At 34.7% G+C, this 72089-nt stretch overlaps 1 protein-coding gene across 1 annotated transcript; it reads left to right on the top strand.

The window, feature by feature from the left end:
* Positions 1-27915: 27915 nt before the first annotated feature.
* Positions 27916-52263, top strand: LOC143386400 (uncharacterized; the record flags this gene model as incomplete). The annotated part of the gene is given in 5 exon segments (XM_077108553.1): positions 27916-28032; positions 41578-41672; positions 50438-51022; positions 51024-51913; positions 52166-52263. Coding segments are annotated over 5 exon segments (1785 nt in total), but the record flags the coding sequence as incomplete, so codon positions are not given.
* Positions 52264-72089: the final 19826 nt, after the last annotated feature.

The following is a 72089-nucleotide window of genomic DNA, read 5'->3' as shown; positions in this document are numbered from 1 at the left end:
TCTCCTACCATAAGTGTCATTTTTTTTATTAAATATTCTTAACTTTTATGTGAGCTCATGAGTTCTCCCCCTTCTCTTTATACCTTTTCTTAAAATTATGTTATTATTAAGTTGTGGCTGGACATAATACCCTTATGTTGTTTATTTATTATTATGTGGTGTTGAGGATGGAGCCAAGGGCCTCACATGTGCCAGGTGAGTGATCTCCTCCTGATCCAGAACTCCAGCCCATCTTTGTACCACTTAATGAAAAAAAGTTTTTTTCTTAATGTTGCCCAGTTTATAGTTTTTTTTAAAACATATTTATGTAACATTCTGAAAATAAATAACTGCTCTGTTTTGTGGTTCTTGAGATTTAAATCAAAGTTGCCATTACACTCATGAACATCCCCAGGCATTTTTTAAAAAAAATCTTATATAGAGACAAGTTTTTGGCAAGTGGCCAAGCTAACCTTGAAATTTTAATCTTTATGCCTTAGTCTTCCAAACAGATGGCATTAGAGGCAAGTATTATGACATTAGCAATATAAATCCTTTTTTTTCATGCTGGGCATTGAATGCAGGGGAAACTGACAAATGAGTCACATTCCCAGGATTATTTTATATATTATGTAGTGACAGGGCCTCACTGAGCATTTTAGTGGCTCTTTTTATTGTGGCTGGCATTGAACTCACAATCCTCCTGCCTCAGTCTCCAGCGTTTTGGAATTGCAGGCATGTGCCACCAAACCTAGCATAAATTCCTTGTTATAGTAACTTTTGACAGATACATATGGGTTATTGAATCTAAGGGTGATATACCCTTAAGCCACAGCCATATACCCAGGCCATTCAATATTTTATTTTGAGGCAGAAACTTCGTCATGGTGTTCATGGCCTTCCTATGTTGACAAGGCTTTCTTTGAACTTTTGGTTCTTCAGCCTCTACCTCCCAAGTCATTGAGGTTATTTGTGTAATACCATCCACAGCTGTATTTTATTTTTATATTGAAATGTATAATAATTCTGAAAATGAGTTTCTTCTGGTATTAATAAAGCATATAATATATGGGGCTGGGTATGTGGCTCAAGCGGTAGCACGCTAGCCTTGCATGCGTGCGGCCCAGGTTCGATCCTCAGCACCACACACAAACAAAGATGTTGTGTCTGCCGAAAACTAAAAAATAAATATTAAAAAAATTCTCTCTCCCTCTCTCTCTCTCACTCTCTCTTTAAAAAAGAAAGAAAGCATATAATATAGTTTTCCCCAAAAATAATTTCTTGTCCCAATGATTTTTTGGGAAATAATGTCATATTTCTATATCTGCAAAACACTTCACACTTTCTCTAAATTTCAAATTATTGTTGTTTGTTTTGTTTTGTTTCATTTTCTTTTTCACAATACAGGATATATGTTATTTACACACATCTGTTTATTCATATTATTATAAGGTATGTACTTATTTCTATAAGTTCATATTGTGCAAACATGTGTGGTAAAATTCATCTGTTGTTCAGTGATATAATTCAAATAAATATAATATGTACTCTGAACATTTTGCAATACATAATTCTAGATGTCAGTATTCACTATGACATATAAAAATAAATAAGATAAATTTTTTAAAACAAAGTTAAAAAAGTTTAGAGTTTATTTATTGTAATATATACCTATTATTAAGTGAGGCATATTTGGTTCAGGTACATATATATTACTATTATATACAATTAATATTTTATTGCTACATCTCAAATAAATCATATCTCTTTCAATTTAATTTGTCTTATGGAAGCACCCATACATGACACTCTATGCAGATGGACATTTTTTTGTGGTGTGAAAATTTTGTTTTTGCTTGTGTGTTCTGCCCTTTACTCTCCTTTTTATGAAATTGTCATTTCAAAATCATTCATTTTCCTGAATTTTTGACCTTTTATTATAACTAGTGAAGTCTGTAGATTTTCTTTTTATTCTCAGCTTTACGTGCATCTTATTATATAAAGTTTTAATGTTCTGAAATTGACCTCTAATGTTTTGTAAAATTTATTTCAAATTCTGAGCACTCTGGACTATTGATGTCTGAAAGAAAAAAAATCTCAAAATTATTCATTCAAAAAGCAGGAAATGGATGGATCATAATGTAAGACTGGTGGATGCTAAGTATGTAGGTGACATTATTTTTTTAAAAGTATTGGTGGAGGGGCTGGGCTCAGCTCCAGATTTCTGGACATTAGCGCATAAGAGGCCCTGTGTTTGATCATCAGCACCACATAAAAATAAATAAATAAAATAAAGATATTGTGTTTAACTATAACTGAAAATAAACACATAAAAAATTGTGGAATATATGGGGGTAGGGAGAAAAAGATCAATGAAAAAAAAAACTTGAGCAGCAGAAGTGTTCAGATGCAACAAGTCTACAATGGCATCATGAGGTTAGAGGGGTAGTGTTCTTGGAAACAGAAATAAAATTTGGGAAGAAAGAAAAAGGTAACTGATGCACTATTCCCAAGTGAGAGAGCCAGTTGAGTGGGTTCTGTTTTTAACTCTTCCCATCTATATGTGGAATTGACAGTTCATGAGGTATGCCTCAGTATGTAGCCAAACACCATATCTAAGTACCTTTACACTTTTTCAAGGCTACAAGCTCTCTTTTACAATTGCAGTCACATTAAATCTTTGTACTTTTTAGTTATTCATTCATTCATTCACTTATTTATTTGTTCTTTATTTACCACTTTTTCTTGTCATTGTGTTTACATTATTAGTGATTATATAATGGTATAAATATCCCAAATGTTAACTTCTTCAATGTTGGTTTCTGTGTTTATGTATATACTTATTATTTGAACAATTTCCCCCTTGCCAAGCCTGATTTATATTATATCTTAATCTTGTTTTATAAATACTTGATAAAAACACATTATTTTAAACACCTGAAGGATCTATCTCCTGAACATAATTCCAATCACAAACTAAAGTGGGCATCTGGGTCAGTTAAAAGCTGTGTGAAATCTTTTCTTTGTTCCTATTTACACATTACAGTAGGACTCCTCTCTCACTTGTAAATGTTTGAGAACATACTAATTTCTCAATGCAGCATTTAATAAATATATATGAGTTTTCATCACCAAACCCACTATTGTTTTAAAATTGTTTATATCCTTGACCCTGAAAGTTTCACTGATTACCCCCTCACCTCTCTCTCTCTCTCTCTCTCTCTCCCTGTTTTATATTACAGATTGCAGATTGAACCCAGGAATGCTTTTCTGCTAAGAAACATCCTCAGCCCTTTATAAAATGTTTTATATAGAAAAAGGGTTTTGTGGGGTTTCTTAGAGCCTCACTAAGTTGCTGAGGATGACTGGCTTTGAACTAGCGATCTTTCACCCACAACCTCAGAAGACTCTAGAATTACAGGAACGCACCACTGCACACAGCTTTTGATACTCTCTTTAAAATAATCAGTCATAACTCTAATAACTCTAATAATTGAAATTGCATTTACATCACTCTTTTCTAATGCAGTAATATATTACCATCTAATATATTTTTTAAACAAATGTATTAGATGACTATTATTTTATTCCCAGAGTTTATTCTGTTACCTCTTTAGGATTGTTAAATGGTCTTCTTTCTCTTCTTTCTTCTTCTCAGATATGTGTGGTCTCTTGTTATCAAATGGGTCTATGATAAGTGTGTTGAAAATTATGATTCTAAACCTATCATGAATTCCAACATTTCCAAAAGTATTGAGAGCAGAAAAAGAACAATATTCATAATTAATGAATCACTTTCAGTGGAAGCATAGTGCCAGTGTCCAAGGTGGAATGCAATCAAGATGCTTCAGTGGTAAGGTGGTGTCAGAACACCACCCTAGGGATTTGGGGACCTCTAAAGCACCATGTCCATATGAGAATCTTTTATTCACCTTTTAAATACAGTTTTTGCTGCTTGCATAAAAAATAAAACACTATGTATATAAAAAAGGTGAATGAGAATTAAATCCTCTGGAGGCACCAAGGTTGATCTTTAATTCTAGCGGATAATTAGAAAACTAAGAAAGACCTTGAAATAGCCCCATCTTTTCCAATGACATGTAATAGAACATTTAGATATACTAAACGGAAGTGACAAAAATGCATTTCATGGAGGTGGTATCAAAGAAATTTTAATGGCAGAACCCTGTAAATGTTAGATAAAAATACACACACACACACACACACACACACACACACACACACATATATATATATATATATATATATACAGTTATACAGAGAAAAAGATAAATGATAAGCTCATAAATGCAAAGGTAAATTCAGTGTACATGAGTTGTATGTACAAGGTAATTATAATAGCATGAGTTGTATGTACAAGGTAATGATGGCACCTAAAATATCAAGAAAATAGTATTTGAGGTGATTCAGAACTGTATAATTGTGGGGAATAATAATAAAAATTTAATAAAAATAGATACTGTTATACCCCTTTGGGTATGCCTCTTTCCTCTGCTATTCATCTGAATTTGATTCTCTCAAATAAGCTTAGGTGGGTATTTTGTCAGCTAAGTCTTGGAATGCCCAGTCCTGAACTCACTTTTGTTGCTTTTTAAAAACTTATTCTCATCTGCAGTGTCACAAACCCACTTCACTCATTTTGTTCAACAAACTGACTTCTTTTACATCTTTGCAAACAATGTTTGGAATAGTCAGTCTATAGGAGGGTCTTCCATATCACATAATATGGTTCTCAGACCCTGTGGGAATTGAGGTTAGTTCCCTGCTGTTTTACAATCATCTTCACTGTGAGAAGGCTTATCTATCTTTTGTATTCCACCAACTCAGAGAGAAGTATTTGTGGTCACAAGCTAAAGAACACTAGAAGCTATAAGATTTGGTAAAATGCAAGAAATAATTTTCTCTTAGACTTTTATAGGCAGTATGGCTATTTCATCAATTTGAAAAAAATTTATATACTCACAGTCATTCAAACTATGAAAGTTTTGTATTTAAATAATCCATAATTGTAAGAAATAGTTTCTGGTTATATTATTCCTATAAGTGACTTAATTTTTTTAGCTATATTAAAATTCAAAAATTACTGAAAATTAAATCTATGTATTCAAATTTCCATCATGATAATGTGATCAGAATTAAGTAGGAATTAAGAGAACATTGAACACAGTTGCTTTAAAACATGATTGAAACTTCCCTGCCTTTTCTGAGTGTAAGAATCAGGTTGGTAAATCAATGTCAAATTTCTGAATAGAATGTAAGTTTATTTGTGATTCATTTTTTTCAGTACTAGTTTCAAGGGCTGAGGATATAGCTCAGTTGGTAGAGTGCTTTTCTTGCATGCATAAGGCCCTGATTTCAATCCCTAGCACACACACACACACACACACACACACACACACACACACACACACAAAGAGAGAGAGAGAGAGAGAAAGACCTGTTCCTTTATGATGTAACTTATTGGTGGTCTTTGCTAAACCATTCTCTTCATGTTAGGTACTCACATGTTCTCTTTGCTTTTAGTTACTTTTGATAACTTCTGCCTTAAGTATTATTTTCTTATGAACCTAATAGGGATACTTTTTATTATTTGGAACAAAAAAAATGCTTTTCAAAAAAGGAGGTTTTCTACTGATATATATATATAAGCTTAGGTGGGTATTTTGTCAGCTAAGTCTTGGAATGCCCAGTCCTGAACTCACTTTTGTTGCTTTTTCCAAATATATATATATATATATATATATATATATATATATATATATATATATATATATATATATTCTGATCATTCTAGTTTTATATTTTAGAGATTGGCTGTTTTATTGTCAACTTTTTAACCTACTCAAATTAAACTTGGTCAAGTTGTTGGCTAGTTTCCTATCATTTGTTTCATCAAGTGAATGTAGTTTGATCAATTTATTGTCCCATTCTCTACTTTTCTACCTCATTGATACTGGTTTCTTCAAAGTTTCCCATCAATGTCTCTGATTGGTGGTGAGAATAACTTGAAACTAAACTCAGGGCTACTGGAGTACTGAGCCTCACACCCAGACCTTTTTTGTATTTGATTCTGTGGCAGGGCCTCACAGATTTGCTTAGTGCCTTGTTGCTGAGGATAGCTTTGAAGTTGAAATCCTCCATCCTCAGTCTCCAGAGCTACTAGGATTCTAGGCTTAATCCACCTTACCCAGCTAGATCTTGCATGTTGTAATTTGATGTCATTTTAAACTTGCAAATACAAGTATGTTGCACTTACAGAAATATATTTCCATTCATTATGCAACTATTATTGTGGTAAGAATTTTTTTTGGGTGGGGAAATGTTTCTCTATATTTTATTCTGTTTTACTTATTAAATTAAGAATATATCATGTTAATGTCATGTTATTGACAGTGTTTTACAACATTTAATATTTTTGTTGCTATGTAGTAACTAAAAATGAATAAGCTCATATTTCTTCAATCTTATATGACCCCAATGTAGCTAATTTCAGACACACTTTTTACTGTTTGTACTCAAATTTGTCATTTTATGATGAATAGTCCAAAGACAAAATTTATTTTCCTTCAAAATATAAGTATTTAATTGTATTTATTCAGATTATCATCACATCTGATAAGCCTTTAAAGAAAATAGTAGTGTGACTACTTCATAGGTGATTGTGAGTTGTTTCAGTAATTAATATTTTACCACAATGTGTCCATTAGAAACAGCTCATAATTTAATCAGGGTACATTCATTAAAATATGATATTTTGAGAGACCTTTAGCATGGCAGCATGAAGATAGTCATGAAAGGTTAGCCCAGCAGAACTAGTGAACAGAAAAGAAATTCCAACTATTTATAATTGCTGGTCCAGAAAAGCAGATCAAGAAAATAGACAAGTAAAGGTATAAACAAAAGTATAAAAGGCAATAGAAATACACATTTTCTACTTTCTTAATGGATATTGAAAGCAACATATAAAACTGCATATTTAGAATATATGTCCCTAGTTCCTCAAAAAGCCTAACCTGAAAAATAAAAACAAAACCAAAAACAAACAAAAAAACCCCTCTCACTATGTGGTAAGCATTCTTAGTATTCTTCTTTATATTGTTTGACACATATTTTGAGATTTCTAAAGAAAAACATGTAAAAAATAGAGAGTGTCTTCAGACTGAAGTGTTTAACATTTTTTTTTCATCACCCACACACATACATTTGTCTTGGTACAAAAATCCTTGTTTAATTCTACTAATTTGCACTGTTCAGAGTGCAACCAAAAGTTTCAGGATGTGTATCTTCTAGTCTAGCATGTACTTAGTGCCAAATTAGTTATTCACCAATGGAAATCAGTACTCAAAAGGCCCTGATTAATTAATTAATTAATTAATTTTTAATTTTACTGTGTTATTGACTTTAGTAAATGTGTGGCTCTTTATTTTATTCTTCTTATTTTTGCTCTTCTTTGTACTGGGGATAAAATTTAGCAGTGCTTTATAATTGAGCAAAATCATCTCTGCCTAAGTTTCACAATTAGTCTTGTACTTTCATTAGTATCGGGAATTAAACCCAGAGGAACTTAACCATTGAGTTACTTGAAAAACATTTTTTTTGGTTAAATTTCTGAGGTTGCTTTTAACCTTGAGAATTACCTGCTTCTTCCTTCTGAGCTATGGTATTACAGAAGTTCACCATCATAACAACGAATCTTGTACTTATTTGGTTGGCCTCACCATCACAACTTACTAAAATTATAGATGTACACCATCATGCCTGGTGCTTACTGAGCAAATTTGAGGTAGTGGGTTCAATTCTAAGGATCACATATTCATAAATAAATAAAAATTAAAAGTCCATCCACAGCAACATACATACTTCACATTTGTTTTGTATTTTATTACTAAATTAATATTTGTTAATAAAATTGTTTATTAAACCCATACTATTATAATTAGGCTTTATAAAACGGGATAATGAACTAGAAGTAATGTATATGTTTTGGTCTCAGGAGATTACAGTTCATCAGTTATTGACAATATATATCATGTTCCTTTGATTTGCAACTGTTAGTTATCTCCTTCAAATAGAAATTAAAGTAGAGGCTAAAAAACTTGTAGGCCATATTTGTTTCACCTAAGTGCTAATTTTGTAATTTAAATAACTATTAGATAATTAATTCATTTTTAGTAAATTTCAGATATTAGTCATTTTAAGGGTTTTGGTGATTGACCCCATTGACACTTTACCAATGAGTCACAGCCTGAGAATTTTCAATTTTAAGACATGGTCTCTCTATGTTGCATAGGACCTCACTAAGTTGTTGAAGTTTGGCTCCTACTTGCAAACCTCCTGACTCAACCTTCAACATTTCTGTGATTACAGTAGTGTTCCACTGCCCCCTAAAGTTATTAGATTTTAAGAGAGCATTATTGGAAATAGAATGACCTTGCTTAGTTTGCTTTGTATTTGTAATCCTCTGACCTCAGAATCCAAAATTGCCAGTTTTACCAATGTATGATAAATTGTGTAATTTGCATCTTTGTGTATTACTCATGTAACTTATGTGTAAATAACGTGTCAGGAAACTTTATGCTCAGGATCTTATTTCTCAGGTTTCATTTGGTCTTTTAGTAAAAGCCTTGTGACTTCTTTTTCATAAATCTGACTGTCCCTATGCATAGTTTCTTCTGTCTGAAAACATGGCTATGAATTATAGATGATTTTTGGCTTTTTTAATGCAGACTTTTTCCCTGCTATGTTAGAGTAAGACCCATGACATATGCAAGAGCATAGGTAAGAGAGATTGCCGACACTGAACTAGAACAAAAGCAGGAGTGAGGAGGCTGAGGAGTCCAGAGAACTGAGGATTGTGTGGGACTGAGCACACTAATCATCAGGGAGAGCAAGTTTATATTCTACATAAAATAAATAGGCAATACAAGAAAGCATATATGTGAAGTATTAGAAGATACTAGTTAATCATGTGAATTTTTTTCACTTATAAAACAACAAAAACAATCAAAAGAGTATTAGAATGTTAATTAGAATATAATAAATATTCACTTTTATAATAAGAAATATATATATATTTGAAAATTGACAGTTCAATACAGTTGAAAATTGACATTAGATATCTTTTCAAAAAAAGATTAATAGACATATATTGCAAGACATGCCTGTAATCCCAGGACTATAAATTAGAGGCCAGCCTAATATACTTAGAAAAAAACTCTCTGCCAAAAAAATCAAAACGACTAGGGATATAGTGCACTGGTAAATGACCCTAGGGTGCCCTCTGTTACCAAAAATACAAAACAGAAAGAATGAGAGAAAAATAGAGAGTGAGGGTCTAAGAGAGAGACAAAGAGAGACAGAAAGAAAGGGGGAGAGAGAGAGAGAGAGGAGAGAGAGAGAGAGAGAGAGAGAGAGAGACAACCAAGATTAAAAATATACATTTTAAAGGCTTGTGGCAAAACAGTCAAACACCTGCCATGCTTGTGCAAGAACTTGGGTTTGATCTCCATTGGTGCATGCACACACACACTCACAAAAATGAATATTAATTCATATAAGAATATTAAAACTTGACTACTTTACAATAGTGGTTGATGTATAGACCTAGTTTTCTTATTTACTTATTACAAATTATAAAGTAAAAATGAAAATTAAAAAAGTCACAGTATATTCACATATATGTAAGTGGATCTCATAATGAAAACTCAGTGGGTTTTATTTAACAGTAATAAGTTACATTTTTATTTTCCTATTTTACAGGCTTTAATTTTGGCTGCTTTATGAATTCCATAAATTATTTATCTTTTCATTTCTAGAAAGCACATGTGAACTTAAAATTAACTTTATAAGTATTTTCAGGGTGTAATTCTTTATCATTTAGTATATTCACATGTTTACCATCCCCAGCATTTAGTTTCAGAAACTAATTTAGATGAAAAGAAATTAGTGTCCGCTAACCGTCTTTCCTTTTTTTATTTTTCACATAGCTCTAGGCAATGACTTATATGTGTTTTGGATTCATTAATTTACTTGTGCAAAAACTTAAATATAATATTAATTGTAAATCACATTACAATTTCTCTGCTTACTTTCAATTAGCTAAAGGTTTCCTTGTTCACATTCATTGTAACATTTAGTGCTCTCATGAATCCTACTTGCTCAATGTGGCTGGGATAATAACTCAGAGGTAGAGTGCTTTCCTAACCTGTGTGAGGCCCAGAGTTCAATTTCTAGCAACACAAATATAATATTCCTGATTAACAGTCTACTGTGAGGATTTACATGTTTCTGTTTATCTATTTACCTTGTATTGATTTTATATATTGGCTCTTATGTATAGTTCAGTAATTAATATTCCTATATGAATGACAGTCTCAATACATTTTTAGTTACTTTTGGTATATTTCTGAAATAAATGATTTTTCATCTAGTAATTCTTTATTTTACCAAGAAACCATCAATGTAATTTTACTTTTGTATCAGAGAGGCATGGAATTTTCAATATTCTGCATATTTACATTTTTGTCTTTTCCATATTGTTTTATTTTAGGGTATTTTTGAAATATTTATAATTTTTTTACATAATATAAAACAGTGGCTTTGGATAGGTAAAAGGAACAAAAGAATAATGTCAAAAATAAACAAATAGTTGTTCATTCAAATGTATAACAAAGACATATTAGAACTGTGGTAGCAGTTTTATGTAATCTTTACCATATACTATGTACTATGAAGTAATCTAGATTTTAGTAATTATCATTGAATTAACAGCTTTAAAAATTTGTGGTCTCTGGGATGTATAACATTTTTTTCAATGGTTTAGACCCTTATTGTTGGGTAATTATGAAGGGTGCATTTTGGCACTGGAGTATGAGAGCCTTAAAAGGTGATTATTTGGGCTCTCAGCTCAATCAGCCTCTCAATAAGGAGGAATGGACTGCCCTCTAGACAAGGCTAAAAACTTGGAAAAGATAGGTTTTTGAAAACAAAAAGGAAAACTTGATAATTATGTCTTCACGTTCATGGTGAGGTTATATTTGTACAGCAGTTTTTTCAAGTCCAATTTCTTAATTCTTATTTTTACTTTGGAAGCATAAGGAAGACTCCACAGCTGAATCTGATCTATAAATATGTAATTGTTTTCTTCTTAATTTTTTATAGTTTTAGTTCTTATATTCTAGTGTAAAACACATTTTATGTTAAATATTGTACATAATCTCATGTAAAATCCAATAACATCACTTAAAATATAAGCATGCATGTATATCAAATCTACATTAAAGAAGAGACTACTTATTCTCCATTTAACTTCTCTGACACAATTTTCAAAATTAAATTGACCAGAGGTATAGAGTTTACTTACAGACTTCTAGTTTTCATCCATTGTTGTGTTGTTCAATCTTATTTGTATATATACTACCTGAATATTCAAATAATTATAATGATTAAGGTAATAGGATATGTCAATGTCAGTACGATATAATCTGTAATGACAGAACATTTTTACTTAATTTTATGAGACATTAACAAATACAACTAGTGAAAAGAAATTGAAGTACAACATTTTTAGAAAAAAAAACACACTTTTTTTTTACCTTGGATTGAACCAGAGGCACTTCACCACTAATTCACATCCCCATACCTTTTCATATTTATTTAGAGACAGAACCTGTCAAAGATGCTTAGAGCCTCACTAAGTTGCTGATGCTAACTTTAAATTTATTATTTTTCTACCTCTACCTCTTGAGACACTGGGATTTTACATATGTGCCACCATGTTTTGTTAGTTTTTGTATTTTATAAAGATGAAATATTGTTTACTTGCATTATTGAAAATCATTCTCACTTATTAACAGAAGTGTTAATAATCAGAAAACTTTAGGATAAATGTGGCCTCTTTAGTTAATAGCTGGAACTGAATTTTTATCTATATACCAGGAATTGCTCTTGTGACGGAAGGGGTTTATGTACCTGACGTTTATTTTAGAATTGATTTTTATTTAAATTATTATTTGTTTGCTATTCATTTATATTATTTTTTTACTCTAACTCATATATGGATTTCTCTTATGATATTTAAAATAATTCTTGCAATTAAATTTAAAATACTGCTCTATCAATGCATATATATCATAATCATGGAATGCATTTCCCAATTATGTTTATTTGAAATCCTTTTGTATTGACACAAGTTCCATGTAGCTTTATGTTCTTATATAGAAAGGGACAGATAATAATCTCATCAGGGAATTACAGTGTATTCTGTGGTATCTTGTTTAAAAGTGCTGTGTTCTTCTACACTCTTTCATGGGTTTTTAAATTTTCATTTTTAGTACTTTTGGGTCACAGATGATGTATTCTTTTTCTAAAATGTCCATAGAATATTTTAATGCCATGCCTGTAGGATGCATTGTAGTGTTTTCATATTTCTCACAAGGTAAGAAATTAAGAATATATTGTTGATTACTGATTTTTTTTAAATTGAGACATCAGCCATTACTCAAAATTATTCCAAGTTCTTTTTAGAAGGCTCAGAAGAACACTCTTGAGTATCTTATCCCCACTGGTGATGTACACAGTATGGATACAGATCCTGCTCTTTTTGGTATGTCTCTGTCCAAAACCTCAGAGAGTAAGCAAATTTGCATGTAGTATGTGGTTTAGTGGAAATCTTTGGGATTTGGAGTCATGCATAGTTGATTTTGAATTCTACCTTGTCTGCTTAATAGCTGTGTATAAACAAACACATTCTTTCCTTCAAACCATTATATAAGCTTCATGTATAAAGTAGGGTTGAATGATATAGAGTGCTTGATATCAGCAATTGTTTCTTATTTTCTGCCTTTATAAACTACATATTGTGTTTTTCATCTTCACCTCTTAAAATGCAGAATCAATTCATAAGTCTATGTAGTATTTTTTTTTCCTTTTTTTTCTTTCTTTTTTTTATTGGAGTGGGGGTGGAGTACCGGGAATTTATGTCAGTGGCACTTGGCTACTGAGACACATCCACAGCCCTATTTTGTAGTTTATTATAGACATGGTCTCACTGAGTTTCTTAGTCTCTCAACATTGCTGAGGTTCAGTTTAAAGAATTTTTTTAAGTATTCTCCTGCCACAGTCTCCTGAGACACTTGTATTTTGTTCAGGCACCCACCACTGATATTTGCATTTTTTTAATTTATTGTGGCTCATAGGAATCAGTAACGATGAAAGTGAATAGTATAGTACCTACACTCAGAAGATCTTGATTTCTTTTGATTTTACTTTTCAAATCCTGTTGTGTCCAAAATAACAAGCCTGCATTACTGGAGGAATTATCAAAGCAGAGAATCATTGTGCTGCTTGTGAGGATGATAGCTAACACTCTGAAGTTCACCAGCCATCAGCTAACTTTTTCTACCAGAAAAACCCAGATAATCCCAGCTTAAAATAATAAGGCAGCCCAATCATAATCTAATAAGCTTTAGAGTGAATTATTCACCATTTATAATTGGAAACCAAGATTCTGTCACATACTTGGAGAAAATTCTGTGGAAAAAAGCAGTTGCCTTATTGGTACTCCTTTCCTTTTTCCCTAAGTTAATTCTTGACCATTATTGAGGTGCTATTAGCTTATGCAGACATGTATACATCAGATTGATGCAAAAACTGTCACAATACCATATACAAACTGAGGAAACAATACCACAGCCTAGGTAGGCATTAGGTCAAAGGCTAAGTTACAAAATAAGATGATTGTCTTTAATATATTTAAGTTTTAGAGTCAAGGCTGTGAAAAGATATACCAAAATGAGACATCCAACTCTTGGAACTCTCTGTTATGCTCTCTGACATCTGAAATGGGAATGATTCTGTGTCCAGCATCACATAGAAAAAAAAATCATTATCATTTATACCTTGTCTTTTGTTCTTCATTCTCTTTCTGAGGGCAGTGCCACTACTGCTGTTTGGTTTTGTGGGAAAGTATTTATTAGAAAGTGTATTCTCATATCTCCTGTATGGAATTCAGGAGTCCAGGCACTTTGATTCCCCAAAGACAGAGAAGCTATATTCTCAAAATGGAATGTGATCATTATGAATAAAGTGTGCTAGAGCATTAAAATTGAGAGAGTTGTCAGGATTGAGTTCTAAATACATATATATTCTTTATTAGTAATTTTATATTTTTCTCATAATAAGAATACTGTAGATAAATTCAGTTTTGTGATTAAAATAAATTTCAACTATGTCTTTTTTTATTTTATATACTAAAATAGTTAAATGTACACCTGTGCCTAACACATTATTTGTAGTTGGAGATTAGGGAGTGCTTCCCAGTTGAGAGCTCTAAGTGTCTTTAGAAATTAGATCAAGAGACTATAATAAATAAAATATTGCCCATTATATAGTTTTCAGTAATTAACAGTATGTATGCATTTAATTCATACATTGATATTATGCTATATAAAAGGCTTAATGTAAATATCCTATTGCCAGTATAGACTCCATAACTTTTAAATAAACTTGCCTTTTAAAAAAGCTGCTGTCTGTACTCAATTATAATCACCTTTAAATAATGAAGTAAATGCACACAAGAACATGCCTATCTTGACTCATTCTGGCCTCATTCATTCCTGGAGTTGATGCCATCTACAGTTATTAGACAGTAGGCTCAGTGGATTCAGACTAGGAGAGAAGCAGTTTCCAATCAGGTGCTCTTGGATGATAATTGTTTAATCCAACATATGATAAGTACAAAAGCTATGACTTACACTATCTGATCAAATTTTAATTTATGGAGCTTGTCATTCTTTCAGATTCATTTCTAGGCTTTCTTCACAGTGCTCAGGAGACTGAGGTTCTCCTTCCACCTAGATCATAATAAAATCTATTGGGAAAATGCAAGTCATTTTCTGAAAGCCAGGCAATAGTTACTGTGCAGGGTATTAAGACCGTATCTGTACACTGGAAAGGGAAAAGTCCTCTGAAATATTGTGTGGAGATTATCTGGAGCATAGTTGGATGCCCTGCACCTGAAATAAGTCTCTTGAGACACCCTTCACTTAATCCTTTTTTTTTGACTATTGGCAATACTGCTACATGATAATGGGCATGCAGTCATTTCTTTTACTTACTCATTTTAACTCCTTGAATTTATATCCAGAATTAATTTAACCATGTTATATGTTATTTCTGTTTTAAATAGTTCAAGGAGTTTTCATTATTTTCACAAGTGACTTTTTTATACTTACATTTTCACCAACAGAGTGCAAGGGTTTTCTTTTTTTCATATCCATAGTTTCTTGACTCTTTGTTTGGTATTTGATTATTGACAAAACTATTCTCTTTTGGGGGGGGGGTAGGCACTTGGGATTTAACTAAGACGCACATCCCCAGCCCTATTTTGTATTTTATTTAGAGACAGCATCTAACTGAGTTGCTTAAAGCCTCACTTTTTCTGAGTCTGGGCATTGAACTCAAGGCCCTCCTTTCTCAACTTTCCAAGCTGCCAGGATTACAGGTATGTGCAACTGTGACTGGTGACAAAACTACTCTAACACCTGTGTTCAGTATACAATTGTCCACTATTTGACTTGCTTATCAAATATGTCAGGGAAGATTGTGGAGCCCAGTTTGTCAAGTATTCACAGAGAGAGTGTGTGGAAACCTTCTCTGGAATTAACAAATATATGTACTTTATAACCCCTTATCTGAACTACTGCATGGGATTTTATAAATCCATTTAGATGCTTGCAAATCAATAGTAACCAAATATTTTGTTATCTAGGGGAGATTTGCCTATGATCAGTAAGCTTTATTCCCAGAACTTGAGCATATGGAATGGCTTTTTATTTGGGGTCCTCTGCCAAAGCCTCCAACTTTTCTTTCTCTAGAGTGTTTTCTTATATGTGAGGTAATAAGTTTCTTCTATTGAATGGAAGATGTTGAGATATTAAATAACTCAATAAAGAAAAATTTTCCTGCTGGGAAAAATTTTCTGTCATGAAATTTTTAGAGGGGCAAGCTGAAGACTGGAGTTCTTTGTGTGCTGAACACCCATAAATGCATAAACTAAGTTATTTGTGATTTAACTTCTCTTTCCCAATCCCAGGGTCTTAAGCCCTTGGAAGCCCTTGGAAGAACATAGATAACTATTATTTTTTTTCTGTATTCTTAGTGGTATTAATGTGCAGATCCTTCTTCACCACAAGCAAAATTAAGATCTAAAGCACAGAAAACAGTTTAGAGGTAGGGTGTTAAATATATAGTCCCAATCTTCCTCTTCTTGGGGTCTCACTAGCTGTTGGTAATTCTGTTTCAATTACATAGCACATTGCCTAAGGCTGGACTGAGATCCAAGCCTACACTAGCATTTTAAGATCATCAAAGGGTAGACATTTTCCAAATTGTGCAGTTTTTATAAATTTTTCAACTCATTTTTTTTTTACTTTGCCTAAGAGGAACTTGAAATATAATATTTCCATTTAATGTATTCATTAATGGAAAGTGAATCAGGAGCTACTACTTATTTGTATTTCCAACAGTGCCCTCACATAATGTATGCCTTTTATCATTGGGCTATTATTGTAATCCTGTGTTTTGCAGATTGTACACAAACTATGCCAGTGAATTCTGCCCCCACGTCGATCTTTCTTCAGGTTGACCATGTTAACCATTCACATGTGATGTTGTTCTTGAGGTGTTTCGATTTATGTTGACCTTTAAATTCCTATTAAGTATACATAAAATTTTACATACATATACATTCATCTATGGATTTTGTTTTTTATTAATATAAAATAAGTTTTTCTTTAAATTCAGAATTTTTGGGTTGCTGGTTTTATATATAACATATAACATTCCGGATGAATTTTAGAATTTTTTCTCTGGTCACTTCTCTCGTTAAAAGTAAAATATGCTAATATTTTAATGAAGTGATATTGTAGATTTAGGGGAAATCTTACATCTTGGTAATGATGAGTTTTATCATGTACACAATGATTTGTATGATAAAGTCTTTTATGTTCTCTTGTATATTTTTGTTTTCACAAACTCTACATATTTTTATACATGCATGAATGCAAAATAACACATATATGTGACATCTACATAAAATTATGTGATGACTCACATATTTGTCAAACTGGATGTATTTTGATGAAAATGGGTTTTGAAAATCATTTTCTCACTGTATTCCCTTTGCCTTTCTAACACTATTCTTGTTATATCTTTCTCAATGTACATTGCCTTTTCTCCATATCCTGGATTTTAGCTGTTTGGACCAATATGGCCATATCCTTATATGTTATCATGGTTCAGATATGCTGTAATTTTAATGAGCATATGCTTCTGCTGGGGAATAGACATGTATTGCTGGGAGCCATCAGCCAAGTAGGTATGACAAATTCCTTGCCAGCTTACTCCCATGCTGTCTAGTGGAAGGACTTCTGAAAGGTGACCTTGCTCAAGGACCAGGGCAGGATCCGTGTTTAGGGTGTTCCCCCTTTAGAATAGGGCAGTTTAGCATAATAGGAGAGTAGGGTGTTTCCCCTTTAGAATAGGGTGGTTTAGTAATAGGAGATTAGGGTGTTCCTCTTTTGGAATAGGGCGTATCCTGCTGCTGATTTCCTCTTGAGTGCTTAGGGTCAGACAGTATATTTTGGGAGACAGAAGCCCATGCGGAGTGGATTTAGGCAGGAGTGGATTTGGGCGGATTGGATTTGGGCAGAGAACCTGGATTCCCCCAGAACGTGTTTGTAGACGGCCGGTGTGAGTTCGGGAATAAAGAATTGCTGTTTGAATCTACAAGCTATGTGGAGACTCGTGATTTGTGCCCAGCCGAGAGACTGCGGCATCTGGTGGCCCGTACGCGGAACGTCTGAAACTTGGAGGTAAGTGAAATTGCTCGCCCCTGAGGGAAGGCGAGAGAATGGGTGACCATTTCAGAAAACAATGTGTTCTTCTTTTGATTTATTTTGTTTTTCTTTCAAGCTGCCTATCCCTAGAAATTTCTCAGGCAAACTGGAAAAAATGGTTGACTAAAGGTTTGAAGTTTGTCGGCCCTGAGGAAGAGAAAATTGATACAACGATTTTTTATTCTGTTTTTGCTTCATTCAGTTTCGGTTTTGTTTTGTGTTATCTTATTGGGTTGCGTTATCTTTATAGTAGATTAAAACAAACTGAAAAGATGTTAAGTAAATTGTTAGAGGTTCAGAACATGGTGAAAGACATTTTAGATCAAGCAAAAGAGAAGGTCTCTCCAGCTAGTCAGACAGAGGAAGAAAATTTAAAGGAAAAGGGGTTGTTAGGAAAAAGGCCACAACAGGAGGCTGTTACTAACTCCGTTTTATCACAAGAGGGTTTAATTCAACCAACAGCCCCACCGATAGAGACAGCTGAGTGGCCCTCAAACCCCGTAGTTGATAAATGGAATCCTGAGACAGGACCTCAAAGATTAGCATGCCCTGTACTTGAACAGGTAGGAGGGCAGCGAATTCACCGTGCTTTAGATTTTAAAACAGTGAAGCAGTTAAAAGAGGCTGTAACAACCTATGGTCCCCAAGCTCCCTTCACGGTGAGCATGGTCGAGTCCATTACTAACTTGGACATGACGCCAGCAGATTGGGCTAGCATGTGTAAATCTGTGCTAAATGGAGGACAATATTTGTTATGGAAGGTTGCCAATGAGGAATTTTGTGCAGAGACAGCTAGGAGAAATGCAGCAGCCGGTTACCCTCAAAGAAATTTAGAAATGTTGCTAGGAAAAGGACCTTATGAGGGTCAGCGGCAACAAATTGAATATGATCCTGCTATATATGCACAAATTGCTGCAGACGCAGTTAGGGCATGGAAGACTTTACAAGGACATGGAGATTTACAAGGTCAGCTATCTAAGGTAATACAGAGAGCTAATGAACCTTACGCTGACTTTGTAGATAGGCTAATTCAAACGGCTGCCAAAATTTTGGGGGATACGGAACAAGCAATGCCATTAATAAAACAACTGGCTTATGACCAAGCAAATCGTTGCTGCAGAGAGGTTATTAGACCATGGAGACATGAAGATTTAAACACATATATTAAATTATGTAGAGATATTAATGAACAAGGGCAAGTCTTGGCAGCTGCAGTACAACAGGCTTTAGATACCAGGCCAAAAACATGCTATGATTGTGAACAAACAGGACATTTTAAAAGGAGTTGCCCCATAGGAGGAGGATTTAACAAAACTAGGTATCAAAGAAATAGAATACCGGGTATTTGCCCACGATGCCGTAGAGGGAGACATTGGGCTAATGAATGCCGTTCTCAAACTACCATAGAGGGTACTCCCTTACCAAAAAACGGAAAAGGACCAGGTATTTACCCACGATACCGTGGAGAAAGGCATCAGGCTCCGTTGCCAAAAAACGGACAGCCGGGCCCAATGCTCCGGGGCCCACAACCACAAATATACGGGGCAGTGGAGGAACCCAGCAACACCATCAGAGTAGTGCCCAGGACACATTGTCCATTAAATCCCTCATCAGACAAACCCGAGGGAGCGCAGGGTTGGACATCTGCGCCTCTGCCAGAGCAGTACTAACTCCAGAGATGGGAGTTCAAATCATTCCCACAGGAATAAAAGGACCTCTTCCCCAAGGGACAGTAGGCTTATTATTGGGACGTAGTTCATCTACATAAAAAGGACTTATGATAAGTCCCGGGGTAATTGATCCCGATTATGTAGGTGAAATAAAAATTATAGCTAGTTCTCCAAGAGGTATATCAGTAATTTCACCTGGAGATAGAATAGCACAGTTGTTAATAATACCCAGCCTACATAATAAATTTCCTAGTCATAGTGTAAAAAGAGGTTCCAGGGGATTAGGCTCCACAGGTGTAGATTGGGCTATGTTGTCTTTAAATTTAGATTCTCGCCCAATGTTAAAACTAAATATTCAAGGACACGACTTTAATAGGCTACTGGACACAGGTGCAGACCTTAGCATCATATCTAGTAAGGAATGGCCAAAACATTGGCCATTACAACAAGCCACTCAAACGCTTCGAGGCCTAGGAGTGGCTACTAATCCCCATAGAAGTGCAATGATATTAGATTGGAAGGATCCTGAAGGTTGTGAGGGAACTATACAGCCCTATGTATTGGATCATCTTCCTATAAATTTATGGGGACGAGATGTCCTAGATCAATTAGGTTTGACATTAACAAATAACATCAATCCTAATGCGCCCACTACTAGGGCTAGACAAGGTTTTAGGAAAGAAAAAAGATTAGGAAAACAAGGACAAGGTATAGCAGCACCAATTCAAATAGATCAAGGAACAGACAGACATGGGTTGGATTTTCAGAAAGGGCCACTGATACAATCAAAATTACTTGGAAATCAGAAAGACCAGTGTGGGTTCCTCAGTGGCCCCTGACTAAAGAAAAGATACAAGTAGCCCATGATCTGGTCAAACAACAATTAGCGGAAGGACATATACAACCTTCCATATCTCCCCATAATACTCCCATTTTTGTCATTAAAAAGAAATCTGGTAAATGGAGATTATTGCAAGATTTAAGAGCCATTAATAATGAGATGGTTATTATGGGACCTGCTCAATCAGGGATTCCTCAATTGTCTGCTTTGCCAAAAACCTGGCATGTTTTAGCCATAGATATTAAAGATTGCTTTTTTTCAATTCCAATTCATCCCGAGGATAGTCCACGTTTTGCATTTACTATCCCTGCATTAAATCATGAAGGTCCTGATCAGAGATATGAATGGAAAGTACTCCCTCAAGGGATGGCTAACAGTCCAACTATGTGTCAAATATATGTTAATAAAGCAATCCAGCCACTTAGAAATCAAAATCCTGAACTACAAATATTTCACTATATGGATGATGTATTATTGGCACATAAAGATAAAAACATATTGCTGGAATGTTATGCCACACTTACAAACTTATTAAAAAATTATAATCTAGAGATAGCAATAGATAAAGTACAATTAAATTTTCCAATTAATTATTTAGGAGTTCTATTATCCTCAACCATGGTCCGTCCACCAAAAATTCAAATACGAGTAGATCAACTCAAGTCACTTAACGACTTTCAAAAGTTATTGGGAGACATAAATTGGTTAAGGCCTTATCTAGGCATACCAACAGGAGAGTTGGGACCTTTATTTGATATTCTAAAAGGTCCATCAGATCCAAACTCACCTCGCATGTTAACTCCTGAAGCAAGAAAGGCATTGAAAATTATTGAAACATATATGGAAAATATACATTTGGATAGAATTGATATAAGTTTGCCTTTATTATTTATTGTACTACCAACAAAAAATATTCCTACAGGAGTATTTTGGCAAGAAGGTCCATTATTGTGGATACATTTATCTTATTCTCCTAACACTATTCTTACTAGGTATCCTGAGGCTGTAGGACAATTAATACTCAAAGGAATAAAAGCAGCGAAGGGAGTGTTTGGAATTTCTCCCAATAAAATTATTACTCCATATACTATGGATCAAATTGATGAGTTAGCTAATGAGTTAAATACTTGCGCAATAATCATGTGTAAATCTAATGTTTCATTTGATAATCACTTACCATCTAATCCTTTGTTGTCTTTTTGGTCTAAGCATCCTGTAGTTTTTCCAAAAATGACAAGAAAAACCCCTGTCATGAATGCTCCAAATATATTCACTGATGGGTCAAATAATGGTACAGCAGCAGTAGTTACCCCTGATCAAACTTTTACATTTTTAGTACCCAAACAATCAGCTCAAAAGGTAGAGCTTAATGCAGTATTACAAGCCTTTTTAATGTTTAAAGATTCTGTATTTAATTTATTTTCTGATAGTCAGTATGTAGTTAATGCTATAGTATCTCTTGAAGATGCTGGTAGGATTTCCCCTTCTTCTACTGTTTTCTCTTTGTTTTCCACTATACAAAGTCTAATCTGGGACAGAAAAGATCCATTCTTTATAGGACATATTAGAGCACATACAGGATTGCCTGGAGCCCTTAGTTTGGGCAATGATTTAGCAGATAAAACTACACATGACATACATATTTTCTCTACACTAGAAGAAGCTACGAATTTTCATAAAAAATTCCATGTTAATGCTAATACTTTACAAAAGCGTTTTAAAATAACTAAGGAACAAGCCAGACATATAATAAAACAATGTCAAAATTGTGTGACCTTTTTACCACAAGTTAATCTTGGAGTCAATCCTAGAGGACTGATACCTAACCATATTTGGCAGATGGACGTCACACACTTGCCAGAATTTGGAAAATTAAAATATTTACATGTTACAGTTGATACTTCTTCCGGATTTTTGATGGGCTCCCTTCATGCCGGAGAAAAAACTAAAGATGTTATAGCTCATTGCTTACAAAATTTTGCCACTGTGGGCGTTCCTAAACAGTTAAAAACTGATAACGGTCCTGGCTATACCTCTACCTCTTTTAAACAATTTTGCTCATCATTTGGTATTACTCATATAACAGGAATTCCATACAATCCACAGGGACAAGGCATAGTTGAAAGAGCTCATCAAACTATTAAAACGTACTTACTAAAACAAAAAGAGGGAATTGGAAAGGGGTATATATCCCCCAAAGATAAACTTAAAATAACACTTTTTACTCTAAACTTTTTAAATTTGGATTCATCAGGACTTAGTGCTGCGGAAAGGCATATGTATCCAAAAAATGTGCATAAGCCTAAAGTTCTTTGGAAAGATATTCTAACAGGACAATGGAAAGGTCCAGACCCAGTGATTGTCTGGAGTCGGGGCTCTGTTTGTGTGTTTCCACAGGGAGAACAGCAGCCGATTTGGATTCCAGAAAGACTAACTAAAACGATTTCTACAGATCGAAAAGAAGATGATTTGACTCAAATCCATAACAGCTGATATCCAGAACTCCAGCTTGGCCATTCTTACATCTGCAACAGTGATTAACAAGGATGCTTTTTTCAATATCTATTTTATTATTGCATTTTTCCCACATCATAAGGTTCTATTTTTATTTTTTGAGCTCATACAAACCTAGGTTAATGTTTTTCTGATCAGTTTTATTTTTTGACTGTGGAGTTTTTAAACATTGCAATGGAGATTTCACCTAGGTAAAGCTACAAGGCCTTTATTATTATCTTATGTGTTGTACGTTTGTTTGCACATTTGTGTTTTGTGTTGTATGTCTGTGTGTGCGTATTTCATATATGAGGAGCGCTCATGAGAAAATGGATCCAAATTATTATTATTTTTTTTTATTCACGTGATTTAAATGGTTTAATTTAAATTAGGTAAACAGCTGTTAAAGATTGTTTTTAAAGGTGCTTAACATATCTGCTTGTTTACTAATTTAAATCAGGTAAACAGCTGTTAAGGATTGTTTTTTAAGTAGGTTAACAGATCTGTTTGTTTACTTTCACCTTTCCTTTTCATTATATTTAATAATTCTTTTCAGGTTAATGTCTTTTTAGCATCATTGCCAGAATTCCTATCTTCATCCCAATGAATATAACTCAACAAGTATGCTCAATCAAGGAGTCAACTTACTTTGGGAGGAAACGGACTTTGGGAGGAGACGGACAGATTGATAGATTCCTCCCCTTTGAACTGCTTACAGAACTTGCCTGGACTATGTAACTACGTTTAGTGCAGCAAATTGTGGTAATGCTGGCATATCTTTGCTGATGGTGTCACCAGTGATCTTTGCTGATGGTGTCACCAATGATGCAATTTTTCCAAAGGAACTGTCAATTGGCTTGGTGTCGTGGCATTTCTGTATCCTCCTCCCTTCTGCTAGTGATGGTCTAAATTTGGGGGCCAATGGCTATATGCTGGACCGGCAGTCAGTGACGGGTATAATCCAATTGCAATGGTATCAACCTAAGACAGGAGGCTGACGCCTAAAGGTCAGTTACCTAAAGGTCAGTTTTCCGATGACGGGTAAGAGCCATATGTTGAATTGGACAACCTACCAGGCGCGGTCCTTAAGCCACATTAACCTCACTCCCCCACTGGCACCAAGGCCAAATTTGGGGGCCAACAGAGGTGAGGCAAAGAACCTCACCCCCCCACTGGTGCATAGACCTATCCACAAGTATGGCTGTATGCTGGACCGGTAGTCAGTGACGGGTATGATCCAGTTGCAATGGTATCAACCTAAGACAGGAGGCTGACGCCTAAAGGTCAGTTACCTAAAGGTCAGTTTTCCGATGACGGGTAAGAGCCATATGTTGAACTGGACAACCTACCAGGCACGGTCCTTAAGCCACATTACTTGTTGTTTAATTAATCAGAAGGGGGGAGATGCTGGGAGCCATCAGCCAAGTAGGTATGACAAATTCCTTGCCAGCTTACTCCCATGCTGTCTAGTGGAAGGACTTCTGAAAGGTGACCTTGCTCAAGGACCAGGGCAGGATCCGTGTTTAGGGTGTTCCCCCTTTAGAATAGGGCAGTTTAGCATAATAGGAGAGTAGGGTGTTTCCCCTTTAGAATAGGGCGGTTTAGTAATAGGAGATTAGGGTGTTCCTCTTTTGGAATAGGGCGTATCCTGCTGCTGAGTTCCTCTTGAGTGCTTAGGGTCAGACAGTATATTTTGGGAGACAGAAGCCCATGCGGAGTGGATTTAGGCAGGAGTGGATTTGGGCGGATTGGATTTGGGCAGAGAACCTGGATTCCCCCAGAACGTGTTTGTAGACGGCCGGTGTGAGTTCGGGAATAAAGAATTGCTGTTTGAATCTACAAGCTGTGTGGAGACTCGTGATTTGTGCCCAGCCGAGAGACTGCAGCAATGTATTTTCAATAGCCATTTCTTAAAATAAATTACAATTTTTACTCTCTCTTTAGTTCCTGACAATTTACTTGCTCCATGTTTTTACTTATACTATTTTATTTTTGTGCCACAGATATGATTTTAATTACCATTTTCAAATTTTTAAAGCTATTGAGCTATTTTTTTATGTATTGAACAATATGTTTCCTTTTCAAAGGTGGCTATTAAAGTCTCTTCCCTTCCTTTTATTGGCACCGAGCATTGAATTCAGAGGCACTTAACCCCTGAACAACATCCGAGAATTAAAAAAAATTTTTTTTTTGATACATGGTCTCACTTGATTGCTTAGGCCCTTACTAAACTTCTGAGACTGGGTTTGGACTCACAATTCTCTTTCCTGTGTATCCTGAGCTGCTGGGAGTATAAAAATATGCCACCAATCATAGCTCTTACTTTCTCTATTTTGGAGTCTCTGTGTTTGATATTCTTTCTATTTTTATTTACTATTTTGGTGCCCAGTTTTAAAATCAGGGATTCTTAACTACTGTGCAACATCCCCTAATATTTTTATTTTATTTTTTAAGTTTAAGACAGGGTCTCTAATTTGCTTATGGTCTTGGATGTGTTGCTAAGGCTTGGAATCCTCTTGCCCTAGTTTCTGTTACACCTTTTTCTTATGTGAGGCATACATTTTGTCATATGTGAGGCAATTAGTTTTTTCCCCAACTCGTTACTTCAGTTTGTACCCTTTAATGATATCATATTATAAATATGATTTGCATTTAAGTATTTTCCAGTTTTGTTATAAAGGTATCATTTAGTTGCTGGTGATGTGGCTGAAGCCATAGCACGCTCACCTGGCATCCGTGGGGTGCCTGGTTTGATCCTCAGCATCACATAAAAAAATAAAATGAAGATGTTCTGTCCTCCAAAAACTGAAAATTTAATACTAAAAAATTCTCTCTCTCTCTCTCTCTCAAAAAAATAAAGGTATCATTTCACTTTGAAAATAAACAACCATATTTCTGTCTCTTAATGTTATTATTATTTTATTATTCTTCATGATTAAAAAAAGATGTGTCATACTACTCAGACATATTCACAGCCATGTCTAAAGTTTATTTTGAGTAAGCATCTCACTAAGATGCTTAAGCTGATCTTAATTTTGCAATATTTCTTTTTCTTCCAAGTAGCTGGTATTACAATCACCAACCTTTATGTACACTGTATAAATTTCTTTCTTGTGAAAACTTTGGAATATCTTATATTTTTCTTTTATATTAAGGTATATTTTACCAGTGAATCATTTATTAAATAATACCAGGAAATGATACAATGGCATTTTTTTATTATGCAGATACTCCATTGTTTAAACAGATTTTTTTGGAAAGTTTATCTTTTTTTCTCCTTTATGGTAGTTCTGTTTCTGTGTTATATCATTGTCTAAATCACCAGAGTCTTCTTAAGTATTCTGTCTTTAGTTCCACAGGGCTAATAACTCACCTCATCATGATATCAATATTGATTGCTATAGTGTTAAATCCAATAGTCATATGTAGCACAATGTTTTCATTAATGACGGACTTTATGTACTCTAATGGCTAAATTATAACCTAGGTGTGTAGTGGTATATACCATGTAGAATTAAGTAAGTACCCTGCATCATTAGTAAGATAACAGAATCACCTTATGGTGAATTTTCTATAATGTATCCACATAATTTAATGAGCCATCATTATACATACCATATATTATACAAGTTTATAATATATAAATAATATAAAAATCTTACTTATAAAATTTACCAGAGGTCTTTTAATTTTAGTTGTCTTCTCAATGCAACATTTGAAATTACTGATACTGTTTATGCTATATTCACTGTTAATATATTCAAATATTACTCCTTTTTTAGTATTTTTCCTATATACTCTACCTATAAAAATTGCCTTTCTCAAAATATTGAGACTGATATTTATTGAATTAGTTCTTACTTTTATTTTGAATTAATCATTTAATAGTGTAATTTCTAGTACCTTAATTTTTTTGTCTCCCTTATGCTCTTCCCCACCAACTTTTATGAAATTAATTGATTATATTTAACAATGCAAATACTTTATCAGCATCACAGTCTACCGATCAATGAATTATTACAAGTGGAACATACTATGTGACTACTGTTTCTATTAAGAAATAGAACATTAATGATGCTGAGAACAGCTTCGTGTCCTCTTTCTTTCAGTATACACTCCAGTCACCCTAGTGGTAACTTCAACTTTTTTGTTTCAACTAGTTATTTTAAAGTATTATTCTTTAAACAAACAAACAAAAAAAACAAACAAACAAAAAACAATTGTGACCAATTATTTATTTTATTAATTGTACAAGAATTGAATAAAATATGTATCTCATTGTGTAGGAAAGAAAATCTTACACCAATTATGCCTGAAGCTTTTCTGGTGGAGCAAATAGCGGGGTGATCCAGTAGTCATAAAAAAGAGGGTAGCTCAAAATATCAGGGATGGAGCATGAAGAGTTCAGTTTTGAGAGGTTACTTGAGTATAAGGATTGTGGGATTGTTTGAAGAAAAAGAAAAAAATAAAAGATTAGGTATGAGTTAATGGAGACAATCTGAGGGAGGTCAGATGGAACAGGTTCAGAAGTAGAGGACCAGCAGATTTAAATTGGATGATCAGTGCCTGGAGAGGGATAAATTCAAAGTCTTGAAAGAAAAGGAGAGTGACATTTCTGGTAAAGCTCTATGATCAGGAAGCCAGGTGTGTGGCATACTTGATTGATTACATCATTCTGGTTTTCAGGAATGTCCAAATATGAGGCGAATGTGGTAAGTATCCTGCTGACACAATATTTCCTGTCTTCTTTCCCATGGGATCAACATCTTTTCTTATATAATACACAGTTAGCATTTTATTCATGCTTCTTAGATCCATTCTTTTAGTCATTCACCATTTTTTCTTCTACTTGTTCCAATTTGCTTTTTCTTTCATTGTGTCCACATTCAGATCCTTGATTCTCAAGGATGCCACATTTTTTATGCTTTACTCTGACATTGTTGTGGGACTGGGCATGAGCTCATGGGAATCTTGGTAACCAGGGCCCTGACTTAGAAAACCTGGACAGTGAAAGATGGCAGCAGAAGCAGTGTATTTTCATTATGAAAACAGCAGTGGCAGTAACCTGTTGGAAAATTCAGAATATTTAGTGTCCAAAAGTAGAACTGATGACCCATTGAGGTATACCTATGTAGGCATAACCAAATCAATTTTCCACAAGGCTTGTAATTTCATTTATTTTTTTTTACCTTTTTATTTTATGTTCTCCTGCCTGATTGATATGCAATAGTGAATTTGGTTTTTGTAAACTTGTCTCTATAGTCATATTTTATACCCCTTTTTGTAAATTTACATAATGGTGTAATATTTCCTCTTTAATTAAGTGAATTTAGAAATATCTTGACTGTAACATACACTTTTGGTATGCCTTCTTCTCCTCACAAATATAAACCACTTTCATTCTGTCATATCAACTTTTTGCTACACATGTACTTTGCAAGTATTTTCTCTCACTTTATATTTTATCTTGGATACCTGAGTGTTCCTTATCTACAATATTAAAAATTGGCCTTCACATACATAAATCCATGAAAATAAACAGGAAAGCATCTTAACGTTTGAGTAATATAGATCACTGATATAGTTTCTCTTTTCCCAGTATTCAAATAAGTTCCATGCACATTCATTTTAAGAGGATGACCAAGAATAGGGACAAAGTATAAATAGGGTATTAGTTGGAATAATACAAAGCTCCATGTTATTGAGTGGTTTACAGGGTTTCAAGAAAAAATAAATAAGACTTCCACTCTGTACACAGCTATGTCCTCTGCTCTGCATCTGGAGACAGTGTATGATGTCACGTTTTAATCTGTCATAGTCAGTTTTGTGCATAATTAACCTGTCTTGCTACATTCTCCTGGATCAGTGTCCCCTCTCTTCCTTCATCCACTGTGCATGAAATTTTATTTTTTGTGATTCTGTCAAATACTCTGTGAAAAAATAAAAATAAGCTCAACAAAGGATCTAACATCTATGTTGCTATAGTTTTCAGATTCTATGAGGCTTGAATGTTGTAACTTGTTATGACAGCACCGTTCTCTCTCTCTCTCTCTCTCTCTCTCTCTCTCTCTCTGTGTGTGTGTGTGTGTGTGTGTGTGTGTGTGTGTATGTGGTCTCTCTTTATTCTTTTGAAGACTGTATCACTACTAGGAGAAGGGAAACCTTTGTAACCACAGAAAAAATAGAATAGCCATTAAAAGCTGGAATTATTTTATTCCAGAGTTTCGGAAGGAGTGTATCTTTGCTAAAAATTGTTATTAATACTCTGTCTTGATATTAAAAACATCCATAACTATAAAAGAATGAGTTTTTATTATTTTAAGCTGTTATATTTGTGATTATTTCCTTTAGTAGCAATAGGAATCTAGGGATTTTTTTTTGCAAGTTTAATTGACAATGTAACCAAACTGAATCCTCCTAAAGTGGTAGGTATCAAATATAAATCCTGGTTGTCCAGGTTGTTTATATATATTTGCAAGTTTAATTGAAAGCTGCCTAGCATATTTTCAGAAACAGAATGAGCTTGGTTAGGCAAATTCTTCAGCCTTTCATTTATCTATCTATTTATCCATCTATCTATTTATTTATATATTTATTTAACATCTTACCTGCTGCTTACTGTAGATTTGACTCTATCTTTTATATAACTTCTCATTCTTTATAAAATATTTTGTTCTAAAATACCTTTTAATATATTTTATTTTTGCAGTTTTCAAAAGTGTAGGGCTGATTCTGACAAACTTCCTAAAAATATGTTTTTATTTTTTAAAATGGGAGGAATTCTTTATTGCTTCTGTCATCTACTTAATTGAGAACAGAAAATTTACTGGTTCATATTTCTTTCACTTTTTTCACTGAGTGGATATATTTGTGTCTCTTTGGTGGTCTTTTTTTTCTGTTTTGTTTTGTATCTGAATTGTAGATTTTTGAGATTCAAACCAATGTTTTTAATATGGTAAAATAAGATATACACTAGTAGCTTAATTGTGTCTCTTGCTATTTAATTTTGTTTTTTCAACAAATGAGTTATAACAGAGATAAAAAGTAGATATTTTCAAGGTTACCATAAAGGAAATGTGTAAAAATAGAAAAAATTAGATAAAATGTAAAAGTCAACAAAATATATACACTTGGGCTTCAGACTAATGTGGTGAATTTCTGGCTGAATGTTATCTAAAGTGTGCTGTCATTGTGTACATAAAAAATTCAGAGTGAAGACTTAAATTCAGAATGGTCACATAGAACTGTTTTTCATCTCTAATGTGTCTTAAAGTTTTTACCAGGGGTATTAAAGGATTACTATACTCCTTATTGTGTAGTGTTCAGTGACTTTGAAACTGTTTATGAATTCTCTTTCCTGAAAACTTTAAAAAGCTGAGAAAAAGTGTCTTGTAAAACATAAAATAATCATATATAAGAATACTATATTCTGTTGTTTAAATGGTATCTCAACCTATGAATAGTGATATTAAAAATCTATACTTAGAAATATGTGCACATAGCAAAGAAAATTTACCAAAAACTGCATACCTATTAATATTCCAGCCAAAATGTCACTAATAACATTTTATTATTTCTCAGTATTATCTATTAAATTCTGCATGTGCTTTATTATTGTCAAAGTTTTTCCACACTGCCTACATTTTGTAATATATTAGAAATCTTCTGTTTTTTTGGTACCATTGATTGAACCTAGGTACACTTAAGCACTGAGACAAATCCTGTGCTCCCATGCCCTTTTTATATTTTTATTAGAGACAGTGTTTTGCTGAATTACTTAGAGCCTTGCTAAGTAGCAGAGGCACTATTTGACCTTGTTATCATCCTGCCTCATCCTCCCAAGTCACTGGAATTATAGGTGTGTGCCACCATGTCTAACATATATTAGCAACCTTAAGATTGACACTTGTTTCTTTTTGTTTTTAATAACCTATGGTTATTTTGTACAAAAATTATGCAATGTATTTTGGAATGTATAATGTGTACATAAACATTTATAGTATTTGCACAAAGTGTACAAGAAAATAAACAGTCTGTGGTAAGGTTTTTATTTTGTATTTAGTAAACTCATATAATATTGTCTATAATTAAATTGAGATGATAAGATGGAAATTATAATTTTCTTATCAACCAGTAAAAACGAAATATAGTGTCATTGAAATACTAGGAAAGAATAAGCTAAGTGGAATAATTATTTGTCTAAAATTATTGATGTCACCACTCATCCTAATGGTCCAAAATAAGAAATTACTCAAATGTTCTTGATTGTTGAAATGAACAATTTGTACTGCATCCATAAAATACAAAATCAGTCATCAATATAAAGAAACACTTTACTGAAGCACACATGTTTATTGACTCTTACAGCAGCTGAATTTAAAATTATATTGCATTATGCCAGGCAAAGTAAAATTATAGTTTTTATAATACATTACAGTAACATCCTTCTGGGGAAAGCAAAGTTGCATGTAAAAGAAAAAAAAAATTTTTGGCGGGGGGGCAATGATGTAAATACTCTTTGCTTAAGACTAGTGAATATGTTTAACATTCTAATTTGTTAAAACTGTATAATGTATTTCTATGACATTCAAGATATGTACATAGGACATCACCAAAAAATAAATATACAGGAGGATGGCTGGCCTTTGTTGTGAAATGAGTAGAAGCATAGAAAAATTAGAAATGGCATATAATAGGCAGGTATTAAATCTGGGAACCTGGTAAAATATTTACTTTTTTTAAGGTACATTTTACATTTATGTAATAAAAAATTCTCATGCTAGTTATTAAGAACCTTTTTGGTCTTTGGGATAGTAGATGAAAAAACTGATTTAGACTGTCCTGAGCAAGGCTGATTCAAAATTTGTTTACTTTTGAATAACTTCTGAATCTTTACATAAATGTTTTTTTTTTTGTCGTTTTACATGTGCATCATACTTTAATGAAAATTTTAAAAGATATGTTTCTGAAATAATTATATTTCTCAGAATACTAGTAACAATTTATGATTTGGTATAAATCTCAAATTGGTTATCTTTCTATTTTAATATTTTATCATTCTCAAACATTTACCCATGTTCTAACACTTGGACATACTTTATTTAATTCAGCAACCATTTGGTAAACATTATTGTTTTTATTCATTTTTTTCCCTTAGTACAGAGGATGGAAGTAAGTATCACCAAATACACACACACACACACACACACACACACACACACACACACATACATACATATGTTTGTGTATATATATATATACACACACATACACACACACACATTCACTGGTAAAATATTCACCATACTATGTTATGAATTCTGTCATTGAACTTGCAATCCAAAAGCATAATGCACATTTATTGCTAGGATTATTGGCATGAAGTACAACACATGGCTTAACACATTTTTTTAATAATTTTCTCCAATTACATTATTTGATAAAATGATGTGGTTCATAATCAAGGCACTTAAAACTGTGCCTGGTGTATTCCCAGTAAGGTTTTTTTGTTTTGTTTTTGTTTTTGTTTTTGTTTTAAAGAGAGAGGTGAGAGAGAGAGACAGAGAGAATTTTTAATATTTATTTTTTAGTTATTGGCAGACACAACATCTTTTTTTGTATGTGGTGCTGAGGATCGAACCCAGGCCGCATGCATACCAGGCGAGTGCGCTACCGCTTGAGCCACATCCCCAGCCCTCCCAGTATGTTTTTAACTGAGTTAAATTAGCAAAATGAATCTCAATGATCAGTGCATGCAAAGGATATCAATAATATAATACTGGCACTCTGGTTTGAATAATTGCTCAATAATAGTCCATATATTTAAGGTTTATTTTCTTTTTTTTTAATTGATAGTAGTTTATTTTATTTTATTTTTTTAATTAATTTTTATTCTTGGTTGTTCAAAACATTACATAGTTCTTGATATATCATATTTCACACTTAGATTCAAGTGGGTTATGAACTCCCATTTTTACCCCGTATACAGATTGCAGAATCACATCAGTTGCACATCCATTGATTTACAAATTGCCATACTAGTGTCTGTTGTTTTCTGCTGCCTTTCCTATCTTCTACTATCCCCCCTCCCCCCTCCCCTCCCCTCTTCTCTCTCTACCCCCTCTACTGTAATTCATTTCTCCCCCTTATATTTTTGTCCCCTTTCCCCTCACTTCCTCTTGTATGTAATTTTGTATACCCCTGAGAGTCTCCTTCCATTTCCATGCAATTACCCTTCTCTCTCCCTTTCCCTCCCACCTCTCATCCCTGTTTAATGTTAATCTTCTTCTCATGCTCTTCGTCCCTACTCTGTTCTTAATTACTCTCCTTATATCAAAGAAGACATTTGGCATTTGTTTTTAAGGGATTGGCTAGCTTCACTTAGCATAATCTGCTCTAATGCCATCCATTTCCCTGCAAATTCTATGATTTTGTCATTTTTCAATGCAGAGTAATACTCCATTGTGTTTAAATGCCACATTTTTTTAATCCATTCGTCTATTGAAGGACATCTAGGTTGGATCCACAGTCTTGCTATTGTGAATTGTGCTGCTATGAACATGGATGTAGCAGGGTTTTTTTATAATAACACAAAATTATTTTGTGTTATTATAAAAAACAAGGTTACTATAAATTACAAAGTCCCAACAGGTATAATTCTACAGACAAAGAGTGTCCCTATAGTGTGCTCTTTTTAGGTCTTTAGGGAATAGACCGAGTAGGGGAATAGCTGGGTCAAATGGTGGTTCCATTCCGAGCTTTCCAAGAAATCTTTATACTGCTTTCCAAATTGGCCGCACAAATTTGCAGTACCACCAGCAATGTACAAGTGAACCCTTTTCCCCACATCCTCGCCAGCACTTGTTGTTGTTTGACTTCCTAATGGCTTCCAATCTTACTGTCCTATAGAGGACAGATTAAAACTAAAGTGTTTTATAAAATTATTATTGCTAAAGTGTATAACAAAAAACATAATTTTGTCTAGGAAATTTGACTTTTGTCTCTCAGTAATTACAAGCATGAATAATTCCCAACTATTAAAAAATAGTCTAAAGATTCTTCAATGTCAGGCTAAAAGTTGGTGGCCACTATCCAAGAAACCAGAAAAACCAGTTTAGAATGGGACCCCAACCTGGGGGACTCTCCCAACGAGACCAATGAAACTGCATCTTTGGGAAGTTCCGCCAGGGAAAAATAAACCCCCTTCATTGGTCTATGTTCCCTCAACTCTTTTCAGCTTTCATGAACAAGACCCCCTCAGGAAAAAGGTCAAAAAATATTTAAAATTCTATATTTGTTTTATGCCTAGGTTAATATGTTTTTCTGATTACCCTCTGCTTTATTCTGAGGCCAATTTACAAGGGTTAACTCTCAATCTAATAGGTTTTAAAAAATAAGCTACAAGGCTTTTATTGTCTGTTTGCTTTGTGTGGGTGCACCAGTGCACAGTCTGTCTATATGTGTATTGCCATGTCTACATATATTTGGTACAAAAACAAAATTGACATATGAGCTCATAAATTAAAATTTAAAAAAATGGATCCAAATACTTTTGGTTAATATAATTTAAAAGATTCAATTTAAATTGGGAAAATAGATAAAAGTACAAATGTCTTTAAAGTTACTAATGCACAGTTTTCTTTCTAGATGTTTAAAGAGCTGTTAAAATGTTAATGTCTATAAAGTGTCTGATATTCATTGTCTCTAGGGTTTTTATTCAACAACAACAACAAAAGATTACTAATACTATTCAATGCACTTGTCTGATACATTGTTTGAAAAGAAAGATATGTAAATTTCATCTAAAAGTATATAAGATTAATCATGGATGTGTTTGTTAAAGACATCTTATTGGTACAAAGTTAAAATGCTAACTGTTAAATATAATATCAAATACTCTTAAATCTTTAAATTCCATAAGGTAAAATATTTAAACAATGTTGGTGTTTTCATAAATTGGTAAACATAAAGAAAGTTTAAAATTATTTTGTGTTATTGTAAAAACAAGGTTACTATAAATTACAAAGTCCCAACAGGTATAATTCTACATACAAAGAGTCAAGATTCTTCAATTGTATTTCAATTAAAGTACTCTAAGTAACAAATATTTCATATTATTAAAAGGGATTAATTTGTCTAAATTCAAAAAAATATAAGGGTTATTTCAAGGTATAAAAAAAGGACCAATGGGTTAAAAGTTTATTTAAAAAGTTCTAAATATAAAAATATATTTACTGAAAAATCTTTCCAGGTTAAAAGTTTTTATGTGGTAAATTAAAATTATAATACATCTAAGTAAACAACAAAAAGGTCTAATTAAGTAATATAAAGCTCTATAATAAAAGACAAATATTAAATTGTTTATATGTAACTAAGTTGGTTATATATATGTAACACAAATATTTAAAACTATTCAAGGTTGTTCCCTAAGGACAAATAATAATGTTCTGATATATTTATATGTCAAATTGACAAAAACTTCTAAAAATATTAATTTTTATTAATTATTTACATTATGTCTCTTAAGTTTTATCCCCTAGAACAAGTAATCTTAGAAAAATTAAGGTTTGTACATCTGTGGCTAAACAGCAACTGTTATTTTATAGTATTGTCTTACTTTACAAAGTCTAGATTTTCCTTTAAAAGCTAACCTTGGTTAATTTAAAAACATCAGTAAAAGTGTGGTACATTATTCTTTTTTACATATTAAGTGTCTTCATATCTCTCAGGGATACAAGTCTTTAAGGTAAAAGGTTTAAGGAAACATTTTATCAAGGTGGTATTCTCCAAACTAAAATTGTATGTATTGGTAATTTAAACTTATAGAGATAATAGATTTTATTGGAGATTTATTTATATCAATTGATATTGTGCAACCAAATCTTATGTTACCTTTTACCCTAAATTTAAAAAGTAATGAGAGACTATTCTATTTAAAGGTTAAATATTATAAAACATTCTGCCACTTTTCCACATTAAAAAAAATGTTAAGTGTTCTCAGCCTTTCTTTAATTAATGTTTTAGATGTATGTCATATTGTGCTAGCTAACATTCATAAAGAGTCACAAAACAATATGTGTAAACTTTATAAAACTAGATCTAAAAAGAGAAACAAAGATCAGCTTTAGCACTAAAACACTAAGATTTGTAAAAAGCCCTGCCTTACCTGAGATAAGGCTCTGCCTCCCACCTTACAGCATATCAAAATAACTTCAAAGTAGGCCAGATTTTAGTTAATTTAAACTTATATTCAACGATTAATTTTATTACAAAAATTACTGTGATCTCTAATAAAAAATATAATGTGTAACTCAGCCTCGGTTCAAAATTATATACAAGCTAAATATGTTTTTACTATTGTTAATTTCACTTTGTATTCTCATTATAACTAAAAAATGTGACCACTACACTAAGAGCAACCAAGAGACCTTTACTGTGACAGTGTCTGATTAACACAAAGTGAGAGAGAGAGAGAGAGAGAGAGAGAGAGAGAGAGAGAGAGAGAGAGAACTGCAAAAGAGAGAATAAGGGAGAATGAGAGAGAAAGTGAGAGAAAAAGGAGAGAGCAAGAGAGAATGACCTGGCAAGAGAGAGTTTTTATAGTCAAAATCTAATGGACTCTCTGTATCTACAAGCTGCCTTGTTGGTGTACAGTGATGAGATCATACATTAGATTGCTAAGGTGTCATCTTCTGCCTTCAGGCAGATCTTCAGCATTATGTAAATTAATAAATAAAATAAGGATATTCTGTTATATTAAAAATTAACTGAAAAGTTATAAAGATTAAAGTCAAAGCCCAGCATTCTTACTTTAAATCTGATAAAACTGACTTGCTGGATGTTTAAGGCCAAACTTAAAAATTAAGGGGAAAATAAAAGAGCCGAAGAAACCAATATTTGGCTCTTGCTCTCTAAGTCAGCCTGAACCCAGGACAGGGGAAAAAGCTTTGCAGATTCGGGCCACATAACCTCCCAATAAGGGAGATTAATGAGACCAATGGAGAACAGAAAGCCAATGAGTGTATATGCTGCAAAACAGGAGGGTCATTTAAAAAAGGAGACGTGCCTGATGCTTCCAAGGGAAGCCATATGGTCAGCAAGACCATCCTAATGCAGATGACAGTAACAGAGCTAAAATGCTGCTCACATGTCCCCCAAGAATGTCCACCAAGGAAACTCAGCTGACTCTTACCAATAGATAGGAACAAGGTCAGTTTGTCCAGCTTGGTCTTAAACACCTAGCAAAAACACTTAAAACCAAAGCACAGCCATTCCTGGACATTTAAAAAGAAACAACAATTATTTTAATGTAACTTAAAATGTACACTAGTGTTAGCATCTCCCAAAATAAGAAAGGCTGGAGGCAACACAGAAAAATTCTTAGGCAAAAATGCCTGATAACTACCAATAATAAAACTGACAGAAGTTTTTAGTCAGTTCAAGGCCTACAGATCTTCCTAACTTCCTACACAGATAGCAGTAATCAATATTTATTAATATAATTATCTAGCCTTAATTAACAAAAGGATCTTTACTGAAAACAGTGGTCATGTCAAAAAGGTATTTTTACAAAAATCAGATGACATTAACTAATTTAACTAAATGTTGTGTCTACATTCCTGATAATTCTGACAATGTTAAAGATTTATATTCCCTAAAAAAGTGCCTTATTAGTCTTCATTAGGCCTTGTTATGGGGACGTTTTCTCAGGTCTTCTGCCTCCTGGTAAACAATTATTAATTTCTGTCATTTTCACGATATTCATGGACAGGTTCCAGATGCTAACACTGCTATTTTGTATTAATCTTACTTCAGCACTCATGTCTTTTTGTTTCTCTCATAGAAGTGCCCACCCATGGTGACTTTTCATCCTGTTCTTCCTGAACCAGATTTTTACCATGTACTCCTTGACCCACTCAGTTTCTAGAAAGGGACTCCAAACTGCTTGCCCACTGCACAAAGCCCCCCTTTCAGCTAGAAGTAGCAAGAACGGTCATCGCCCTTTTCTTTTATGGCAGTTGGAGGTCCCTAATATTAGAGGAAAAATTATGGTCAATATAGATGTTCACCAATATGTCTAGGTCAGGAAGATGTACCTGGAAAACTGCTTCCAATATCACCCTAGGTGATCTACCAAAAAGAGACACTTGCTTCTATAATCCAACTTACAAGTGGAAAAACTCCCTATTCACCAAAGATTGTGCTTCCTGGGTCCCACGTTGAACTCCTTGACTAAATCTCCAAACTGTCAATGACTCTGAACTATGTAACCTACTATTTTGGTGGAGAAAAGGGAAAAGAACACCTGGACTTATTAAAAGGCCAGGCGCCACTGATTTATCAACATAGACTGGCTGCCCCCATTTTAGTTCCCCTCCTAACTGTTTTGGGAATAGCTGGATCTACTGCTTTAGGAACTGCACGTCTTGTCACAAGCTCTAAAAATTTTAAGTCCCTCAGCCATCAAATAAATATAGATTTAGGAAAACTAGAAAGGTCAATCTCCAAACTAGAGGTTTCACTAGACTCTCTGACAGAAGTAGTCTTACAAAACAGATGAGGTCTAGATGGTCTCTTTCTGAAACAAGGAGGACATTGTATGGCTCCAGGAGAAACTTGTTTCTATGCAAACCATTCTGGCATAATAAATGACAGTTGGGCGCTTGTGAGAAACAGGTTAAAGGAAAGAGATGAAGCACTAGACGCTTCTGGCAATTGGATCCAAAACCTATTCTCATAGTCCCCTTGGTTGGCTATCATCATTTTAGCCAAAGTTAGGCCCCTAGTCCTTCTCCTGATTGGTATTATTGTAGGACCCTGCCTCTTACAAAAGAATGTAGATGAGGTAAGAATTATGGTCTTGTGAGTCCAGTATAGTCCTTTAGACACAGAAGGAAAAAAAAAATCTGAGGCCTATGATGTGCAAGATTGACATCAAACCTACTAAAACCAGTGGGGAATGTGATAGTAGGAACAAATGTGACTCCATTTTGTTTTATGACTTCATCCTGTAAAACAACCATGCCAAGTAGAAGAGTCATGACTGGAGCAAGATGTTCTTTTCTTTTTGCTATAGAAACCTTTAAGAACACGGAACTAACTAATGGGGTATTGTCTCTATAGCTAGGGTAACGGGGCTCTGTTTCTGTAACTGGGGTGACTGGGCTAACTGTGATTGGTTAGGCTTCCCTCCGCTTGACTGCAGTGTCCCGCTTCTGTAACCTGGCTTGCTTGCATTGGCTAGACCCCCTGAACATCCCTTTTGCAGTTTTCAGGCTTATAAGGAGTGCCCTTGCAATTGTGCGGGGCTGATCAGGGGAACAGCTTTATGTTCTGGTCAGCCACCACCAGTGTGCTTCAATAAAGGCTTGATTCGATTATGTGTGAGTGGTCTGGAAGTCAGTTTATGAGACCCTGGGACGAAGCTTTAAATATAACAGAAGAAATAGCAAATAAATAAGGTGAAATGAAAATGGACCAAAGGAAGTTAGAGCATTCATATCTTTCTGGACATATTGTGACATGCCAGAAATCACAACAACCTGGAGGTTGAGGATGAAAGATCAAAACTGAAGCTTAGTGTAGCAACTTAGTGAGAGACTGTCTCAAAAAATAAATAAATAAAAGGTCTAGAATATATCTTAGTTGTAGAATACCACTGTACCAAAAAAAAAAAATCAAAATTCCAAATGAAGTATCCTTTACCCTGAAGCCAATGAATACTTAGGAGTTTTAAGAAAATTGTGTGTATGTTGGTTTGGGCCGCTATGAGGTGGCTCAGTATTCTTAGAATTTCATATAAAGGAAATTATCTAAAGAATACCAACCTGTTTTTTTAACATATATTTTGTTCTGACCCCTGAATGTAAAAGTGTTCATTTAATATTATTTTATGTAAAACAATGGGAATATTCAGAATGAGTATCTGAATCAGCATATTTAAAATAGTGAGGATCTTCTAAATCTTATTGGGAAAGGGGCTCTTCTGTGGCAGAACATAAAATTTGGAGGTAATATCTTCAACCACTTATTTTCTAAAATGTCCTATATTGAGTCCCATTTTCCTCTGACATTTTTTTAGATTCTGTGCAAGGATTCAATTGTCAACTTCCAGATTTATATAATTTATAACAACCTGGTATACACAAGTGTGTTCTTTTTTTATCAGAATAAGTAACTTGAGTGAGTAAATGTAGAGACCCCTAATTTATAGGAAATTAATTATAAATATGAATATTGTTCTATTCTGGGGCTTGAAACTGGTACATAAGTTAGTAAAATTTGATGGCAGTGAACACCAAACTTGTGGGATCTGTACTAGATGGTATCAGAACCGAATTATTGGACTACTAGTTGTTGAAACATTGGTTGTTGCTCAAACTTGCACATTTTGTATCAAAAGTGGTTGCAGAGTCAGGAAATGTTGCACAAACTTGTAATCATTGTTATGTGGAAAAATTAGGTAGGAAGAAAGTAAATATGATTCAAGACTCAGTAATTTAGAGACCCTAAGCAACATTGTAAGCCCATTTGTCACAATTAAAAAAACATCAAATTTTTTTGAAATGCGTTTCAGATGTAGAATGCCCCTGGATTAAATCTCTAATTTAAAAAAAAAAATGCTGTTTCAGAAGAAAGACATCACAGATCTGAATGTTAAACTAACTTCATGTATGTGTTTGTTCACTAGTGATAACTGATACCCTGGTAAACGGAGTATTTCCAAGCTATCAGAGAGGCATTTAGGGTGCCAGAGCCTTTCAGAATTTTTTTCTTAATGGCTTAGTATTTTCTCACTTTCTACTTTGAAATGAGCCAAGTGAGGATACACAGTGAGAGTGGTTTTATGAATCTGGGAATGTTAAACCTGATATGTCAGTTTCCTTATGAAGTGAGAGATTAACAGTCTATTCACTTAATTTGTTTTTTTATTTTTATTTGTTGTTATAACTTTGTGCCATGTGATTCAAGTTGACCCAAGTACCTAAGTGTTTTGTAATAGTTTGCTAGTTAAAATTTTTATTCTTTTGTTTTAGAAGTGAGTTGTGATGTTGTAAAAGTAATTTTTTAAATACACTGTAGATTTATGTTATATTTAAATAATGAGAAGATAGACAACTTTGGAGATAAACATTCAAATAATTATGTGGACTGTTGAAAGTTTTGGTGTGTCTTTAGTGATATCTTATGTCTTCGACACACTAAGGTAGTCACCATCATTTGAGTATTGTTATTACTTATAATTTTGTTATGCATATCTCAAGTATCATTGCTTTGTTTGGTTGTGCTTCTTTTGAATATTCAATAACTAATTGCAACTATTATTTATCCTTTGGAATTATGTTGGATTTTTTCCCACTTTTTGTGCTTCAGTGTTTTGCTTCACATGTGCTGCTCCCTGGGTTTCATTATAACAAAATTAGCCACCAATTTTACTTCTTATAATGAATTATTGGGGCTGGGGATATAGCTCAGTTGGTATAGTGCTTGCCTTTCATGCAAAAAGCCTTGGGTTTAGTCTCGGGCACCACAAAAAAAGTATCGTACTGAATGGTTGACATCACTACCATATATGAAAGCCACCTCTTTTAACTCTCATTAATATTTGTATGAAATTAAGTACTATGTCATTAATCATATGATTTATGTAATATGTATTTCTTTATTTTTATTTCAGGAGCCATTGACATTAAAAGATGTGATCATTGAATTTTCGGAAGAGGAATGGAAATTCCTGGACCCCTCTCAGCAGACTTTGTATGGAGATGTGATGTTAGAGATCTGTAAAAACCTACTCTTTATTGGTGAGCCTAAATTTCATTCAGAATTTTTAATTGAAAACAAATATTTATTTTTTTAACTTTATAGAGTATCTTATGGTAGATTCTATTCTGCATTAAAAAGTTTGTATCATGATTTTAGTACAAAGATTGGGCATTTGTTTATGTGGAAAAGAAAATGTTAATTTTTTTTTCTTTTTTATGTTTAACCTATCTTTTCCAAATAGTGCTCACAATGTAGAGAATGAAAATGATTTCAAAGTATTTTAGTGTCTTTGTCTAGACAAAAAATGTTTGAGAAAATAATTTTGTAGACTCTTATAGGATATTTACTCTTTCTTTTTTTCCTAATGAGGGTAACACTAAAAAGACTTATTTAGTTACCAAGAAAATAACAAAACATGACATATTCCATCAAAAATGTATTGATGTCTCTATGTAATATTTAGTCACCACTTGGTCTCCAACGAAATAACCTTGGGATTTGAAGAGAAGTGACAGTAGACATGTCAAGTTGGGTAGAAATCAATGAAGCAAAGAATACAAATAAGAGATCCAAAATTAAAGAGAAATTCACATTTAAAAATATTAATTGATAAGCTTAAATCTGACAGAAAATATTTTTTTCAAGCCTAGGTTTGTTTCAGTTGTAATCATTAAAGATCATTTCATGGTTTCTATTTACCATGCATATCAGTTATTTAAGCTCCCTCTTGTTCTTCAGTGATCTCCCTACATTTAAATTAACAAAATATTGTAGGAAAATCAAAAGAAGAGGGGCTGGGGATGTGGGTCAAGTGGTAGCTCGGTTTCCTGGCAGGCATGCACCCTGGGTTTGATCCTCAGCACCACATACAAACAAAGATGTTGTGTCCACCAAAAAAAAAATAATTCATTCTCTCTGTCTCTCTCTCTCTCTCTCTCTCTCTCTCTCTCTCTCTCTCTCTCTTTCTCTCTCCCACTTTCTCTCTCTTTTTTAAAAAAAGAAAATCAAAAGAAGACACAGACAAGTGACAGGAAATGTGGCATAGTGACAGAGAGGCCAAATTGCCAAGCTTTATTTATATCAACAGGTTAATTTAGGTCATTGGGATCACTAGTACATACTGTTCACTTTATTACTAGGCAGATTACAAACTTAACAACATTATGCAGCTTATTTCTCAGTTATATACTAAGTTGCAATGTGCAGTGTTAGGAGTTTTGTGTAGCTCTCAAGAAAGTCCATTGTATAAACTTACTGTTTTATGGACAGGTTTAGACTCAGTGAACCATTGTGCTTGTCTAAAAAGAGAGTTTTTTTTTATTCTGAGGAGTTGTGGGCCAGAGATTATGTTTCAGGATGATAACACTCTAGTGCAGAGCCTTTTCAAGCAGGGCACTGCCATAGCAGCTTTACATTGCACATGAATTTAATTACTTGACTAGTTCCTAGGGAAAATTGGAGGGCATTCTAAGGCAGGGAAAGAAAGAATTGTCACCCCTACAAATTATTCCACAATGACTGTGAGGATATGCATAACCTGGCATTTATTTGCATTTGGAGGCTCCCTAAAAAATCTGCTCATTTCCACATATCTCTAGGCAAACCATTGTAAGATATTAATATTACAGGAGAGTTTCTTTAATATAATTTAAATATTTATTCATTCAAATTTTTCTCATCAGAACTTTATATGAATGCTTATATTGAATATTCTGTAAAATTTTTTTACCATATAATGAATAGCAGTATTTAACAATACCTGCTCCTAGTGGTTATGTAAGTATAGCTGATCAGTGTGGTTTAAAGAATAATTTTCAGGGCTGGGGCTGTAGTTTAGTGACAGAGGGCTTGCCTCACACATGTAGGGCATTGTGTTTTATCTTTAGTACTACATAAAAATAAATGGATGAAATAAATGCATTCTATGTTTCTATAGCTACAAAAAATTAAAAGAAAGATTTCTATTGTATTACAATTATTCATAATATTGTAGGTAAAATTTCTCTAATTCTTTGTCTTTTTTGACTCTCACTCTTTAGAGAGCTTCAGTGTTGTTCATTATGTTTTCTCACATTAATGATACTGTTTTTGTTTTTATATCTATATGTAATAATTGAATAGAAATTATCATGACTTGTCACTTTAGGACAACATTAGGTAAAATTAAACTGCATGTGACCCATATGCCAATTTTCAATCAAGTTTTCTATGCTTTTACTTACAAGTATAAATATTACCCCTGTTTTATATATGATTGTATATTGTCTTGATTATTTACTCTGCTTTTGTGCTTAATCATGTAATGTATCCAAATTTTGTTAAATATATAAACACACACACACACATACATACATACAAATACATACATACATACAAACACACACATACACATACAGCAGATTGAACACAGAGGTTCTTGTAATATTGAGCTACGTCATCACCCCCTTTTGACTTTTAGTTTGAAATATACTCTTGCTAAGTGGCAAAAGTTGGAATGGTATTTCCATGTTTCAGCCTTCCAAGTAGCTAGAATTAATGGCATATTCATCATTTCTACATATATAAATCTGTTCTTTTGTCTAGGAGTAAGACTTTAGCTTTTTAAAGGTACCATAAAGATGTTTACAATTCTTTTATCTTTTATATATTTGTCAAATATGTAATTGTGGTCAAAACTGTATATCTTTGCTGAACTTATTATCTTACATATTTTAAATATACTTGTTAGTTCTGTTCATTCAAAATTTTTTGTAACTTTTTTTTTTCTAGAGAATTTGTATCACATTTTTTCTTCAAACAAGTTCTCCTTTTCCTTACTTTTTCATCCCTAATACCATTTCTTTTGGTTTTTATATATGGCTATAGTAGATATCTCTCAGAAGTAGAATTAACTGGTATTTTTTTGGGGGGGAGTGTGAATTACTCTTTTACTTAACATATTCTCCTGAATGTTGATCATTGTAGATATTACATAATTTATTATCTTTGAAAAGATTTATAACTTTTTCATTCAAAATTGCCTTCATGTAGCCATTTGAAATGATATTTGATTGGCTTGCCATATTGATCTCTTTTGAATGTTGTTTAATGAGAATATGTCTGTAAATATATTTTGATTTGACCATCAAATTGAGGTCTAATTGATATACTTTCAATTTTATTACTCATGGCTTTCTCATTTAACCTCATTCCATTGAATATTGTAGCTTTTATTATTTTATATCAGGAAGCATTATTAATTTTTTATGTGTAGTTATGGATGCACCAAGAATATTCTAAAGAATTGTTCAAATAACTTATTTTGTTTACACAAAAATAGTATTGATTGTTTGGTGTTACATATACTTCTTAGTTTTGGGGGGATGCTACTGGCATTTATTTTTTAGAGCAGGTGCTTAACCACTGAGCCACATCAATAACTCTTTTTGGGGAAGGGTACTGGGGATTGACCTCAGGGGCACTTGTCCACTGAGCTACATCTCAAGCACCATTTTTTATTTTACATAGAATCATGGTCTCCTTGATTTGCTTATCACCTTGCTGTTGATGAGGCTGCCTTTGAACTCACAATCCTGCTGTTTCAGACTCCCAAGCTGCTTGAATTACAGGTGTATATTACTGTGCCTAGCTGGTAGCTATTTTTATATTTTATTTTGTGATAGAGACTAGGTAAGTTGCTTAGGGCCTTGCTTAATTGCTGAATTTACCTTTAAACACTTATTCATAAATTTTGAATATCACTGTCACTTTTTCCTTCCAATTTATTATTTTATGTTACAAAGCAACTTCAATGTTTTAATATCTTTAACTTTTTTGTATTTTTAACCTGATCTCTTTGGAACAATATTCCATACACTATAAAGAAGATTGCCTCTGTAAACCTAATTAGTTTTTAATGTTTTCTGAAGTTTTTTCATTCTCTGGGACCTAATGCAATCATATTTTTTTTATTTGCATCAACTGGGGATTGATGTATGCTAGTATTACTGTGTTGTTTTTTATGCTGTTGAATTTTTTTTTTCTGTGATTTCTTTCTAGAATTGTTTTTCTGTGATTTCTTTCTATAAAAATATGATTTGAGTTACAAATGTTTCTACTATGATTGTATTCCAGTGATTAGTCATATTTATCTTTATATGATATTCTACTTTGTATCTCATTTATATAATTATTATCACCTTTGCAATTTTGAATGTAATATTATATCATTTTGTTTTTTGTCTTTTTGTTACCTTATATCTTAAGAGAACTTTATGTAGATTTGCATCTGACATAGTTAATATATTTTTATTTTATTTTAATATATTCTTTTAATCACATTGTTCTCTGATTATTTGTTTTCAAATTAGGTTATTTCTACATAAATTACTGATGAGAAAGAACTTATTTCTCTAGATTTCAAATTTTGTTGATATTTATAAATTTATCTACTATAAAAAAACTGCCTTAATTTGTATTTCATAAATTTTAAGATAATTTTTAAATTTTGCTGGGGTTGAATATACTCTTTATTGTGTGAGCTATTGTTTTCATTGGTATTTTTCTATTCAAAATTGGTTCAACTAGATTATTATAGTCATTTTGTAAAATATTTGGAATTACAAAGTAAAGAAAAAAAGGTTATGTGCAATGATATATAAATTTAATTCCATATAACTAGAAAGCTGAGACAGTGGAATGCCAGTTTAAAATAAATTTCAGCATCTTTTTGATAAGCTATCTTTAAAAAAAGTATATAGATATAGATATAGAAATATAGAAATAGATATATAGAAATACAGAAATGCCTGTGGATTTAGTTTGGTGAAACAATACCCCTGTGTTCTCTTATGAAAAAATCCCCCCAAAGATAATAATATAAATAAATAAGAGATATACATTTCCTGAAATATTTGTGTCACAGGTGGAGTCTGAATATGTTGAAGTTAAGGGCTATGATTTGAAATTGTTGTACTAATATTAGTCAGTTTGTATTTTGTCCTCATCTGTGGTGGTATAATTTCTTATGGTAATTTTCAAAATTCTCAAAGCTTTTGTCATCATATTGTAATAAAATCTATATATTTTTGAGTAATAATGGCCTTGAATCATACTTTTCTCTTGCTATTCCCCCCCACTTTGATAAAGTTTTATATAATTGCAGAGTTATTCAACATAGCAAGTGAAATAACTTTCTATTATTTTTTTTTAGGTATGACTTCTAATCAAAACCAAAAATTTTCAGGAGAGCAAGAAATAAAATATTCTTTGCAAAACTTGAAAAAGCAAAGGTATGGAAAGCAGGACAGTTAATACTTGGTTTTAAACAAGAAATTTAAATTGAAAGAGGGGGAAGTTCAGAAAATTTGTGTGAATGAGTGGAAAAAAACATGAAAATTATTTATTCATAAAAATACAAGTTCATTAGTTTATAATATTACAAACATCTATAAAGACTGACTGCTCAACTAGTGCCATTCAGTTTTTATTTGGTTAAACTTTAAATTACATTATTGTAATTTTAAAATTTTTACTACTCAGTATTTTGTGTAAAACCACTTGCAATACACAAAATTTTAAATTGCAAAAGTATGTATCAAATTACATTTACACGATGTTTACAGGGCATTATGAAGCTGTATCTTAAAAATATCTTTAGAAAAATAAAGACTAAACCAGTTTGCTCAGCTTTTAAATAGGATTAGAATAGAAATAGGCATTATAATGAAAAACTCAAAAAGTTATAAAATGCTTATTATCATTTACATTTTTAAAAGTTTTGATTATCTCTACATAAGTGCAGGTTAGAGAAAAGTGTACGGATCATTAATTTAAAGTTGCAGCATTCTAGTCTGTCTTTTTTATAAAGTAATAAGAAGGAGATTTTCTACACAGTATAGACAAATTGTCTTTTAATTTAAACACATGTGTAGTATTTCTACTTAAAGAAAAGAAAAACATGCAGATTAAGAAATGCTGCAACAAGCCTTACTAAGACATCTGTGTTGAAAAGAACAATTCAGTAATTAAATGTGTTTACAGTGAAAGTTTGGTAGGTATTGCTTTTTAAATGCAATAATAATTAAGAAAAAAAAGGAATAGAGAAGCAGTTTAATCTTTCTAAAACACATCAAATAAGCATAGAGCTCATCTCTCATGTATGACAATCAAAACACAGAAAAGTCTCAGGAACATTTAGCACAGTCTCCCAGAAAACCCACAGCCCAAATGGCTTGCAGGAATGCATAACACCCCAAAAGCAGACATGAGGGTCTTGGGAGAATTGTGAAAGTCTTCTGACACTTTTCTGGGATTGTGCTAAGAGGTATAAAACATGCCTGGAATAGAAGTAGTAGGGATGGTATGGGGCAAATTAAGAACAATGAAGGGCTTAAGCTAATAATTGTATAACCCTTTGAGAAAAGTAAAGCAGCCACAGTGGTGATTTAAGACAACCTTTGAATGAGGAATGGCTTACAATTAAACTTCTCCTCTGTAAGAAAAAAAAGATCTATAATCTCTTTGTCATTTCATGATTCTGTTTACCATTTCAGAAGCCCACTTCTGTACAACCTTCTCCCTGAAACTTGATAGTTTGAGTCAAAGGTGCTTGTAAAAATTTATTTATAATTTTAATTCAACTTGAAGCAGTCTTTTTGTAGTTACCAATGTATTTATGGCTCATAAGTTAGCATAATTAGGGCTGGGGATGTGGCTCAAATGGTAGCGTGCTTGCCTGGCATGCTTGTAGCCTGGGTTCGATCCTCAGCACCACATACAAACAAAGATGTTGTGTCCACCGAAAAACTAAAAAAAAAATAAATATTAAAACTCTCTCTCTCTCTCTCTCAAAAGAAAAAAAAAAGTTAGCATAATTACTCCATGTCATGGAACATCAAGCATCCCACCTGAGTAATTTGTTTTTTGGAAGGTGATGAGCCATCTGAAAAAAAAATAAGTATCTGAAATAATTAGTAAAGGAATATAAGACCTGGCAAGAACTTATGTTAAAAGAGGTAAAACATCTTATAGATTCTCTAGACCACATAAGTTCTGAAAAACAATTGCTAGATAATTTTTCCAGTTCTTTATTTAAGGGAGTGTGCATCAAAATAGGAATAAGATTTCAACAGTAAGAATCTTTCTTGAGACAGGTTGATTGACATTCTGACATGTCTCACCCATCTCTGTCATGCTAAGTGGCTATATGGCTCCAATGGTTGATAGCATCTCCAGTGTCATGTTGAATTTAGACAAAACTAGGTAGTATATAACATACACTGGATAGTCTCAAACCAGCTGGATTTCAACTGTGAGTTCAGAGATACCAGACTTTTTTCCCTAAAGACTTCCATGCTTTTTTTTTTAATTTCATGCACAGTTTATTGATATCTTTCAGGAGCTCTATCTGACATGTACTGCTTCATCTTTCATATCAACAGGTATTTTGACCAGACTCCTCGTGAATATCCCAAAAGATCTATGCATTTTTGTGATTTTGGATGGAATGGGAAAAATTTTCCAAGTGTGAGAAATAGAGACTTCCTGGATCCTATACATGTTTCTAGTGAACTAAATCCTGTTGCCATTAGATTTTTCTGAGGTCCTAAGATTACTTATCTGTGCATCTAAAATAATATGTTTTTGACAAATCAGTAGTATTCTCTAACTTATTTCAGTGAGCTAGTTACATAGAAAGAATTTTAAAAACACCCTCAGTGATAGATATTTTTGCTGGAAAGTTGAGCAGCCCAGCTCAGATGAAGTTTGTTCTTTGGCTTAATGAAGAATACTCTGACACATCAGGACAATGATTATGTCCCAGTGCCTGCAGGATTTTCCACAAATTAAAACTAGTCAATAGTGTGTTGGAGGCAAGGTGGATCTGTAGGGATTTGGGACATTGGCTAAGCTGGAGAGAGACAACAACACATATGGCAGTCACATTTGAGGACTTGTGGGTGCTTGTGAATATATTTGAACAGCATTTGTAATTATACCATGGGTCTAAAAATAAAAAAAAAATGCAATGGAGTCTATTTCATGCTATAGTTAGTCACTGGAATAATTTACAATTCACAATTGAGTAAATATCCACAAAGATTTCTTTAGACAATTTAGATGAAAAAGAAGGAGAAGGAGAAGGAGAAGAAGAAATTTCTGAGTTTTAGTAGTCTCCCTGATAATTACTTTACAAATATGATGAAATGAACAGTTTCTCCTTGTGGCAATGCATGGAATTGTAATGACTGTGGGAGTAATTGTACTTTCCTAATATTGCTTTATTTAAAAGTGGAAAGAATTTTAAAAACACCCTCAGTGATACTCAAAGAGAACTATATTTATGATAAATCTTTTAGGACCTGTTGACTGTCTCTACCCTAGGTAATTCACAGCATAGTAGATTTGGTGTAAAACAATGTAAATTCTGTGAAAGACATTAAAATTGTCTTCTTTTTTAAATCCTAGAAATCACCCATGTGATCGTTTAAAAGAGCTTTACAATGACAAAAGTAAAAAGTTTTTAATCCATACCCAAAATTTATTTATCCAAGCTTTTATAATCAAGAGACAAATTACAGCTATAAGGCATGTGAAATCGTTTTTAATAAAACTACAAAAATTCCTGAACTCCAGAGAATTAATATTGGTGGGAAGCTCTACAAGTTAAAAAAATATGTAAAAGCATTTAAAAATAACTCAATCCTTTATCAGAGCAGTGATAAATCCTCCATAAGAAAAGAATGTGAAAACTATTTTACTCAAATTCTATGTGTTACTAAAAACAATAGTCTTTACAATGGAGATAAACCTTACAAACTGAAGAAATGTGAAAATGTCTTTAAGTGTTGCTCAAACCTCTTTAAACACTACAGTAATCATACTGGAGAGAAAATCTGGAAACATAAAGAAAGTGTCAAAGCTTTTAATAAAAAATTACACCTTCCTGAACACCAGAAAATTTATACTGGCCAAAAGCCATACAAATGTAAAGAATGTAAAAAAACTTTTGATCGAAAACCATGCCTTATTCGACATCAGAAGATTCATACTGGACAGAAGCCATACAAATGTGAAGAATGTAGAAAAGCTTTTTATCAAAAATCATGCCTTTTTCGACACCAGAAAATTCATACTGGAGAAAAGCCATACAAATGTAAAGAATGTGAAAAGGCTTTTAATCAAAATTCACACCTGACTGAACACCAGAGACTTCATACTGGAGAAAAGCCTTACAAATGTAAAGAATGTGGCAATGCTTTTAATCGAAAATCACACCGTACTGAACACCAAAGACTTCATATTGGAGAAAAGCCATACAAATGTAAAGAATGTGGCAAAGCTTTTAATAAAAAATCTTGCCTTACTCAACACCAGAATTCATACTGGAGAAAAGCCATACAAATGTAAAGAATGTGGCAAAGCTTTTAATACAAAATCCTGTCTTACTCAACACCAGAGAATCCATACAGGAGAAAAGCCACACAAATGTAAAGAATGCAGGAAAGCTTTTAATAAAAAATCATGCCTTACTCGACACCAGAGAATTCATACAGGAGAAAAGCCATACAAATGTAAAGAATGTGGCAAAGCTTTTAATCGAAAATCACACCTTACTCGACACCAGAGACTTCATACTGGAGAAATGCCATACAAATGTAAAGAATGTTGCAAAGCTTTTAATCAAAAATCTTGCCTTACTCAACACCAGAGAATTCATACTGGAGAAAAGCCTTACAAATGTAAAGAATGTGGGAAAGCTTTTAATCAAAAATCTTGCCTTACTCAACACCAGAGAATTCATACTGGAGAAAAGCCATACAAATGTAAAGAATGTGGCAAAGCTTTTAATCAAAAATCTTGCCTTACTCAACACCAGAGAATTCATACTGGAGAAAAGCCATACAAATGTAAAGAATGTGGGAAAGCTTTTAATCGAAAATCACACCTTACTCGACACCAGAGACTTCATACTGGAGAAATGCCATACAAATGTAAAGAATGTTGCAAAGCTTTTAATCAAAAATCTTGCCTTACTAAACACCAGAGAATTCATACTGGAGAAAAGCCATACAAGTGTAAAGAATGTGGCAAAGCTTTTAATAAAAAATCATGCCTTACTCGACACCAGAGAATTCATACAGGAGAAAAGCAATACAAATGTAAAGAATGTGGCAAAGCTTTTAATAGAAAATCACACCTTACTCGACACCAGAGTCTTCATACTGGAGAAATGCCATACAAATGTAAAGAATGTGGCAAAGCTTTGAATCAAAAATCATGCCTTACTCAACACCAGAGAATTGATACTGGGGAGAAACCATACAAATATCTGTAATGAAGCAAATCTTCTAATTGAAGGTCACTTCTTAGTCAACACCAGAGGCTGCATATCAGAGAAAAGCCATAGAAATTTGGAAAATGTGGGAAAGCTTTTAATCAAATATTGTAACTTATTTGACATCAGAGAATTAATACTAGGAAAAAGTCATACAAGTTTAAAGGATATGGCAATGCTCTTTATCAAAGATCACACATTTCTGAACACCAGAGAATTCATACTGGGGAGAAACCATACAAATGCAAAGAATATGGCAAAGCTATTCTATTAGGAAAAGTATTGTTGTTCACCAAATATTCATACTGGATAAGAGCCATGTAAATGTTAAGAATGTGGCAAATTTTCAGTATGCTTCAAGTGTTAACAACAAACAGATCGTTCATACTTGCAACAATTCTCACAAATACATAGACTGTAAAAGTCATTTCCTGTAAGATGAAACCTCATTGGTCACCAGAAAGTTCATACTGGAAAGAAAAATTACCATTGCCCAGAGATAGCTCCACAGCACTGACTCCATAAAATTCCAACCCTTGCCCAACTGGCCATTACTCATTAGCCCATGGAAGTGGACAGGAAGCATGATTGGATGATCTGGTTTCTTTCCTTCTGTGTACCTCTCTAGGTTCAATTGTCATTTCCTCAGTTTCTCTGTATTGATTGAATTCAAATCATCTTTTTTTTTTCAAAAGCTATATTTGGACATAAAGGCCTACTTGTACCAAACCAACTCATTAATAAAATTATCTTATGCCTGAATTCTATGATCACATCAATATTTTTTCCATAATCTCAGCTGGACACAATGGTCCTATGTCAATGTCTTATTTATTTATTTTATTTTATTTTCGGGGTATACCGAGGATTAAATTCAGGTGCACTCATCGAATAAGTCACATCCCAGCCCTATTTTGTATTTATTTAGAGACACAATTTCACTGAGTTGCTTAAGGTATCACTTTTACTACAAAGACTGGATTTGATCTTGTGGTTCTCCTGCCTCAGCCTCCTGCACTACTTGGATGCAAGGCATGCATCCCTGAACCCAGAAATCATTGTCTTTTGTTTTGTAGTTAATTAAAAAATTTTATTCAGGGTTTCATGTCCATAAAAAGATTCAAAAGATGATTTTGTCACACTTCAGGCATCAGATTCTGGCGTTTAAAATGTCCTGCATGATACATCTTAGTTTTCTACATCAAATGCAGAGTTCAAAAGTTTGAAACCAGATGGTGGAGAAACAAAGATATTGAACAGCGAAATGCAACACATGGCGTGGTTAAATCCACTCATGTAGTGGCTATAAATGCTCACACTAAATAGACATCAAGAGGCCTGTCCATGACCTCTGAGAGTCCTGAGCCTCCATTCAGATTTTGAGCCCCTGAGACTTCAAAGGGTCTGCACAAACGAGAGTGAAGCATACTAACTTTTTCCACTCTTAAACATACTATTGCATTAACTAGACACACCAGAGGAAGAACTGTGTGTCTTTGTACCAAAGTGTGGCTCTACTTGCATATATATGACATCTGTTTTAGAGAACACTGATGTTCTCTAAAACAGATGTCATATATACCTAATGAAACATAGTTGCCCTTTTTTCTCTTAATAGAAAACCACAGCCCTGCATATTTTTAAAACAATTTTGTTACAGTTGAAAAAAAAGAATGGTTAAATAATTGTGTCAATGAAAAGCGTTTGAACTGATGAGTCCATCCTTCCAGTAGTACTTACAAGGATACAGTTGTGTCACCCAGGAAAAGGCAGGTCTGTCCCAAGCCACACTGTGAAATCTCAGAAAGTTACATATTTCCCTGGACCCATCCTCGGTTCTTCAAGTTGCTTCTACCAAGTAATGATGTTTTTAATGGTTAATAAAGTATAAGCAAATCTCTTCTACTGCAGTACTTCAGGTTCTTTCAGTATTCTGGAAGACTCAAACTTCAGCTGGGCACACTGGTACACACTTTTCATCCAAGCAGCAGGGGAGTTCAAGGAAGGAGAATCACAGTTCCAAAACCAGCCTCAGCAATTTCACATGAATCTAAGCAACTTAGGAAGATCCTAACTATAAATAAAAAGATTTGGGAATGTGGCTTAGTGGTAGAAAGCACTTTGGTTTGATCCCTGGTACCAAAAAAAAAGACAAAGAGGCTCAGGTTTTGTGGTCATAAGACTCAGTTTATGCAGTACATAAGTCTGAACAATTGCATTATTTTATTTTTTTTTAATTATATTAGCTATAGTTACTTAGTGATCACCATAGTACTATAAAGCACAGATATCTCCACTAACTTTTACTGTCACGGAAATAGCTCCATAAGAATCCCACAATATTAAGATGATGCCTCTGTTGATGCAGGGATTCATTTGGTAGCCTCTGTTCAATTACTCTCTCACAACAAGTGTGCACGTAACCGCTGAAAGTTTCAGTAATTCAGACTCAAAAATTATGCCTTACTCAACGCCAGAGAATTCATACTGGAGAAAACCCATACAAATGTAAAGAAGGTGGCAAAGCTTTTAAGAAAAGTTTATGCCTTATTCAACATCAGAGAACTCATACTGGCAGTGGATACACCCAGTGGACACTGGGCATTTTAGAGGCATTTTTATTTTCAAGTAGGGAATAGGATTACTAATCATCATCATCATGGGCAAGCCTCTTACCAAAAACAAGCCTTTGGTCTCTACGTTTTACCATGTTGAGGCTCAGGGTAGATCATACAGCTAAAAAAAAAAAACTGATATTTTTCTAATTTATTTTTTCTCCCAGTGCTTTAAGCACAATGATTGTCTCCCAGTAATGAGGAAGGTAGGAAAGAAACAAGAGAAGGAGCAGAAGGAGACACACAGCATATTATCAGGAGAAACCTAAAGCCTGCAGACAGGAGAATTATTAATTTGGGCCTGATTGTGTTGCTACAAACTCTCTGTCAAAGAGTTCTACCATCCTTCACAAACCTTACCAGTCTCATGTCAGTTGTCAGTATCAAGCCAGATGCCCCTACTTGAATAACAGACAAGATCCTTTTTTAGCAGAAACCCCATCGAGTAAGCAGTCATTCCACCTGTTCTTTTCCAATAATGAATAGTGAGTCATTGAGAACTTCACCTGCATTCTTGTGCACACAGAGACACACATACACACATACACACACACACACACACACACACACACACAAAATTATTTTTCAGGCCTTCAGATTCTGCAACCCAATGCTGGATCTGGTTACTTGGGACAATATCTTGACATCTACAAGAAAAACCTTTGACTTCTGCTCCTGCACATTCCAGAATTTTCTGTGCAGTGTTTCACTTTCCCCTTCCAAGATGCTATCCGCGAGAAAAAAAGCTAAAGTGAGATTCAAAGCCTTGCCACTGCCATCTTCTCTGTATCTGAGTAGTCTGCTTTGTCCCATATATCCTGAGTTTTCCCCAGGCAGGTATCACCTGGTGACAAATTGAGGATCAAAGACAGAGGAGAGACTGTTGACAGGCATCAGAATTCTCTGCTCTGCTGGCCAAGATTTAAGGCTCACTGGAAGACACTCTATTAAAACAAAAAGTCCTGCTGCTCCGCAGTCACACACAAGGCTGGATAGAGTCCATTTTAAAATTTTACCATCAGCCAGGATCTCACTAAAATGTTCAGGCTGACCCTGAACTTACAATCCACCAGCATCGGTCCCCTGAATCACATGATTTATAAGCATGGACCTCACCCAGGCATGGACCACTTCACCCAGTCATGACCTTCTGGAGAGAGCTAATTTTTAGAGATAGTCAGCCATCTTCCCATGTTGTTCATGTGAAAATTAACTAATAAAATTTTCATACTACCAATATCCTTCCTGTTATGCTCCCAGCATCCAAAGTCAGTTTTTGTCTGACCAAATAATGGCATGTCCAGTTACCAGAATAACAGAGATGGCTCATGCCCCCTAAAGTTCACTGAAATTATAATAACATAATAACCCTAAATCCACTTATGCTGTATCAACTTTTCTTCCTGCATGAATAGAAGAAAGTCTCTTTTACATGGTCTCTATCACCTCCCACACCCTCATCTCCTGACCAAGCCTGGAGCTTCCCAAATGGTTTTTCACTACTGTTTATAGAAAACTCTAACTCTCTGTGACAGTGCATGTGTTCATTCGCATCTCCTATATATGATTAAAACAAATCCTAAGCACTATTATGACAATGGTAAATCTATAAATCTCCTCAAAAGGGCCAGAGCAACTCCATCTGTAACCTGTGCCACTTGGACTTTGTCATGGGGAGGCACCGAAGCCCCTCCTTTCTGTTATGCCTTCCCCATCTTAGTGCTGGGGAACACAAAAGTCTTCCAGAGGTGGGAGGAAAGGAAGGGCTCCACACCTGGAATGTGGGAATTGTGCAGGCACTGTTCCTGTTGCATGCAGTCTCTTTCACCATTGTTGTAAATGTGGGTTGCAGAAGTGGTACATTAGCAGATAAAGTCCACAATAGTCCAGAGTAGAGCTAGGCTTGGATTCTAATTCGAGATATCTTCCAATCTTCTCAGTTACGTTCCTTATAAACACTTTAAAGCATCAAAAAAAAAGGCAGGCCATGTATTCTGGGTGTTCATTAAAACCAGAGTATACTTTTCAGGAGAAGAAAATATTGACTCTACTTTTCTCTTCGAGATTGGTATTATTAAGGCCTATGACCATACCCCTGCCACTACCAGAACTTCAGGCTGTGGGCAAATAATTAGCCTGTCCTGTATGAGGAGGAGGACCTGCACCATTTTCAATAAATTTCCTGCTACAGTACTATAGTAGTACTGTAGTCAAAGACCCTGGCTTCATTTCACTTTCTGGAATCTGCAGTAAAACCTGCCTCAGCATAGGGTCACTTCAGGGACTCTGATGGGAGCAACCAAGAGAAGCCCCCAGCCACCTGCAGAGCGCCTCCACTGGCAAAACAAAAGAAAAGAAAATAAAAATCACACTCGCCATCTAGCGGTCTTATCGGGCAACTGTGGGGATCTGCACATCATGATCCAGAATCTTTTTTAAGAAAACCATAGTCCATCGAATCAGGGTTACAGTGAAGTAACATGGCCTTTAGAGATTTTTAATTTTTTTTTAATATTTTCTTTTTAGTTTGAGGTGGATGTAATTTTTATAAAATTTTATTTTTATGTGGTGCTGAGGATCAAACCCATGCCTCATGCATGCTATGAGAACACTCTTCCACTGAGTCACAAATCCAGCCCCCTTTAGAGTTTTTAAACAAGAGATTAGGTTATTGCTTTAATCTCTGGAAAAGAAGTAAAGGTTAAAATGTTTACAGGGTTTGACTCTTAGCTGTGGGTGCTGTGGTTGAAGGTCTTAATGAGGTCATTGCAACATGATTCCCTAAACATTTCAGCAGGAGAGATCCATGCACCCAGCCCCTTGGATCTCAGGGTCTGTCAACCAGGGCTGAAATTAGACAATTTTGGATGCAGGTCATTAAGGTGTAAGTTAGTGAGGTCATAATAACATTTTTTTTTTTGTAAAATGGTGAAAAAAAATGCTCTTTTAAGAGAGACCAAATCAGGACACAGATTATAAGCCCCAATCGTGGAACTGAATGGATAATACAAATTAAGATTTGTGAGCCACCCTGAGTCTCATATAATAAAGCTGAGCTGCAACCTGAGAATCCACATTTCTATCCAGTTCTCTGGTAAAACTTATGTTTGTCTGGGGGTGCAGTCTTTGGGACATAGGATCAACAACAGCATGGTTTAGGCTAAACTACTTCTTGCTAAATGATAGGGGACAGATGTGAGTGGTGAGAGCATGAGGTTCAGGGAATAATTCTATAAAGTGGGGATCACTGTGCTGACCCCCACATGTTTTTCTCTTCATGAAGAAATTAACCTGTAACCCTGCCTGCCTTAAGTGGACAGGATATAACACATTTCTCAGTAAACTGTTTGTTACCTGCAGGAGAAACTCAGATATAAAATAAATGTCCATAAGAGGAAGCCATGTTACACTTGAGAAAGGAACTTTTGTGACTCTTTCCACATACCAGATTCTGAAACACATAGAAATAAAAATATTTTTCCTAGCTCTAAAATCTGCAAGAATTTATGGTTAAGAATCCAATTAGAATCAGTTGCATTGGCCAAGGTGACATAAAGTTATCATAGCGTGGGGACTTGACACTTGGATGTCATCCAGCTGTCAGTTCAAAGTCAAGTAGTAGGCCTGTGTGGGACTCTTTGGAAACTTCTCTGGGATACCCAACAAAAGTAAATTGCATAAAAGAAACACTGTCTCTCTCTCCTCTCAGAGGACCCATTATCTACTATGAGAGTGTCCCCTTTCCTTGTTTATCTATTCAACAAACTCACGCCTTTTATTCTGAGTGAAATATCTTAAATCATTCTGACTTAGTTAAAAGAATTAGAGTTTTAAAGGGGGCCTTCTTACTTTCTCAGTTTATTTGAAGTCACCAACCTTGTATCATTAAACATTTACAAAGTTCTCATGATATACATGAAGCTTGCTCCACCTACCTTTTCAAATTTTACAAAATTGTAGTCTCCAGCTCTTTCAGGCAAAGCCAAAAGATAGAGCTAAGATAAGCTAAGATAAAGCTAAATGATGTGACTGTCTTTTTCCTCACACACCTGTGGTTAGGACCACCAGGAGATAAGGTTGAGCCCAGTTCCTGTGCAGCAAAAACCTTTGGTTCCCACTTATGCATCCAAAATACCAATGAGGTGAGGATGGTCATTATCCACAGTATGTGAGTCCAGGTATGAAATGTTTTCACAAGATGCATGCACATTTTCATCACTTTCAAATAAAGATTTGCATGTGAGGTGTTTTATGCTGGAAACTCACCCAAACAAAGGTAAGCCTGTGCACTCAACAACCAGAAGAATTTAAACAAAGGATCAGTTCCATCTTGTATCTCCAGCATAAGGGGCTCTGGTAAATGCTTGGTTTAATAAACCACACTTAGTTTAGAAATAAGCAATAATCTGATACCCACCCAAAATTCTGTTCAGCCTATTCAAACCACTAGTACATGTAGCCAATCAGAAGTTATCCCTGCTCAAGGGAACCTCAAGAAATTAGAATGTATAACCTGGCTGTTCTTGTTCTACTCAATCAAGGAATGTATCTTAGTTGATATGGTTTCTACTGGAGGGCTTGCAACAGCTCATTTGACCCAGAGGATCCCTGTTCTGACTTCATAGGGGTCAGGACACTGACCAGAGGAAGGCAAGAGACTTCATCCAATAGTACACTTCTTTTTCATCCTTTTAGATTGGGATAGACACATGGGATTTTTATTGAGTTTCCTGGGGTGCTGAGAATGTAATTCACAGCCACACACAGGGCCAAGAGTCTGATTAAGACACAACTTTTACAAAGCACTTTACTTAAAGGGCACAGATTAGGCCTCTTCATTTCCATTTGAAACTGTTTTCTTGAGGAGTCCCAAAGGAGTGCCCTAAGGCAAACACCTCCCTGACATTCAGGGGAAGAGAACAATAGGGAAGAAAGAAGCCTGGAGAAAAACTTTTCTTTAATTGAAAGCTGTGAATCAGACTAAAATATAGTAATGCAAATTCGGGAGCATAGCAACTGACATTTAAAGGGTCAGAAAACAAATAGTGAAATCCATGAAAACCAGAAAGTTCTAGCTTCAAGGGCTTAATATGAGAACACTTGGTAATGAGAATGAGAAATCTAAAATAGGAGAAGTAAAAGTTTTTAAAATTTGATAAAACTTCATGTATTTATCTTGTACAGTATGATTTTTTGAAATACAGATACCAAGACCTGGGTATTAGATCTTCTCATTACTACTGGGTATATTTTATTTAATTTTAATTCAAATTAAATCTTGTGTAGTCACACTTGGCTAGTGGTTTCTGCTTTGGTCTGTGTAGCGGTATGTATGTTCTCAGGAATGGCCCGAGTCACCGGACATGTGAATGACCTGCTTTGCAAGAGAATTCTGTAAGTGTTTTTAATGTTTGTTAGTGCATTATAGTACAAGTAACAGTGTGGTTCATTTTGACATAATCATACCTGCATGGAATATAATTTGCTCTATTTTAGTCCCTTGTACTTCAATCCTTCAACCCCCTCTTCCCTCCCCATTCCTCTTCCTCTATTCTAGTCTTCCTTCTATTTATTATTTTTTTAAATTAGTGCCTTATGAGTGTAAAGTTTATATATATATATATATATATATATGAAATTGATATATATATATATATATATATATATATATATATCAATTTCATTCCACCATTTCTCATCCATCCTTCCCTCCCCTCAAGCAAGACTTTTCCTCTATTACACTGATCTCCCTTCTATTTTCATGGTGTTACACCCCCTTTTTTATTTTGGTAAAGCTTCTGCATGAGAAATACTTGAACCTTGATTCAACCAGTTCTATCCATTTACCAACAAATGCCATAATTTTTTTTTATGACTGACTAAAACTCCATTGTGTATATAAACATCATGTTTTTTGATTCATTTCAGTTCAGGCACCTGGACTGGTTTCATAACTTGACTATTGTGAGTTGTGCTGCCATAAAGATTGATGTGGCTGAATCACTATAGTAACATAGGTTTCAGTTCATTTGAATAAGTACTGAGGAGTGGGATAGCTGGGTCACATGATGGTTCCATTCCTAGTTTTTTTTTTTTTTTTTTTTTGGAGGGGGGTGTCTGTACTGCTTTCTAGAGTTGTACTATTCTTAATTGTTTTTTTTTGTCTGCATCTTCCCATTTTCTCTTAGCATCAAGCTTATAACAGATTCAGTTTTGTCTTAGATGACATCCTAGTTCAATGATCTTTAAGTTACTAGTTTTAGTTTAATTTGTGCCAGTAAAAATTGTTATTTCTGTATTCTAGGTAATTGAGTAGAATTACACTTGAAATTCTAATTTCAATTTGTTATATGAAAAGCATTCTGCCATTATGTATTACACATATAGAACACAATGTTTTGAGACACTTATTGTACACAAAGTATTTTCATACCATTTGTGTCTTATACATATACTTAGGGCAAAGGGAAGGGAGAGGAAAGGAGTGGGGAAAGTAGGAATGCTGGTGGAATGAGTTAGACCTCATTACCCTATCTAAAGTTCCTCCATCCCTCCCATGATCCCCCCACCAATCGCCATTATGCATCTGCAAGCTCATATCAAAGAAAACATTCGGCCTTTGGTTTTGGGATTGGCTTGCTTCACTTAGCATGATATTCCCTGACTCCATCCATATACCTGCAAATGCCATGACTTTATTTCCTTTTATTGCTGAGTAATGTTCCGTTGTGTATATATACAAAAGTTTCCCTATCCATTCATCTACTGAAGGGCATCTGGGTTGGTTCCACAATTTAGCTTTTATGAATTGTGCTGCTATAAACATTGATGTGGCTGTGTCACTGTAGTATGCCGTTTTTAAGTCTTTTGGGTATAGACCAAGGAGTGCGATAGCTGGGTCAAATGGTGGTTCCATCCCCAGTTTCCAGGGAATCTCCATACTGCTTTCTAGATTGCTGGCGGGACTGCAAATTGGTACAGCTGATGTATGCGTATGCCTTTTTCCCTACATCCTATGCTCCCACTAATAGCACCCGAGTTCCTAGAGCCCCACTTTATCACCAGTACTTTGGATTCCCCAGATTATTGAAAATTTGCCATTATGACGACGTGTTTATTTCTATGTGATTTTTTTTTCCTAGACTGCAATTGAAGTGGGAATTCTTTTGCAGTTTTGTTTTACTTTTGTACATATTTGGCCATTAGCAATAGAAACAGATGTTCACATACTTTCTTTTGAGGAGGGATTACAGTGATTTACAAAGTGGCATGAAATAAAGCATTTCTACTTTGGTCTTGTATACCTCCAAAGTCAGTGCCCTTTTTCCAGAGGAGTAATTGTCTACTACAATTACAGCATTACTTCAGCAGCATTTTGAAGAAATGAAAGAATCTTGAGTGGTGTCTTCTTCAGTATTGTTGCACCCAAGATTGGTACTAAGTCAAGGGCACCTGTAGACTGAATCAATGGGATGCAAACAGGAACCAAGAAGCATTGTGTCTTAAACAAGGGTAAGATGTTTCCATTTAGTTTGCATTACCCTCCAGTATCTGAAAAGAGTGAAAAGGATTATTTCTACAGCAGGGTGAGTTTGATTGCACATGTAGCATTTGAAACTCAATTGCTAGTGATGTCAGAGTTATCAGCTTAAAAATGAACACTACAGTAAGATAAAACAGTGTTGAAGTAAATCGTTAAGGAAATAGGGATAGAATAAAACTTTAGGTGAAAAGAATAATCTGAAAGGAGGAGGAACATAATTTTAACACAAATCCGGGAAGCAAGGTTATATATTCTCTCTCTCTCTCCCCTTCTCCCCCACCAACCACTTAGGAAGTTCACACTTTACCTGGTATCAAACAAACATAAGAAAGCAAATGTCACAAAAGCAGAAAAACAAAAATGGTAATTTTCAGGGGCCGGGGAGGAGAGATGTCCTCTAGCAGCTCCTGTTTTGCTTTCATAAAAATAATTTCTCTCATGCTAGACACAGTGGTGCAAGATTGTGATCCCAGCAACCTGGGAAGCTGAGGCAGAAGAATAGCAAGTTTGAAGCCTGCCTCAACAGCTCAGCAAGATCCTCTCTCAAGAAGGGCTTGGGGATGTAGCTCAGTGGCAAAGTGCCCCAGGTTTCATCCCTAGCATGGAACAAAACAAAACAAAAAATTCATTTGGAAAAATAGGAGACCCAGATTAGCCAAAGCAGTCCTTAACAAGAAAAGTGAAGCAGGAGGCATCACAATACCAGACCTTAAACTATACTGCAAAGCTATGGTAACAAAAATGCCATGGTATTGGCATAAAAATAGATATGTAGACCAATGGTACAGAGTAGGGTATAAATTATTTGATCTCTTTATATATTTACCATAATTGTCTTAGTCCATTCTATACCGCTATAATAAAACACCACAGACTGGGGATAGATAATGAACAGAAATGTATTTGACTCATGTTCTGGAGGCTGGGAAGACCAAGATAAAGGGGCCACATCTTTCTTTGTCATTTCATGATAGCAGGGGCAGTGAGGGGGGACAGAATAAAACAAGGGTCCAGGGAGAGAATTGGGTGGCAGAGAGTGGAAGCAAATCTCCATTTATTAAGAAGCTACTCCTGTAGTAAAGGCCTTAATTCGTTCAGGACTTGCACACCTCTTCAGGGTCCCATGTCCTAATATATTTGCACTAAGGATCAGGTTTATATCACATCAACCTTGGGAGTACACTCAAGCACAGCAATAGTCAAGCTAAGTAGCTTATCCACCACCTCACATAGTTAACCATTTCATGTGGTGAGAACACTTGATCTACTTTCTTGGCAAATTTCAGACAAGTAATAAATTATTCTGAGTAGTCTACATGTGGTACATTAGGCCTCTGGCATATATTCACCTTGTACCTGAAAGTTTGCATCCTTTGACAGTATCTTGCCTTTCTCCTACTCCAAGCCCTAACCCCTTGTAACCATCATTTTGCTCTCTGTGATAATGGCTATGACAGTTTTTTTAGATTCCTTACATTGATGAGATCATATAGTATTTGTCTTTCTGAGTCTGGTTTATGTCCAGGTTTGTTCATGCTGTAACAATTGGCAAGATTTCCTCCTTTTTTAAGGGAGAATAATTTTTATAAGTATATGTGCCTATGCATACATATGCATACATTTTTTTTAATTCATGCATCTGTTGATAAACTTAAGTTACTTTCATAACTTGACTATTGTGAATAACTCTTTAATAAGCATGGGGGTGTGGGTGTTATATGTTTTAAGTTAGTGATTTATAACTCAGAGGTGGGATCAGTGTATCATGTGGCACTTCCCTCCCTGAGACTTCTGTCAATTGACTGTGGCATATTGTTCCTACTTCACTGGTCCATAAAGTTTGGGGTGTTTTTCTATGTTCTATCTCCATCTCCTTTCTAAATTCTGATGTGATCCTCCATGGAAGGAAGGAAGGCTTTCACTACACAGAACACGGAGAAGCCACTGATCCTGTGTGTGTTGTATCTCCCTCAGGTCTAGTCAAGCTGAAGGACTTAAAAAGAACTGTCATAAGCACATTTTTCCCACATGGAAGTGTTTGACTACTGGACAATGATTCTTAAGAATTAATCATCAGGAATGACTCATCAGAGCCTTCCCTCACATCAGTCAGGGAGCTGCTTACATAGGATATAATTCCTGAGCAGCTGCAGCCTTTAAATGATTGACCTTCTCACTCAGGCATTGCTCAATTCATCCCAAGGGCTGAGATGTAAAACTTTGCCATGTTTACTTCTCTGTTTATGCTTCTCCTGTGGAAGCCAAATATTATTAGTCCCTTCTTGGATGCAGAAAAATATAAAAATCAGAAATATGTTTCTTCCTTTAAAAAAGAATTTGTTTTAATTAAAGGAAAGCTAAGCAATTTCCTGGAGCAAAAAAAAATACTTGTCTATTCAGTTTCTGTCTTATAAATCCCTTCAGTGTGCTTATAGGAAAGCTAGACTCTCAGGGCAGGGGTTGGGCTCAGTGGTAGAACAGTTGCCCAGTACGTGTGAGGCACTGGGTTAATCCTCAGTACCACAAAAAATAAAATAAATGTACTGTGTCCATCTATAACTAAAAAAATAGATAAATAATAAAAAAATACAAGGAAGCTAGACTTTCAACCCATTAAAATAGACAAAAAACCCTCAAACTTTACTGTGTTCTGCCTTTGTGATGTTGATTTCTCTGTTGTGTTGAGTCTAAAGAGAAAAGGGCACACCTATTATCTCTATGCAGCAGCAATGAAACATCTTAAATGTAATTCTTGGCATTTGTCTTTTGTGCTTAGGAAATAAACTTCAGATGATTGAGGAAAGTGCTAGAACATGACAAGTGGGAAGAAGCAATAGTTTGCTATTAACTACATTTATGGTTAAAATACACAAAGAATCAACGGAAATTTACTTAGTGTCTTTTATCCTTGGCCTACTCTGAATTAAAGATCCTTATTTGGAATATACATAAAAGCCTTAGTAAAATTTCTAATATTTGGAATCAGCCTGAGCTTTAGTCTCTCTAGTCTTTCAAGCTTTAGAATAAGCTTGAAATATACTTCCACAACTCAAATCCAAATAATATTATAAGTTTGTCCATATTTTAACACAGACCTCCCAGTTCTAATAGTGTTTCACTTTGTAAAAATCCATAAGTTTCTGTTTCCTCCCAAATCCAGGCACCTTCCCTCATGTATATAGCTCCCAATTCCCCAGGATAAGTTGCTGCCCACAGGTAATTTTAGATTTGGCTACTTTGTTAAAGACTCACGTAAAGGGAATAAGAGTGAACACTTTTTATGGGTCTTGCTGAGACTCCTGCAATCATATTATATAAGCAGCTAACTTAAAAAAAAAACTTCAAGAAAATGTTGGTGATGCTGCTGCTGACACCAACACCAAACAAAAATGATACTGCAAACATAACATGCAAATATTGTGTGCCAGGAACTCTGGGAAGAGTTTTCTACTTGTGTTGGCATTTGAGAGTTACAAAGGGCATACTTGACTAGATTAGCAAGTCCTAGAGCAGGAGGCTTCTCTGTTTATGGGCTGTCATATCTCCAGACACCACACAGACCTCTGCTCAATACTTAGGTAGTTAATTATTGAAGAGCTACCATCACTCCTGCCTTATGCTGTGGAGATGGAGAATCCAAAAGGTTGCAAGTTTCCCCAGAGGCATATGGTGTGCAGGGCAACTGTCTAATTTGCCTTCTTGCACTAATAGGTAAAAGTAGTTCTGGTTGTGTGGTAGAAGCATGTAAAATCAAAGGGGAGGAGGTCCTAGGGTTTTTGTAATATAAAGACACCAAAAGCTGACCTCAAGCACAGAGCTGACACACAGCTTTCTTACACAGTAGTCTCAATAGTTTGAGCACTTGCTCAGTGAACAAGAAACGTCACATCACAAGAGTTTGAGGCTGATCATCAGGCCTGAATTCAGTGGCAAGAGGACTTACTCCCTCTGGTGCTCCTAAAACTCCCAATCAGAGAGTGACTATGCTTTTTTTGTCATCCAAGGTCTCAGCTATGGAAAACTTGAATCTACCCATAGAATGAAAACATTTTCTCAGCTACAAATTTCAAAATGACTTCTCTTGTGGATCCCCCAAACTGCATCAATAAGTGTAAAATTTTATTCCAGTGCAGTAGTTTGCTGGGTTTATTTTCTCCACACCTTAGATTGTGCTCTTGCCTGTGAGAAGTCAAGCTCCTAATAGCCTGAGAGTCTCCAATGTCCCCCTGCTGCCTCCCCAACCCACACTACAGAGACACAATAAACAGCTTGCTTTCAAGTCTTTTGCCTTCTTTGGAACACAACAACACTCTGGGAAAATACTTTTTGAAAGTCATATGCTTTTGACAGAGATCCAGGTTGATTCTGGAACCAAGACTTCCCCATGTAGAATTCGGTCTCAATGAGAGATTCTTCACAGGTGTCCATGGGGAGTCTTGCTATGGCTATAATCTGACCAATCTATGCTTCAGACGTTTGAGGGAGAACAGAAAATTTACAAGTGTCCTTCTTTGTCTTAAACTCCTTTTTATTTAAAGGAGAACTACTTCTCTCATATATTCTATGGTTAGAAGATTAAAATGTGGGAATTTGTGACTTTGCATGAAACAGATATCCAAGATATTAAGCAAAACAAAACCAACCAACCAAACAAACAAAAAACAAAAAGACTCTACGCCTCTGGCAACATTTATAAAATAAGAAAGACCAACTCTTCTTTGAATGTAGGAGGGGATGGAATTGAACAGAGGGGATCCTTGGTTACTAAAAGATGGGGCTGGCAGAGAAGCAATTCCTGCTTCCAGCAAGTCTTCGAGGAGGTTGTCTCGATCACCTAAGATGAAAGCCTGATTGGGTGTGGAGTTGGCACTGTCACAGCACACTCCTTTCTACCTGCTCAGCTTGTGTCTTTTAAGCTGTTCTCTTCTCTAGACCGTCAAGCTACATGTACAGTCTTCCTGAACTGTAATTCATCCAGCTGATTGGGAGGGGTGGGCCCACGTCAGCCTCACTAAGTTTAGCTGTCTGATTCACTTTCTCCAGCACCAATCGAGGAGGGGTTAGTTGGTAAGTCACCAGGTCTGCAGAATTCATGAAGGATAGTGTACAGTAGGGCATAGAGAGCTGATAGGAGCTCAAGAATTCTGAGAATTTCCTCATTAAAAAACAAACAAACAAACAAAAACAAAAACCCCACAACAGATTAAAGATAGAAAATTCACCCTAGAGCATTGTCTATTTCAAAATGAATATTTATAAAATTTTAGGTAAATCATAAAGAAGTTTAGTGTTAGACTTAAGGGAGAAATGAATGCAGATCAATAGAAAGCCTTTCAATATGGTAATTATTATAATGTTGAAGAATATTTTTATTACTCCTCAGATTCTAAAATAATTTCAGCTATTATTTTTTATTTTGGAAAAAATAAACTATGAAGAGAATCTAATTTAATTCAGTTTTTTAAATGTATATGGCCCCAAATCTGTATTGTCACCTGTTTCAGTGTCCCCATTTTCTGTTTCAAAAGAGAATAGCAAAGATTTGTCTGGAAGTATGGTTGGTTAGAGACAACTAAGAAGATAACAGCCACATGTAGTCCCAGAAAGATCCTAAATGACCTCATGAAGCACTAATTTTTATTTTCTTTTGTTAAATTATCAGCTTACGCTTTGATATGGTTTTGGAGTACCATTTATCTAGGAATTTATTTTATGTTGTTTATCTTCGATTCTTGAATTTTAATTCCTTCTGGTGTAATTCAATTCAGTATTTAGTGAGATGACTACAGGCTTCCACGTGTATCCAAGAGGGAATAATAGAGGCTAAATTCACCCTCCCTCACACAACAACCAGGAAAAGCAAGCACAATGCAGAAAATAATGTTTTTTTGAGGCAATGCCAAGCAGTGTTCCCTGAGAGATGGAACAAGTAAGATGAGCCTGCACCTGTCCAGGCTTACTGTGGGGGCAATCTCCAGGTGCTGGTGGAGGGGGAGCCCAGGAAAACTGGAGACCTTCTGGTGTGAGAAGATGGATGTGGTGGGGCAGAGAGGGAGAGGGAGCACTTGAAATTTACAGAGGTCTCCTCATTTGTTCTGGCTAAGAAGACACTACCCCAGGCCAGGGAACAACCATCCAACGGGTTAGAGACAGTGCATGCTCTCACTGAGGAGGAACCCGGAGCATACAACGACTGTTTCCTGCAGTCAAAACAGAAAGCTTTATGAGGCATCACGAGCTGTACTGGGTACTCGGGAGTGTCTGGCAGCAGTGGAGGGGTGTTTTGATCCTTGAGTGATCGCTGCTCTTGTCCCACCCAACAAATTTTGAAGGTATGATCTGAAAGGATCAACCTGCTTCCAGGTAAAACAATCCTGTTCCAATGAAACTCAAGAATAACATATCAGAATACAAAAAGACCCAACACCCATCAAAGGAACATTCACAATGCCTGGCATCCAGTCAAAAATTAGTATCTGTGCAAAGATACAGGGACACATGATCTATAAGAAGGGGAAGAAGGGGCTAGGGTTGTAGCTCAGTGGTAGAGCACTTGCCTTGCACAAGTGGGACCCTGGGTTCAATCCTCAGCACCATCTATAAATAAATAAAAATAAAGATATTGTGTCCACCTACAACTGATATATATATTAAAGAAAAGAAGGGGAAGAATCAACTGGAACTGATGTAAAGGTTAGGAAAGATAAATGTTACAATTTGCAGAGGAGGACATTAAAACAACTGTTACAAATTATTTCATCTGTTAAAACAGTTAGGTAAAGACATAAAGGACATTAAAAGATTCCATGTTTTGTCAGTTGATTGAATTAGCATGTGGGCTGGCAAGAAAGCAAAAGGTATGAGGAATAAAATGGGAAGGCGGTTTACCTAGGGCGACCAGGGGCGGCAGAGGTAGAAGCTGCGTTTTAATGGAGGGGAAACAGAGATTCTGGATTTGAAGTCATGAAACTCCCAACAGATCCTGTTTTTGGACTCTTCTCTATTTCTTTATAAGTATACCGATCTATTATTTGTGTCATTGTACTTGGATGACATAAAGTCAGCTCTGCATCTGTGACCACTTTGTCTTCTAGGAATTGTCTGGTCAGAGCTGTAACTGAAAATCAGCATTTCTCAGCTAGGGTCTGGGTATTCTGTGGTGCTTTCAGATGTATTTTGGACATTTTCAAGTTCTCTGCTTCAAAATCAGTGGTCTAGAATGTTTTTGCTGATCATTCTTTGTTGAATGAGTGAATTGTGAGAGTTATGGGAAGCACTGTTTACGAGCCATGCATTTAAAACATTTTAAAAGATGGTACATTTTGTTATGTTTGTGATGTTAGGAGAATTTTGATGATTTTGTACAGTTTCTGAAAAATATACATAGAAGTTCTAATTTTCAGTTTCACAACTGGGATGGAAAAATTCAGAAAGAAATTACAAGGACATACTGGGAATTTTGGTTTTTCATAGCAGTAGAGAACAGTTAAAATTAGATTACTAGAGTTAAAAAATAGCACTTATTTTAGTACAAAATAAAAGCAACTTTGTTGCTCAAAGTGTAAATGGGATAAAGCAAATATTTCATCCTTAAGACAAAAGAGAAAGAAATCAAATTTGATTTAGTTCAAACAATTAAATTTAGAGGAAACTCAGACACCATGGGTCCTCTAGCTTATTTCATATGATTTCTATTTATGCTGGGCAGGTATATAGTTAAGAGAGAAATTTGTTGCCACCATTTTCAAGGTATTTTTCTTTTGAACAGCAGTTATTTGTGGTCTGGGTCACACATTATAATTGGGATCTTGGTTCTCTGTGCACAGAGATACTTAATTCTTGGTCTGATTTGTAAGAGCTGTTAGCAGTCACTAATTCCTCTTGATAATTGTAGGAACTGAACACAGAGCTAGATAGAAATAATTAACATTTCTAGACTGTATTTAGTAAAACAAATTTAAAGGCACAAAGTTCCAAATTGAAACACCCACAAGGCCATAATTCTGTTTAACACAAAGAAAATATTGGGCTTCAGTGAATTATTTTTCTTGTATGAAATAAGCCAGTGATATTCAAGTTATTCATACGTGGAGAAACTCTCAGGATAATTACAGCGTGTTCAATAATTAAAGCTATGGAAGAAATGACATATCACAAGTATTTGATCTAATATTCAGTTTTCATTTGTATACCCCAATCCAACTCAGTTCTTAATTTACTACAGCTTTGGAGATTTCTGGCTATATTTGCCTTTTTAAAAATCTATCTTTGCTCAGTGTCTAGTACTTTCACATAAGAGCAGAATTGAACATTTTTATAGCTTTGTGACATTCCCTGTCTCTTAGAGTTCTGTCAATTTGAATGTTTAAAGCCTATCCATTTGCATTCTACATCTGCACATCAAAATGTTCATTTCGTGGACCCTGCTTTTCAGAGGGAGTTGAATAACCACACAAAATCAGTCATCTCTGAGTGCCAGCATTGCCACTGACTCCTAAGGGTGGGGAAAGTGACTTCTGTCAAAAACACTCCTGCAGGGCCAGGATCCCACTAAGGAGCTGGCTTCAGACTTGGGGAGTCTTTTAATAGATCACTTTTTCTTCTGCAAATATTCACCTATGATTTTAGTCTGGCAAGTATTTGGAGTCAGACCATGAGTGATTCTAGTCTCTCCTGTGTACCTAGTGATCTGGATACCGGGTTGTGTGGCACGTGTACCTTTGCAGCTAGGTGGCCAGTCTTATGGCTGTGTCAGCAAGGGAGCTTCGCAGAGCCACATGGAGGCCGTTTTGGAAAATATCACTGACTCATTGAGTGGGTAGGCAGAGCTTTTCTTCCTCAGGGGAAATTAAATGGTTCTGGGTGGAGAGATCTATTTATCCAAGAAAAGCCCAGAAATGTAGGCTAGAGGGAGGAGGTCACGTAGAGAAAAGAAAAGTGTTCAGTTCTGAGGAAACTGGAGACCAAAGAGAAGGCCTCTGGAATGGCCAGAGGGAGTAGGTCAGTTCCAAAGGGCAACAGAAAACAAGAATAAGGGCTGGTTCCTGGATGGTACAGCCAAGCGGGAGGCCTGGGGAGACGCCCCAGCTCTTGACAGGAATGCTAACGTTTGTTCTGACCTGTGATTCCTCCAATTCATCACCGCTCTCTTTGCTTCACTAGAGCAGTTGTTCCAATATAGTTCTTTCTTTTAGAATTTCCTGTATTCCTAGTGTGATTGCTTACTTATATACACACAATTACATTCTTTTCTAGGTTAGAACAGATGATTACTATTTGAGAGAGGAGAAAAAATGACATCTCACAGCTCTAATGTGTTTTTAACCTTTCCAAACTGTTTTGGATCCATTGGTCATTAGAATATTTGAATCTCACAACAAACCAGGAGATATGTTGTAGAATTATTAGGCTTTCCATTGGATTAAAAATGGAAAAGCAACTGAAAAATAAGAGTAAGAAGGAGAAATAGGTGAACATATGGTAAATAGCAAGTAAATTTAGCTAACTAATACTATAAGGATATTAGATATTTAATGGAAAAGATTGAATAACTATGAAGGATTTTCATGTACGTTTTTTTGATTGTGTGGGTGTGGCTATTCAAGCTCCCAGGAAATTTCTGCTCACTGATTTTTCTCTGCCTGAGAGCTGTTTTCTTTTGTATTTTCTGTGGCTATATTTGGATCTTGTATTCTCAAATAATACAGCAGGATTCCTATTGTCACTATGGGCTTTGGGGATACCTTGAAGTAAGGTCCTGAAGTAATTAAAAAGGAAGAAGGCATTAAAAAAATGTAGAAGGCATTTCACAAATAATTAACCAGTCACATGCAGCCCCTCACAAAGTGGTAAGAATAATGATAACAGAACAAAGTATCAGAGCCCTGTTGCCATGTATCCTTTATTTCCAACACTGAATTTTGTAGGGTGATGGATTTCTGTTGAAC

The sequence above is a fragment of the Callospermophilus lateralis genome, unplaced genomic scaffold, assembly GCF_048772815.1.
Source record: "Callospermophilus lateralis isolate mCalLat2 unplaced genomic scaffold, mCalLat2.hap1 Scaffold_917, whole genome shotgun sequence".
NCBI classification, from domain to species: Eukaryota; Metazoa; Chordata; class Mammalia; order Rodentia; family Sciuridae; genus Callospermophilus; species Callospermophilus lateralis.
This window is presented reverse-complemented; position numbering and strand designations above follow the sequence as displayed.